Source organism: Argopecten irradians, unplaced genomic scaffold (genome assembly GCF_041381155.1).
Source record: "Argopecten irradians isolate NY unplaced genomic scaffold, Ai_NY scaffold_0130, whole genome shotgun sequence".
Lineage (NCBI taxonomy): Eukaryota > Metazoa > Mollusca > Bivalvia > Pectinida > Pectinidae > Argopecten > Argopecten irradians.
The window spans coordinates 319-72,407 of NW_027187597.1; the positions used below are offsets into that span (position 1 = coordinate 319).

At 36.2% G+C, this 72,089-nt stretch overlaps 3 protein-coding genes and 1 long non-coding RNA gene across 6 annotated transcripts in view; all 4 read right to left on the reverse strand.

Moving 5' to 3' along the window:
* Window positions 1-8,636: 8,636 nt before the first annotated feature.
* LOC138311825 (uncharacterized) lies at window positions 8,637-11,826 on the reverse strand. Its single transcript, XM_069253008.1, is given in 3 exon segments — window positions 8,637-9,297; window positions 9,299-10,762; window positions 10,927-11,826. Coding segments are annotated over 3 exon segments (2,661 nt in total). The 3' UTR covers window positions 8,637-9,000.
* A 17,255-nt stretch (window positions 11,827-29,081) lies between these two features.
* On the reverse strand, window positions 29,082-33,061 carry LOC138311823 (uncharacterized). The gene is made up of 3 exons (XR_011206750.1): window positions 32,396-33,061; window positions 30,454-32,300; window positions 29,082-30,307 (listed from the first exon to the last, which is right to left on the reverse strand). It is a non-coding gene; the product is annotated as an uncharacterized lncRNA (long non-coding RNA).
* A 7,724-nt stretch (window positions 33,062-40,785) lies between these two features.
* On the reverse strand, window positions 40,786-52,475 carry LOC138311824 (uncharacterized). Of its 3 annotated transcripts, none has more exons than XM_069253006.1 (3): window positions 52,388-52,475; window positions 46,108-46,203; window positions 40,786-43,628 (listed from the first exon to the last, which is right to left on the reverse strand). In XM_069253006.1, exons 1-3 carry the CDS (start codon window positions 52,438-52,440, stop codon window positions 43,460-43,462), a joined length of 318 nt encoding a protein of 105 aa, XP_069109107.1. In that variant the 5' UTR covers window positions 52,441-52,475; the 3' UTR covers window positions 40,786-43,459. The 3 variants fall into 3 exon arrangements, with proteins under 3 accessions (XP_069109107.1, XP_069109106.1, XP_069109108.1); XM_069253005.1 differs by lacking the exon at window positions 52,388-52,475 and adding an exon at window positions 50,192-50,607; XM_069253007.1 differs by lacking the exon at window positions 52,388-52,475 and adding an exon at window positions 46,416-47,490.
* A 12,492-nt stretch (window positions 52,476-64,967) lies between these two features.
* LOC138311821 (uncharacterized) overlaps window positions 64,968-72,089 on the reverse strand; it is a 7,250-nt gene continuing 128 nt past the window's right edge. Inside the window, 7 exon segments of the mRNA XM_069253004.1 lie at window positions 64,968-66,266; window positions 66,269-67,518; window positions 67,521-68,216; window positions 68,219-68,551; window positions 68,916-69,515; window positions 70,371-71,546; window positions 71,953-72,089. The exon segment at window positions 71,953-72,089 is cut by the window's right edge and continues 128 nt beyond it. Coding sequence (XP_069109105.1) covers window positions 66,084-66,266; window positions 66,269-67,518; window positions 67,521-68,216; window positions 68,219-68,551; window positions 68,916-69,515; window positions 70,371-71,546; window positions 71,953-72,089 — 4,375 coding nt within the window. The 3' untranslated portion in view covers window positions 64,968-66,083.

Consider the following 72,089-nt stretch of genomic DNA (forward strand, 5'->3'; position numbering starts at 1 on the left):
AAGATACAGTTAGATAAAACATAATTCGTCCATTTATCTCAGATTTATCTCAGATATCAGGCAAGGTTTTCCGTTCTGTTTATCTACTGTGTTATAACTGAGAAGACCGACCACAATGATACTATCTTTGGTAGTTTCTTGTCAACATGATCACTACATAATGTACTGAAAACATCATCCTTAACTAATGATGGGTTGTACATACATGTATCTACTAAAGCCCACTTCGAGCTTTGAAAACTATATCAACAACTAGGTACTATAATTTCAAGAGGGTTAAAAATTCAAGATCTTGGCGGCGCCTGGCTAGGAGGGTGGATTTTACATAAATAAATCCCATCCCCCATTTCCATTAGAATCATTTCGAATTGTCCTGTAGCCAAGTACAACACTTTAAAAGTTATGCTTTGATTTAACATCTAATATGGACTAAGCTGTGTTGTTGTAAGACAATTCAATTTCATCCCAGTTTTACAAATACAAGAAACTTTATTTGTGATCGAATTCGTGAAACAAATTACAAAAGCTTGTATTTCGACAGAACGTGTGAAATAAAACAGATAAATAAATATATAAACAAAACAATCAACAAATAAAACATGCCGTATTGCAAAGATTAATAAGAATATCAAGATAACTGATAATGAGACCTACAGTACCTATATATGTTAAACATAGCTTTATGGGGAACCACCATGAGGAAGACAATCGATGGCCTCAGAGAAATCCATAATAATGGACAAGCATAGCCCATGCGACACCGACAACGGGCAAACCAGTCGTCCCTCTCCCTTTGTGCTGATCGCTAGTTAGGGGCAGAAACTACCACCTCTCGGCCAAGGACTGAACACAGTCTACCTCACAAGGGCGAGCGTTAATCTAAAAGCAAAATGGGAGACGGCGTCAAGGGAGACGTTAGGAAGAAGAAAATCAGATAGGAAAAAAGAACATTAATAATATCCTTAATTCAGTTGCCATTAACAAAACCACGAAATGGAACAGCAGGTACAATTCCAACTCCCTAACTGTATAACAGAGTTGGTCGACTGGTTTGACCGATGTCGGTATAATGTGAATGTGTTGGGTGTTACTCGGTGACTTTGGCTGCACGATTCAGTGATATATTACTATGAAAAGGGCAAGGGTACCACTTTTGCATAGTCACAAAATCAAAGAGACGTAACACAAATATACCGCAGCTTCAGATCATACAAACAATAACACACGCAACTCACTGTATACAGGAAAGGTCGTTCTTAAAGGCCCGCTACCTTTTCGGAGCAAAATATAAAGTTTCTTATAAAAACATTTATAACATCAGAAAACACATGCCGATGCCCTAAGATTAGATTACAACACCAAACATATGCAAGATGTCCTGCGTAATATATGGAAAAGTGGAGAGTCATTTCGGTGTTTTGTCGTCTGGCGAAGTGAAGTCAACTACTGCGCAGTATTTAGGACGACGGCGGGAAACATAAGACGACTCGCGTTATGAAAATTAACATCTTATTTATTCTTATTAGATTGTTCAGAAAGTGGTGATAAACGAATTATTAACGGTAAGTTAAAAGGACAATTCACTCAGGCTAATTCTTTTACATAAGCAAGAAGCAAAATATGGCATAAATTTATTGTTCTACATTTCTTATGAAACATATAACATAAAATATTGACAAATTCCACGTCATTGTTTAGTATTTTAATTGATATCGTTGAAATATCAAATCGTTGATCAATACGATTAAGCAGGCACAATATGGACGCTGTACCCATACCCGAGCCAAAGTCACGCAAATTAAACAAATAAACTACATAACTACTGAGAAGGTGATAAAATGATTTTTAGGCAAGACAATTCACTTAATAAGGTAAACACACTACTCTCAGAGCGATTTGAGCAGTTCTAGACAAAAGTTGCATTACTCTACGAGCAGGGGACAGGGTTCGGCATACAAGAAGTTCGACCACAATGTGTAATGGCGGACAGCGAGCGAGTTTGAACATCTACACACATGTCACAACCATGGGCTTTTCAGGCATATTACAGTAAAACCGACTGATCTAAGTTCCATTAGAACTGGATTTTTCCCGATATATGTACAAATTTTAATGTTCTCTTAGACTGAATTGTCCCTTTAATTACTTTTGCGACACTACAAAATTACCGATTTCGTTTTACATTCCCATTTTCAAAATCAAAACCGTTTCGGAAAAGAAGTGGGCCTTTAAATGACCTTATACAATTTATGCCCTCTGTGGAAAGATAAATTTAGAATTATTTCCATGGAAAGGGTTTATTTCTCTCCCATCGTTCGATTCTGGTGAAATATCTAACTTCATCAATATCTTGTGATCATTTTTAATCCAATCAAAACATTATAAATTAAAGTGTCATTATAATGTGATGTTGGATGTTCCGAGTCTCTGTCGGCATGCCTCGGTCAGCTATCAGGCTACAAAAAGTGCAAAAATGTAACTAAGTTTTAAAAAGGGACACAGTATGACCATACTGCTGTGTCCCAAAACACAGCATGACCATACTGCTGTGTCCCAAAACACAGCATGACCATACTGCTGTGTCCCAAAATACAGCATGACCATACTGCTGTGTCTCAAAACACAGCATGACCATACTGCTGTGTCCCAAAACACAGCATGACCATACTGCTGTGTCCCAAAACACACGCAGACGTTGAAGGTGCTACACCGCTGACGAATTGGATTTGTTTCCCTATGGAAAACAGGATTAGACAAATTATTGTTTTTCTTCAGTTACAAAAGTTACTTACTTTACGCAATTACCACCATTGAAGGTTCGACCTTCTTATTTCACTTCCACATAAAGAATATTAAAAATGATTAATTGCGTCGTAATATAATCCATAGTACTATGCCCTTTATAGAATTAAATACTTATTGACTGAAAGACTGATGAGGAATTGTCCATTTCATCCCAAATTCAACAAATTTGGAATACGGCGGACAGTACCCTTCCAGATGTGATCCGGGACTCTGTGTCCATATATGGTAAAAACTACTCCATTCAGTTGAATCAGCTATACATTTTTATTGCGGTTTAAATTTTCAAATGAGTATGGCTTAGAACAATATCATTGACATATCCTTACAAACCGTCTAATAAGCATTGAACTGCTTTCAGTTGGCATTCATGAGCAATATGAATGCAAACATGCAAAGGTAAATTTAATGAAGCGCGCTGTCCGTGAAGAGGGCAAAAGCAAGAAGCTGTAGTCTCATTAGCCGGCGTTCTCATACCGAGGAAGGATGAGGAAGGATCTTTTCATGAGTGAGCCTTAAGTCAAATCTGAGATACTGAACGACTGTGGGGATCTGATATCAGTCTCGGAACTTGAGCACTATCATCTGTCAACCAATAGTGACCAAGCTTTTATATTGGTCGTCATCGGGAGTACATGTTAGCGACAGGTTCATATTAGATGAATTATCATGGTTCACCTCAATCATACTAACTCGATTGTTTCATACCTCGACACAATCCGGGATGGCGATCAAAAGAAATCTCATATTACTCCATCTTTAAAGCCCCGTTATGTTTTGGGGTGAAAAAAATATTTACGAGGTATTCTTAACTATGCAAATCAACCCGTTCTATTTTAAGAATTCTTTACTAATTGATAATTGCGTAATTATCTTCATTGGAAAGAAACCAAATGAAGAACCTTTCATAAGGGATGTTAATATATATTTTCGCAAAGTTTGGTGAAAGCATAATGGGACTTTAAGAAAGGAGACAAGACTAAGACAAGAATTATCAACCAGTTTCACTAATATCCATCCAAGCTGGTGGTCACATCATTCACTACAATCTCATGGACCATCTACAACATCTTGACTTCCTGTTAGACTACCAGCGTGGATTCAGCATGGAAGATCGTGCGATAACCGACTATTCCTGACCGTTGTGAATTGCCGAGTATCGTCAAAGGTAACCAAGTTGACGCAATCCTCTTTGGCTTCACGAAGGCTTTCGGCAAAGTCGCACACCAGAGTCTTCTGCGTAAATACTACTACATGTACGATAAAACCCTAGAAAAAAACCTCTCGAGTGGATTAGACATTTATTGACAGGCAAGAACAATGCAGTCCTTGGGAGCAGAAGTCAACAACAGTCGCAGCAACACTAGGAGTTCTTTAAGGACCGCTGTCACTGTTCTACCCTTGGTCTTTATCAAAGACAGACCTTCATGCGTAACCTTGATCTACTCTGCGTCTGTTCGTGGACGGCTGATTTGCTATATAAAACAATTTATACTATCAACGATGCAGCACAGCACAGCTTTGATAATCTTGAGTCTACGACGGTATGCTTCAATCATGAGACATCACTTTATAATCAACCTGATTCAAATACAGATCCTTATAATCACTGCGTTTAAGAGGATCTGATGACATCCCATTATGAGTCACGTCCAGATGACCTTTGGAAATGGCCAATCAAATTGGCACTGCCAGAATCTTGACTGTAGACGAAATAGTTTGAAAAAGCTGTCTGGGTTATTTTCGTGTACGTAGTCATCTCGCCCAAAGAGCACAACAAAGCTAATTGCATATATATACTGGGGCGAAATGGTGTTATCAATTGAGGTAGAAATTACACGTGGTACAATGATAATCCGAACATGACCCTTTATGAGATGTTCTCAGATCCTCTATTAAACGGAGTGGTTATAAGGATCTGTGTTTTAATCAGATTGCTTTAAAGGGGGGCAAAAATTCCGCTATTACAAGGAGACAACACATTTAACACGAATCTACTGCCTCACAATATAAAGAAAACACACGTCATAGGACCATGTTTCATACAAAATAGATATACAGACACACATACCGCAACATATTGCACTCGTGTATACGTATGGGAGCCCATCATTGAAAACCTAACTAATCGAACTAAACATGGGGTGTTTGGAGTGCAGGAATGAGCAGGTATACATAATTGTAGTTTGGTCTTTTGGTGTATATCAAAAGTTGTACAGTACACTGTACATATGGTTGACTGTACATGTGGCTCACGAAATCTTCAAATAAAAATCTCTGCTCGTCTGTGATAATTAACGCTTGGAGTATCGATCGAGGATGTACATGTATCTCCCTTGGACTGTGTCATAGTAAAGTTATAACTTAAAGGATTTGTGCAGTCAAAAATGATAATTTCAGTTTATGCTGGAAATAGCTTTATTAGTACGTGTAGAAATTTAAACCTCTCCGTGCCGCGCCCGACCGGAATAACCTAGGCCTGTAAGCCGGACCACCCGATTATGCATATATTCTAGCTCTAAACCGTCATGATAGTCCGTGGCTTATATAGCTTACTATAACTGATGTGCTATAACTTATATCGAAGGTCACAAGAAAAGCCGAACGATTTTTATGGTTACTTTTGAGTGAAGTTAATCGTACAATAACTTTGGCTCGAATGTAAATAACTAAAAGAGTGAAATTCGAAGTTTCAAATACACTAATTTGTGCTCTAATAGCAGGTATCTTCGTGTAATTATGAAAGAAAATCTGCACAGAAATACAAGTTTCGGTTTTTTGTTTTTGGTTTTGTTTTTTTTTTGTCGAGGTGTTCAGCAAAAGTTCAGATGAAAAAGCCTGACCAATCACCAGCCTTTGTAGATTTACAGAGTACGGCGCTCATAGCTTATTATTAGTACAATATCGCCAGTATTCGATTCTTTTCTGTAATGCATGTCGAATGAAACTATCTGCTCATGATCACCTGTTGTCTCATACAGAGACTTCGATTTTGTCCTGACATAGTCAGGGGTGGATTATGGCACTGCCTATATTTTGATTTTTAATACATAATAGCTTAAGTTAAAAAAGTTATTTAGCTTAAGTTATTAAAAGCCGTTTGATATTTTAGCTTAAGCTAAAAAGATTTCAACTTAAAAGGCTTTAAAATTTTAAAATTTTTTTTTGCATTATCACTTTTTTTCACTTAAGTCAAAAAAATCTTTTTGACTTAAGTTGAAATCTTTTTGACTTAAGCTGAAAAAAGTGATAATGCAAATAAACCTTATTCAACTTCAGCTAAAAAAAAATCCGGTTGTAGATAAGTATATGTATTTCCAATATTCCACTGCCATCCCCTTCATTTATAATGGGTTAGGCTAGTCCCGACAAGCTTGAACAGCCATATTGCATAAAACAAAATGGCCGACGACGTACCATCTGCAATTCAGATTAATATTTGAACGGTATCAAATCAACTACTTCAAGGTAACCACAACAAGAAATGTTTTCTGCCTAGAAGACATTGTAAATATGGCGCCTTCCATTATTTTTCAAGATATCCATCTTGCTAGTAAGAAAATAAAGGTGCTGGATTTGAATAATGTCTTATAAATAATTTTTCGTTAAAAAAACCTGGTGTATATTAAATAATCTTTTCAGCTTAAGTAAAAAAAACTTTTCAGCTTAAGTTAAATAAACTTTTCAGCTTAAGTTAAAAAACTTTTCTACTTAAGTTAAAAAAAAAACTTTTCAGCTTAAGTTAAAAAAACTTTTCTGCTTAAGTTGAAAAACTTTTCTACTTAAGTTAAAAAAACTTTTCAGCTTAAGTTAAAAAAACTTTTCAGCTTAAGTTAAAAAACTTTTCTACTTAAGTTAAAAAAACTTTTCAGCTTAAGTTAAAATCTTTTCAGCTTAAGTTAAAAAACGTTTCTACTTAAGTTAAAAAAACTTTTCAGCTTAAGTTAAAAAACTTTTCTACTTAAGTTAAAAAAAAACTTTTCAGCTTAAGTTCAAAAACTTTTCTACCTAAGTTAAAAAAAACTTTTCAGCTTAAGTTAAAAAAACTTTTCTGCTTAAGTTGAAAAAAAACTTTTCAGCTGAAGTTAAAAAACTTTTCTACTTAAGTTAAAAAAAAAAATTTCAGCTTAAGTTAAAAAACTTTTCTACTTAAGTTAAAAAAACTTTTCAGCTTAAGTTAAAATCTTTTCAGCTTAAGTTCAAAAACGTTTCTACTTAAGTTAAAAAAACTTTTCAGCTTAAGTTAAAAAACTTTTCTGCTTAAGTTAAAAAAAAACTTTTCAGCTTAAGTTAAAAAACTTTTCTACTTCAGTTAAAAAAAACCTTTTCAGCTTAAGTTAAAAAACTTTTCTACTTAAGTTAAAAAAACTTTTCAGCTTAAGTTAAAATCTTTTCAGCTTAAGTTAAAAAACTTTTCTACTTAAGTTAAAAAAACTTTTCAGCTTAAGTTAAAAAAAACCTTTTCTACTTAAGTTAAAAAAAAAACTTTTCAGTGATTAATTGTAGCTGGTCTAATATGACTTTTTAACAAATGCAATTTTTTAGATGAGCAACAGGAGAATGTGCTAAATGAACATTTAACTTATCAATTAACAGAAAAATGCAACGTGCAATTGGTATTCGGCATATAAATATTGGGAGCCGCCATCTTGTTAGGCAGTTGTCATCGCATGCAAAGCAGTTTCGAAACGGCGACTGTGATTGGCTGTTATGTATGGAGTGTTTTCATTGAATGAGTATATTGGACTAGTCCAAAGGCGATTTCACGGTTGACTTCACATTTTTTGCATGATCACAATTTCGATGGAAGTGCGATCGATATGTTTTTACACTTAAGTTAAAATAAGTGTTATGCAAAAATGAGAAATCTAACTTAAGACAAATTCTTTTTGCATTATCATAGTGCAACTATCTTTTCAACTTAAGTTAGAAAAGAGTATTTTGCATTATCACGTTATTTAACTTAAGTTCAAAAGTTTTTAGCTTAAGCTAAAAAGATTTCAGCTTAAGCTGAAAAGATTTCCACTTAAGTTAGAAAGATTTCAACTTAAGTAAAAAAAACTTTGATTATGTAAGTTTTTTTAACTTAAGCTGAAATCTTTTTAGCTTAAGCTAAAATCTTTTTAACTTAAGCTAAATAACTTTTTAACTTAAGCTATTATGTATTAAATATCAAAACGGCTTGCCATAGCTAGGGAAAAATATGTAATTGCAATCAGTACCAATTTAACAATAATATTAAGCTTACTAAATACAAGATTGTATAACACTGGTATTATAATAACCTATCATGCACATGAAGCAGCAGAACAAACAAATTGCTGTACTGTTTTGAGTTTTGCACTAAAATCAGGTTCTATATACCGATGCACTGCGTCGCTCGACCACATACCAATGTTTTTAATCATGTCAAGGGGGATCCCCATTTTAGCAAGCCAGGAAGCCCCACCCCTACGAAAGGAATGACCCTTGATATTGGACGGGTCTATTCCTGCTAAGGTGAGGCAGGTATGCAACTTATCACGAAAGTTTTTATAAGTCAAAGCAGATCCATCCAATTGCTGAAACAATGGGCCCAAAGGGTCTGCAGATATGGACTTGGCCAGAAGCATTTGAAGAGCTTTGGCTGGACACAAATCACTGTCTGCTGAAAGTTTTGGTAAGAAAACCTCTGCTACTCTTTCCCTGTATTGTATCGTTTTGGACCATCTAAGTTGCAAAATATAACCCCAAACATGCTAGTAAATCTAGTCTACGTAGATCACGGTGCGGATTAAAACGAGAATGTACCACAATATTTCCTGGTCTCAGAAACCCAAAAAAAAAGCTGTCAAACATGCGCACCAAAATGAAATGTCTCCAAGATCCTTCCAGTTGAGTGAGGATCTTATTCTAAACAAAAGTTGAGGTGTAATAGCATCCACTGGGGTCTGACTTAATCCCAAAACCCTTTTTGCACCCATTAACACCTGGTGCAAATGGTAATCTCCTGGAATCGGATTCGAAAATCCTGAAACACGATGAATGTGCGATATGATGTTCATATATTGGCGAATGGTATGATATTTCAACTGTTTCACTGTTATTAGGTAAGCCACCTGAAGCACATCTGATGATGCTGGCACTGGATTATACTTGTACCTGTCACAAAAAGCTGTGTAGCATCTCCAGTGTGTGGAATAAGTTCTACTGGTGGAATCAGCCCACGCCTTGCTTTTTAGTAGCTCTGCTGTTTCCATAAGCACAGTCTCTGACATACCACCTATTGATGAAAAAGTTTTGTGACATGTGAGTTGTCAGTTCATGAACATTAAATTGATCAAGTTGTAAAGATGGTAACAACTGGTATAGTAAGCTAAGTTTTCCATTTTCGTGAAGTCTAGAACACGTGTCTGCAATGACATTTTGGACTCCAGGAAAATACACACATTTCAATGTAAAGTTATAACATGCGCAAAACCAAAATAAAATTCGCAATATAAACATACAGAGTTTCATTTCGAGAGGATCCTTTGTTAATCCATGACGCCGCCGTTTTATTGTCAGTATATATAACAACATGTTGATTTTTAAGCAAATGACACCAGCGACAGATAGCAAGATATATGGCAACTAGTCCTTTGATATTTATGTGTTCTCTGTAGATAGGGGGCATGTCTAGCTCCCAGTTAACATAGTAATAGTCTCCATTGTAGTATGCGCCTGCACCTTTATCACATGCGTCTGATTGAAGGGAGGTAACTGGCTTTGAATTCAGGATTTGCTGTGTCCCATTGAAAAAGTGTAGAAAAGACAACCACCACTCCAAATCCTTAAAAAATCCTGGAGACAGAAGGGCTTTATGATGAGTATCAGCCATTGCGTTTTTCATACTAATAATACGACGGAGAAAAGTTCGGCCACCACATATTACCTGAGCTGCCCAGCTTAATTTTCCACATAGAGTTTCTAATTGTTTTTTACTAGCACGCTTTTTCGATACATACGATTGTAACAGACAAGCAAAATGATTTAGCTTATCCTGCGGTAATGAAAATGTCATGGTTTCACTGTCGATGACTATTCCCAGAAAAAGAATCCGCGTGGTTGGTCCTTCTACTTTTGACCAGTTTATAGAAAAACCGAGTTTACGTAATACTCTGATGAGGGTGTTTAAGGCCTGAAGGCATCTGTCAAATGAATGTTCCATGATCAGAAAGTCATCAAGGTAAGATATTACCCTGAAGCCATATTTACTTTTTAATATACGGCATACTGCGCTACTAAGGCGCTGGAATATCTGTGGACTTTTCGAAACGCCAAAGGGAAGTCTACAGTCATACATATAAGTGGGTTGGGTTTCACCAGAGAAAGTCCATTTTAACCCTGTAGCTGTGTAGTTGGATGGATGAATTGGAACAGATCTATACGCGTTACTAAGGTCTACTTTAGCCATATAACACCCCGGGGTGATATGCTTCGTGGCCTCCCGTAAATCCATATACTCGCATGAACAATCCGATAAAATGTGGTCATTTAGTGATAATTTAGATGGTCTACTGGCATCATGAATTAGGCGTACTTTAGAAGATGACTTTGGGATGGCCCCTAAAGCACTAATAATAGTCGGTTTTGACGCAGTCACTTTATAGTTGCCATGTAAGAGTTCATGTTTAATCTGCTTTTCAACTAAATCGAAGTATTTTGTGCAGGATGAATAATTGTCTGCCTCTACTGTGGAAATTGACTCTAGATTTGATTCTAGTAATTTAAATCCATGTTTCACACCTTCCAAAATGTAGTCACGGTCGAAATCATCCTCATCTAAAAGCCTAGACCACTCTTCAATACGTAGGGGCCCTCTAATATCCCCAGGGGTATTGTCCGTAACTGGGCCCGGGCCCAAATCTACTTTTTTGAATCCATGGAATGAGTACCTGTAGGGTGTATTGTTGCAGGATGGTCCCTCAAAAAACACAAACTACAATTATGCGCCATTCTACAATTTGTTAGCGATCTGTCGCACGATTCCACGTTGAAACGACGACAAATCTCCTTTCAATTCGGAAGGAACGGGCCTTTTCTGCGTTTACTATTAGTGGGCGTAGAAAAAACATCTGAACTGCCTTTGGTTGTTTTCAATACCAATTGGAAATCTTGTATGTCCCTTCGAGACGATGACCACTTAAAACCTTCTTTCTTCTGAGCCTCGCGATATTCTTTGTCGTATGCTAATACACTTACTCGTTGGTATCTATGAAAGTAACGCAGGGTGTTTTGAGTGTACTTTAGGTAATCAAGCATGCCTGCATTATCTATCTCCTTGGAGTCAAGCATGTGCAATAATATTGCAATACAACCATATCCCCATTGCTCAACCGAGATATTTTGTATGTCTGGTTTTACTTTTTTGCTGACCTTCACATTGCCTTCGGTGCTAATTGTTATGGTATCACTATTCTCAGATTTCATAGTGGGGTCTTCCCAAATGAAGTCGGTGATTTTATACGGCGATGACTTTTTACTAGGTTGTGTGTCTCTGAATAATAATTGTCGCATAATGTTCACGAAATCATTCTCACCTTGGTTTTTGTGTATTGTGTCTCCCTCTACCTGGTGGCTAGCTTTCACTGAATGAGCTCGAGGTTGTACCACGTGGAATCCATCGGGCCTATGTCCATGATCATCACCAGTCTCATTTAGGGAAAGTTGGTGTGATTGATAACCCGCAATTCTTTCTGCTATTTCTTTCCGCATTTTGAGTTTTTCTTCCTCCATTTTTAGCGCCCGGAGTTCAGAGGCCATCGTGGCCATTTCAAGGTCATGTTGAGGGGGGTCCACGTGGGATGTTATTGATCTTGAATTAATTGCTTTTTTACCCACAGGTCGTGGTAAAAGTCTATTTTGATTCGGAGTAGACCTCGTTGATTCTTCAATTTCAAGTTCATCGCGCTGCCCTTGTGGTGGGGCCACGTGCGCTTCGGGTTCACCTGAGAAGTCCGCCTCGGACTCTTCATCCGAAAGAATATTCTGGTTATCTGCCATTTAATATGTCTGGCTCAAGAACAGATTTGGGAGGACCAAGTGTTCTAGCTAGTTTTTGTAACCTTTTAGGCCGATCTTCCATCGTTGTGGTCTTTGCAAAGAATCACCCATGCCGGCATTGCAACTTGCCTATCACTGCAATTAATTAACTCCTAACAGAGAAGAGCTATGCAAGGGGAGATAACCCCTGTCCTACAATAGCATGTAGGATATATATGCGTTATACATGCATTTATTTTGTACCATCATACAAAACTTAAGTTTTAAAATTATCACATTAATTAACAAGTTAAAGAGCATCTAGTTTTCTACACTGGTTTGCATGTTCTTAATATGTATATATTTAGACTAAAACAAAGTATGGACAACGGAAATATATAATAAGAGTGTTAAATAAATACCATTCGCCGGTCATCGCTTCAGACTCTGCAGCCATCTTGTTGCTGAAAATAGCCTCTTTTAGGGCAAGGTCAAACGCGCCGTTTGATTGGTCGCGCACGCCGTCCCATATCATATATAGATGACAACGTTGTGAGGGCTATACAATGCTTAGTTTCAGAGAAGAAGCCGTTTAAAGGAAATAGCCAATTTGACCCCTAATGGCCCCACCCCACAGGCCCCTGGGGGGTCAGCCACATCATTTGTACAGTTTTGAATCCCTACCCTATAAGGATGCTACCATTGAATTTGCATTTTCAGAGAAGAAGTTGTTTTTATGAAATAGCCAATTTGACCCCTTTTGGGCCCGCCAAACAGGGCACGAGGGTCAGCCCCATCATTTTTACAATTTTGAATTCCTACTGCCCTATAAGAATGCTACCATTGAATTTGCATTATGAGTGCTGTCCAATGCTTAGTTTCAGAGAAGTCGTTTATTAGAAAATTGCCAATTTGACCCCCTTTGACCCAACCCTCAGGCCCCCGGGGGGTTCAGCACCATCATTTGTACAATTTTGAATTCCCATCCTATAATGATGCTACCATTGCATTATGGGTGCTATGCAATGCATAGTTTTAGAGAAGAAGTCGTTTATATGAAAATAGACAATTTGACCCCTTTTGGCCCACACTCACAGGCCCCTGGGGGGTTAGCACCATCATTTGTACAACTTTGAATCCCCATCCTATAATGATGCTACCATTGCTTTATGAGTGCTAGTTATCACCTGCTTAGTTTTGGAGAAGATTTTAAGTTGTTTATATATCAAAATTGCCAATTTGACCCCTTTTGGCCCACTCCAACAGGCCCCTGGGGGTCAGCCTCATCATTTGTATAATTTTGAATCCCTACCCTATAAGGATGCTACCATTGAATTTGCATTATGAGTGCTGTCCGGCAATGCTTAGTTTCAGAGAAGAAGTCGTTTTTATGAAATAGCCAATTTGACCCCTTTTGGGCCCGCCAAACAGGGCAATCAGCCCCATCATTTGTACAATTTTGAATTCCTACTGCCCTATAAGAATGCTACCATTGAATTTGCATTATGAGTGCTGTCCAATGCTTAGTTTCAGAGAAGAAGTCGTTTTTATGAAATAGCCAATTTGACCCCTTTTGGGCCCGCCAAACAGGGCACGAGGGTCAGCCCCATCATTTGTACAATTTTGAATTCCTACTGCCCTATAAGAATGCTACCATTGAATTTGCATTATGAGTGCTGTCCAATGCTTAGTTTCAGAGAAGTCGTTTATTAGAAAATTGCCAATTTGACCCCCTTTGACCCAACCCTCAGGCCCCCGGGGGTTCAGCACCATCATTTGTACAATTTTGAATTCCCATCCTATAATGATGCTACCATTGCATTGTGGGTGCTATGCAATGCATAGTTTTAGAGAAGAAGTCGTTTATATGAAAATAGACAATTTAACCCCTTTTGGTCCTGCCCCTTTGGCCACCAGGGGTTGGCCCCTCATTTGTACAGTTTTGAATCCCTACCCTATAAGGATGCTACCATTGCATTGTGAGTGCTATCAAATGCCTAGTTTCAGAGAAGTCGTTTATATGAAAATTGCCAATTTGACCCCTTTTGGCCCACACTCACAGGCCCCTGGGGAGTTAGCACCATCATTTGTACAACTTTGAATCCCCATCCTATAATGATGCTACCATTGCTTTATGAGTGCTAGTTATCACCTGCTTAGTTTTGGAGAAGATTTTAAGTTGTTTATATATCAAAATTGCCAATTTGACCCCTTTTGGCCCACTCCAACAGGCCCCTGGGGGTCAGCCTCATCATTTGTATAATTTTGAATCCCTACCCTATCAGGATGCTACCATTGCATTATGAGTGCTATCCAATACTAAGTTTCAGAGAAGAAGTCGTTTATATGAAATAGCCAATTTGACCCCTTTTGGCACGGGCCCTTAGGACCCCATGGTTTCAGCACCATCATTTGTACAACTTTGAATCCCCACCCTATAATGATGCTACCATTGCATTATGAGTGCTATCACCTGCTTAGTTTCGGAGAAGAAGTTGTTTATATGAAAATTGCCAATTTGACCCCTTTTGGCCCACACTCACAGGCCCCTGGGGAGTTAGCACCATCATTTGTACAACTTTGAATCCCCATCCTATAATGATGCTACCATTGCTTTATGAGTGCTAGTTATCACCTGCTTAGTTTTGGAGAAGATTTTAAGTTGTTTATATATCAAAATTGCCAATTTGACCCCTTTTGGCCCACTCCAACAGGCCCCTGGGGGTCAGCCTCATCATTTGTATAATTTTGAATCCCTACCCTATCAGGATGCTACCATTGCATTATGAGTGCTATCCAATACTAAGTTTCAGAGAAGAAGTTGTTTATATGAAATAGCCAATTTGACCCCTTTTGGCACGGGCCCTTAGGACCCCATGGTTTCAGCACCATCATTTGTACAACTTTGAATCCCCACCCTATAAGGATGCTACCATTGCATTGTGAGTGCTATCAAATGCCTAGTTTCAGAGAAGTCGTTTATATGAAAATTGCCAATTTGACCCCTTTTGGCCCACACTCACAGGCCCCTGGGGAGTTAGCACCATCATTTGTACAACTTTGAATCCCCATCCTATAATGATGCTACCATTGCTTTTTATGAGTGCTAGTTATCACCTGCTTAGTTTTGGAGAAGATTTTAAGTTGTTTATATATCAAAATTGCCAATTTGACCCCTTTTGGCCCACTCCAACAGGCCCCTGGGGGTCAGCCTCATCATTTGTATAATTTTGAATCCCTACCCTATCAGGATGCTACCATTGCATTATGAGTGCTATCCAATACTAAGTTTCAGAGAAGAAGTCGTTTATATGAAATAGCCAATTTGACCCCTTTTGGCACGGGCCCTTAGGACCCCATTGGTTTCAGCACCATCATTTGTACAACTTTGAATCCCCACCCTATAATGATGCTACCATTGCATTATGAGTGCTATCACCTGCTTAGTTTCGGAGAAGAAGTTGTTTATATGAAATCGCCAATTTGACCCCTTTTGGCCCCACCCCACAGGCCCCTGGGGGGTCAGCCTCATCATTTGTAAAATTTTGAATCCCCATCCTATAATGATGCTTCCATTGCATTATGAGTGCTATCACCTGCTTAGTTTCGGAGAAGAAGTTGTTTATATGAAATCGCCAATTTGACCCCTTTTGGCCCCACCCCACAGGCCCCTGGGGGGTCAGCCTCATCATTTGTAAAATTTTGAATCCCCACCCTATAATGATGCTTCCATTGCATTATGAGTGCTATCACCTGCTTAGTTTCAAAGAAGTCAAAGTTGTTTATATGAAAATTGCCAATTTGACCCCATTTGGCCCTGCCCCTCAGGCCCCTGGTGGGGTCAGCCCGACCATTTGTACAATTTTCATTCAGTAGCCCATAAGGATGCTATAAGTTAAATTTTGTTAAAATCTGGCCAGCTGGATGCTGTTGTATCGCATTAGCTCACCATGATCCTTTGAACCAGGTGAGCTAAAAAAACTTTATTCGAGGCGGGGGTAAAAATTCTGATATGGCAACTATCGTCCCTTTCTCTGTTTATCCAAATTTTTTAATAATTTTTTCAAATCTCGTATTTTCTGAAAAAAATCACTTGACTGTTATATATTTTCATCAGTTCATCCACCAAATACAAAAAAAAAAAATATGATGAGTATCTTGTACTATACTTGGCATCTACCCCACATAGGAAACCACATGACCACCACAGCCCTAAAAAAACTCCATCTTTTTTACCTTCTAAATATTTTAATTCAGTGTATCCTTATACGAACAATACTGACGAAAGTACAAAAACAAAATTGAAACTTGTAATAAAAGTGATTATTTATGAAGTCATATACATAAGTCATTAGTACAATTTGCAGGGACAAATATGAAATCATTGTGTGTTTGGATTTATTGCATTGAGAACATTGATCTATCTTAAAATTATTGTTAGGTAATCAAAATTCCTAGGAAAGCTCTACTCATATTGCAATAGTAGCATGCAGGGATAATGAGTTACCAAGTTTGTTCAAATCAATTACCTTGACTATTTGAGGTCATAGGGGTCAAATAGGTAAAAACTGTTAAACAACTTCTTGTCAATAATGAAGTCAAGGGGCCTAGAAAACAGACCATGGGCTTGAGACATCCTGAGATGAAGGGTAACCAAGTTTGTTTAAATTTAACAAAATTTTACCTTCATTCAACGTCACAGGAGTCAAATGGTCTGAAATATTTAACACAGGTTCTTATCAATAACTATTAAGAGACATGGACACATATTATTAAATAAATAATCTGAACATCTTGTAAAATGAGAGTCCTAGATATATGATATTGACTCTGTAATGTAAAATGAGAGTCCTAGATATATGATATTGACTCTGTAATGTAAAATGAGAGTCCTAGATATATGATATTGACTCTGTAACATGTTGGTCATGTAAATGACATCAAGATCACAAAGATTAAAGGCCCACTACCTTTCCGGTGCAAAATTTAAAGGTTTCTTGAAAACATCATTAATAACATAAGAACATACATATCGATGGCATAAGATGAGGTAACAATACCAAACATATGCAAAATTTTCTGCGTAAGTTATGATAACTGTGGAGATTCATTTCGCTGTTTTGCCGTCTGCCGCAGTGACATTCAACTACCGGACGGTATTTAGGACGATGGCGGGAAACATAAGACGACCCGCGTTATGAAAATTAACATTTTATTTATTTTAATTATATTGTTCAGAAGCTAATGATAAGTGTAGTATTAACAGTAAGTTAATAACTTTTGCAACTCTTCAAAATCATCGATCTCGTTTTACATTCCCATTTTAAAAATGAAAAGCCGTTTCAGAAAAGTAGTGGGCCTTTAAATGGTTGAAAATTCTTAAAGATGCTCCACCGCCGACAGAACATAAATGATATTCATCATTTGAACAATAATTGGTGTTTAATCAGGTATATATATATGTCTAATGAACACAAAAAAATAATATTAATTAAATAATTTATTTTGCCTTTGGTGCATGGGCTATCAGTACTTCGTTCCATATAGGATGTAGTGCCACAGAATTTTTTCAGGACGCAATTAATTATTTTTTATATTTTTAATTTAAACAAAAAATTAGAAGCTCAAACATTTCAATGGTGGTAACAGTATTAAGTTAGTAACTTTTGTAACTGAAGAACAAGAGGCCCAGAGGGCCTGTATCGCTCACCTGGTTTGTAATGCCTAGGAATGTTCTGAATACAAGTTCATTGTTTCTTTTCTGAATTCCCCTATTGGGCCCCACTCTTTCTGCTACAGGGGGTCAAAGCCAAAATTTATACAAATTCTGTTAAACCCAAGGATGTTTCTAGGCCAAATTTGGTTACAATCAATGCAGAACTATATGACAATAAGCGATTTACAGAATTTACCTCTATTTCCCCTATTGGGCCCCGCCCCTCCTGCCCCCGGGAGGTCAGAGCCAAAATTTATACAAGTTCTGTTTCCCTTCCCCCAAGGATGTTTGTGGTCAAATTTGGTTACAATCCATGCAGAACTCTAGGACAAGTAGCAATTTATAAGATTACCTCTATTTCCCCTATTGGGCCCCGCCCCTCCTGCCCCCAGGGGGTCAGAGCCAAAATTTATACTGGTTCTGTTTCCCTTCCCCAAAGGATATTTGTGGCCAAATTTGGTTACAATCCATGCAGAACTCTAGGACAAGTAGCGTTTTATAGGATTTACCTTTATTTTCCCTATTGGGCCCCGCCCCTCCTGCCCCCGGGGGGTCAGAGCCAAAATTTATACAAGTTCTGTTTCCCTTCCCCCAAGGATGTTTGTGGCCAAATTTGGTTACAATCCATGCAGAACTCTAGGACAAGTAGCAATTTATAAGATTACCTCTATTTCCCCTATTGGGCCCCGCCCCTCCTGCCCCCAGGGGGTCAGAGCCAAAATTTATACAAGTTCTGTTTCCCTTCCCCCAAGGATGTTTGTGGCCAAATTTGGTTACAATCCATGCAGAACTCTAGGACAAGTAGCAATTTATAAGATTACCTTTATTTCCCCTATTGGGCCCCGCCCCTCCTGCCCCCAGGGGGTCAGAGCCAAAATTTATACAAGTTCTGTTTCCCTTCCCCCAAGGATGTTTGTGGTCAAATTTGGTTACAATCCATGCAGAACTCTAGGACAAGTAGCAATTTATAAGATTACCTCTATTTCCCCTATTGGGCCCCGCCCCTCCTGCCCCCAGGGGGTCAGAGCCAAAATTTATACAAGTTCTGTTCCCCTTCCCCCAAGGATGTTTGTGGCCAAATTTGGTTACAATCCATGCAGAACTCTAGGACAAGTAGCGATTTATAGGATTTACCTCTATTTCCCCTATTGGGCCCCGCCCCTCCTGCCCCCAGGGGGTCAGAGCCAAAATTTATACAAGTTCTGTTCCCCTTCCCCCAAGGATGTTTGTGGCCAAATTTGGTTACAATCCATGCAGAACTCTAGGACAAGTAGCAATTTATAAGATTACCTCTATTTCCCCTATTGGGCCCCGCCCCTCCTGCCCCCGGGGGGTCAGAGCCAAAATTTATACAAGTTCTGTTCCCCTTCCCCCAAGGATGTTTGTGGCCAAATTTGGTTACAATCCATGCAGAACTCTAGGACAAGTAGCAATTTATAAGATTACCTCTATTTCCCCTATTGGGCCCCGCCCCTCCTGCCCCCGGGAGGTCAGAGCCAAAATTTATACAAGTTCTGTTCCCCTTCCCCCAAGGATGTTTGTGGCCAAATTTGGTTACAATCCATGCAGAACTCTAGGACAAGTAGCGATTTATAGGATTTACCTCTATTTCCCCTATTGGGCCCCGCCCCTCCTGCCCCCGGGGGGGTCAGAGCCAAAATTTATACAAGTTCTGTTCCCCTTCCCCCAAGGATGTTTGTGGCCAAATTTGGTTACAATCCATGCAGAACTCTAGGACAAGTAGCGATTTATAGGATTTACCTCTATTTCCCCTATTGGGCCCCGCCCCTCCTGCCCCCGGGGGGTCAGAGCCAAAATTTATACAAGTTCTGTTCCCCTTCCCCAAGGATATTTGTGGCCAAATTTGGTTACAATCCATGCAGAACTCTAGGACAAGTAGCGTTTTATAGGATTTACCTTTATTTTCCCTATTGGGCCCCGCCCCTCCTGCCCCCGGGGGGTCAGAGCCAAAATTTATACAAGTTCTGTTCCCCTTCCCCCAAGGATGTTTGTGGCCAAATTTGGTTACAATCCATGCAGAACTCTAGGACAAGTAGCAATTTATAGGATTTACCTCTATTTCCCCTATTGGGCCCCGCCCCTCCTGCCCCCGGGGGGTCAGAGCCAAAATTTATACAAGTTCTGTTTCCCTTCCCCCAAGGATGTTTGTGGTCAAATTTGGTTACAATCCATGCAGAACTCTAGGACAAGTAGCAATTTATAAGATTACCTCTATTTCCCCTATTGGGCCCCGCCCCTCCTGCCCCCGGGGGGTCAGAGCCAAAATTTATACAAGTTCTGTTTCCCTTCCCCCAAGGATGTTTGTGGTCAAATTTGGTTACAATCCATGCAGAACTCTAGGACAAGTAGCAATTTATAAGATTTACCTCTATTTCCCCTATTGGGCCCCGCCCCTCCTGCCCCCAGGGGGTCAGAGCCAAAATTTATACAAGTTCTGTTTCCCTTCCCCCAAGGATGTTTGTGGTCAAATTTGGTTACAATCCATGCAGAACTCTAGGACAAGTAGCAATTTATAAGATTTACCTTTATTTCCCCTATTGGGCCCCGCCCCTCCTGCCCCCGGGGGGTCAGAGCCAAAATTTATACAAGTTCTGTTTCCCTTCCCCCAAGGATGTTTGTGGTCAAATTTGGTTACAATCCATGCAGAACTCTAGGACAAGTAGCGATTTATAGGATTTACCTCTATTTCCCCTATTGGGCCCCGCCCCTCCTGCCCCCGGGGGGTCAGAGCCAAAATTTATACAAGTTCTGTTTCCCTTCCCCCAAGGATGTTTGTGGTCAAATTTGGTTACAATCCATGCAGAACTCTAGGACAAGTAGCGATTTATAGGATTTACCTCTATTTCCCCTATTGGGCCCCGCCCCTCCTGCCCCCAGGGGGTCAGAGCCAAAATTTATACAAGTTCTGTTCCCCTTCCCCCAAGGATGTTTGTGGCCAAATTTGGTTACAATCCATGCAGAACTCTAGGACAAGTAGCAATTTATAAGATTTACCTCTATTTCCCCTATTGGGCCCCGCCCCTCCTGCCCCCGGGGGGTCAGAGCCAAAATTTATACAAGTTCTGTTTCCCTTCCCCCAAGGATGTTTGTGGTCAAATTTGGTTACAATCCATGCAGAACTCTAGGACAAGTAGCGATTTATAGGATTTACCTCTATTTCCCCTATTGGGCCCCGCCCCTCCTGCCCCCGGGGGGTCAGAGCCAAAATTTATACAAGTTCTGTTTCCCTTCCCCCAAGGATGTTTGTGGCCAAATTTGGTTACAATCCATGCAGAACTCTAGGACAAGTAGCAATTTATAAGATTACCTTTATTTCCCCTATTGGGCCCCGCCCCTCCTGCCCCCGGGAGGTCAGAGCCAAAATTTATACAAGTTCTGTTTCCCTTCCCCCAAGGATGTTTGTGGTCAAATTTGGTTACAATCCATGCAGAACTCTAGGACAAGTAGCAATTTATAAGATTACCTCTATTTCCCCTATTGGGCCCCGCCCCTCCTGCCCCCAGGGGATCAGAGCCAAAATTTATACAAGTTCTGTTTCCCTTCCCCCAAGGATGTTTGTGGTCAAATTTGGTTACAATCCATGCAGAACTCTAGGACAAGTAGCAATTTATAGGATTTACCTCTATTTCCCCTATTGGGCCCCGCCCCTCCTGCCCCCGGGGGATCAGAGCCAAAATTTATACAAGTTCTGTTTCCCTTCCCCCAAGGATGTTTGTGGCCAAATTTGGTTACAATCCATGCAGAACTCTAGGACAAGTAGCAATTTATAAGATTACCTTTATTTCCCCTATTGGGCCCCGCCCCTCCTGCCCCCGGGAGGTCAGAGCCAAAATTTATACAAGTTCTGTTTCCCTTCCCCCAAGGATGTTTGTGGTCAAATTTGGTTACAATCCATGCAGAACTCTAGGACAAGTAGCGATTTATAGGATTTACCTCTATTTCCCCTATTGGGCCCCGCCCCTCCTGCCCCCAGGGGATCAGAGCCAAAATTTATACAAGTTCTGTTTCCCTTCCCCCAAGGATGTTTGTGGCCAAATTTGGTTACAATCCATGCAGAACTCTAGGACAAGTAGCAATTTATAAGATTACCTTTATTTCCCCTATTGGGCCCCGCCCCTCCTGCCCCCGGGAGGTCAGAGCCAAAATTTATACAAGTTCTGTTTCCCTTCCCCCAAGGATGTTTGTGGTCAAATTTGGTTACAATCCATGCAGAACTCTAGGACAAGTAGCGTTTTATAGGATTTACCTTTATTTTCCCTATTGGGCCCCGCCCCTCCTGCCCCCGGGGGGTCAGAGCCAAAATTTATACAAGTTCTGTTTCCCTTCCCCCAAGGATGTTTGTGGTCAAATTTGGTTACAATCCATGCAGAACTCTAGGACAAGTAGCAATTTATAAGATTACCTCTATTTCCCCTATTGGGCCCCGCCCCTCCTGCCCCCAGGGGGTCAGAGCCAAAATTTGTACTGGTTCTGTTTCCCTTCCCCAAAGGATATTTGTGGCCAAATTTGGTTACAATCCATGCAGAACTCTAGGACAAGTAGCGTTTTATAGGATTTACCTTTATTTTCCCTATTGGGCCCCGCCCCTCCTGCCCCCGGGGGGTCAGAGCCAAAATTTATACAAGTTCTGTTCCCCTTCCCCCAAGGATGTTTGTGGCCAAATTTGGTTACAATCCATGCAGAACTCTAGGACAAGTAGCGATTTATAAGATTTACCTCTATTTCCCCTATTGGGCCCCGCCCCTCCTGCCCCCGGGAGGTCAGAGCCAAAATTTATACAAGTTCTGTTCCCCTTCCCCCAAGGATGTTTGTGGCCAAATTTGGTTACAATCCATGCAGAACTCTAGGACAAGTAGCGATTTATAGGATTTACCTCTATTTCCCCTATTGGGCCCCGCCCCTCCTGCCCCCAGGGGGTCAGAGCCAAAACTTATACAAGTTCTGTTCCCCTTCCCCCAAGGATGTTTGTGGCCAAATTTGGTTACAATCCATGCAGAACTCTAGGACAAGTAGCGTTTTATAGGATTTACCTCTATTTTCCCTATTGGGCCCCGCCCCTCCTGCCCACGGGGGGTCAGAGCCAAACTTTATACAAGTTCTGTTCCCCTTCTCCCAAGGATGTTTGTGGCCAAATTTGGTTACAATCCATGCAGAACTCTAGGACAAGTAGCGTTTTATAGGATTTACCTTTATTTTCCCTATTTGGCCCCGCCCCTCCTGCCCCCGGGGGGTCAGAGCCAAAGTTTATACAAGTCCTGTTCCCCTTCCCCCAAGGATGTTTGTGGCCAAATTTGGTTACAATTCATGCAGAACTCTATGACAAGTAGCGATTTATAGGAAATGTTGACGGACGGACGGACGACAGACTGACGGACGACGGACGGACGGACAAACGACGGACGCTGCGCCATGACATAAGCTCACTGGCCCTTCGGGCCAGGTGAGCCATAAGCTCACTGGCCCTTCGGGCCAGGTGAGCTAAAAATACTAAATCATCTGCTCCTGTTTTTAATAGTGAAAAAATACCATTTGTCAGCGGTGGAGCTTCTTTGAATTTTACAGACTATAAATATGTAGAAGTCAAAGAGACCTAATATTATACCTGTATGCAGGGATTGAAGACTTTAAAAGTTTATTCATCTGAATGACCTTGACCTTCATTTATTGTCGCAGGGATCAAATAGGCTGAAATGTTTTAATGTGTCAATATTACACCTCGTTTAAATGAATTCATGACCTTGACCTTATTGAAATAGGCTCAATCATGAACGCCTTCTTGTTAACTAAAGAGCTTATGTCATGGCGCTGTGTCTGTCGTCAGTCTGTCTGTCTTCCGTCCGTCAACATTTCCTTTAAAACACTACTAATCACAGAGTTCTGCATGGATTCTAACAAAATCTGGTCAGAAACATCCTTGGGGGAAGGGGAACAGAGTTTACATAGATTTTGGCTCTGACCCCCAGGGGGCAGGAGGGGCAGGGCCCAATAGGGGGAATAGAGGTAAATCCTTGAAATTACTACTAGTCATAGAGTTCTGCATGGATTCTAACCAAATTTGACTAGATCCTAGGGAAAAATATCCTATTGGAATTGGACCAGGGGCAGGAGGGGTGGGGCCCAATATGGGAAATAGAGGTAAATTCTTTAAATCGCAACTAGTCATAGAGTTCGGCATGGATTGTACCCTAATTTGGCCAGTAGCATCATTGGGTGAAAGGGAACAGATTTTGTATAAATTTTGGCTCTGACACCCCCCCCCCTGGGGGGGGGGGGGGTTGGAGGGGTGGGGTCCCATAGGGGAAATAGAGGTAAATCCTTTAAATTGCTACTTGTCATAGATTTTTGAATGAATTCTAATCAAATTTGGCCAGAAACATCCTTGGGGAAAGGGGAACAGAGTTTAATTGTTATAATTTTGGCTCTGACCCCCTGGGGACAGGAGGGGCAGGTCCAATAGGGGAAATAGAGGCAAATCATTTAAATCATTTCTTTTCATAGGGATCCACATGGATTGTAACCAAATTTGGTCAGAAACATCCTTGGGGGAAGGGGACCAGAGTTTGTATATATTTTGGCTCTGAACCCCCCGGGGGCAGGAGGGGCCGGGCCTGATAGGGGAAATAGAGGTAAATATTTAAATTCCTATAGAAAAGAAACAATGAACCTGTATTCAGAACATAACTTGGCATTACAAACCAGGTGAGTGATACAGGCCCTCTGGGCCTCTTGTTTTAGGGCTAGTACATATTGGTTTCCTGGTTGGAATTTGGCTGGTACCTAATACCCTATCTGCATTAGTTGTAGACCAGACATTAAGACTTACCATTGACATCTAGGTAGAAGTATTCCCCTCGGAAGTTGACAAGATAGATCCAAGATCTGTAACATGGTCCTTTGTGCAGTAATACATTGTCATAACTTAAGTATGCATATTTTCCACAATTTTCCATTCATTTGTATACCCGGGTATATAAATATTGACAAAATTAAACCCCAATCCAAAACTTGCTGGACGTTTAAAGGATATCAGATTATGTGGTTAGATTTGATTTTGATGCATTAAGTAGCTAGGCCTAAGGTCACTAAAGATGGCTTCAATTAAAAACACACATGGTTACAATTATTATGGTAGTACTTAGCAAATGGAAAGTTTTATCTTTTTTATCATGTACTTTCAGTCAGCATACATACTTAAGACTTAAAACTATAACTGCAATGGATACTTTATATTATAATACTATACTTACTCAAGATAAATTAAGTTCCGAATTTCTAAAGTTTTTTAGATCGCCTGGCCCAAAGGGCTGGTTAGCTTATCATGTCTACTGCGGCGGGAATAGACTTTGTATATATTTTGGGTCTAAACCCCAAGGGCAGCCCTTTGGACCAGGTGAGCTTATGTATGGTGCAGCATCCGTCCATCAACATTTCCTTTAAATAGCTGCTTGTCATAGAGTTCTGCATGGATTCTAACCAAATTTGGCCAGACCTTGGGGGAAGGGGGATAGAGTTTGTACAAATTTGGGCTCTGACACCCAGGGGGGCAGGAGGGGCGGGCCTAATAGGGGAAATAGAGGTGAATCTTTTAAATTGCTACTAGTCAGAGTTCTGAATGGAATGCAGATTGTTACCTAATTTTAACCTTAAGAAAGATCCTTGGGAGAAAGGGAACAGAATATGTATAAATTTTGGCTCTAGACCCAAGGAGGGTACTAGCTAGAGTTCTGCATGGATTGTCACCAAATTTGGCCAGAAACATCCTTGGGGGAAGGGGAACAACTAGAAAAGAAAAAATGAACTTGTATTCATAACATAACTTATTACAAACCAAGTGTATCATAATAATTTGAGTCTAAGCTGTATATTTCAGGAGAATATTCTGATTTCTTGCATGGATTTGGCGTTTATTTGTTATTTGCTTATGTCAATTAGCTACATTTCTGCTTGTATTAGACTCACTCCTCATGAATTCTAGTATCATTTTCAACCATTTTGATGTTTAGAGCTTAAAACATAACATTAAAACTGATGTGCCTAAAAAGGAACACGAACTTCAAAAACCAGTGACGATACAAACCCACATGTATATGCTGAGACAATATTTCAAAATAACTTTATTCCAGGTAAAGGTCAACTAAGCAGTATTAGAATTACCTAAATAAATGGTCTTTATGACAAAAACCTAATTTCATTGAGATTTACACCGCAGTTTCTTGTGATTAAATTGAATTGTTATTGTTTATTTATACATGTTTTTCCATGTGTCATGCTTGCACTATGTATACATTTGTATAGATCTGTGAAGTGATATCCATTTTCTGTCCTATTTTCCCCTTTTCTATCTCTTATGTTAATTGTTAATTTATTAGTTTATATACCATCCCTCTTCATACCCTTATCCCCCTTAACCTCCTTCCCCCCTCCCCATCTGTTTTTTTTCTTACCCCCCTGTCCCCTTTTCATAAATAAAACAAGAGGCCCATGGGCCTTAACGGTCACCTGAGTTAGAATATATAATAAAACAAATTAAAGACCCATATAAACACTATATGCTTGGCCTTGAAGTTGGTCAGTGATTTATAAATTTGACTTTTTAGACTATGAAGAGTATTTGCTTCCATCAAACCTGTGAACTTAGAGGTATTTTTTGAAATTTTAATCATTTTGACCCTGTTTGGTCCTGCCCCTCTGGTTCCCCAGGGGGTCATCGAGGACGGATATGGATGTTAAAATGCTATATCTTAGGCTAATAATTCAAAGCAAGTTTGACTAATTTCCTATGAAAATTGGGAAAATAATGTTCACAAATATGTTTTTCCTATATAAACTAAAGCAAACTTGACCCCTCCCCAGGGGGTAACGTGAGACCCCAAGGTCATATAATTCACAATTTTTATAAAACACCTTAAGATCTTTCAATCTGTAATTATTTGATTATACTATTTCCAGAATTTTAGAAGATTTTTGAAGTTTTAGCCTATTTGACACTTTTTTAGCCTCGCCCCTCTGCCTCCAGGGGGTCGGCCAGGACCAATGTTGATATGATATTAAAATGCTATCTCAGGCTAATAATTCTAACCAAGTTTGACTCATTTCCTATGAAAATCGAGCAAAAAATGCTCATTAATGTGTTTTTCCTATATAAACTATAGTAAACTTGACCCCCTCCCCAAGGGGAAACATGAGACCCAGGGTCATATAATTTACAATTTTAATAAAACAAACTTTAAGACCTTTTCATCTATAAAGTGTATTTAATTCTACCATTTCCAGAATTTTAGAAGAAATATTTTTGAAGTTTTAGCCTATTTGACCCCTTTTGGCCCCGCCCCTTTGCCCCCAGGGGGTCGGCCAGGACCAATATGGAAATGATGTTAAAATGCTATCTCAGGCTAATAATTCTAACCAAGTTTGACTCGTTTCCTATGAAAATTGAGCAAAAAATGCTCATAAATGTGTTTTCCCTATATAAACTATAGTAAACTTGACCCCCTCCACAGGGGGAAACATGAGACCCAGGGTATATAATTCACAATTTTTGTAAAGGACCTTAAGACCTTTCTATTTATGAAAAGTATTTGATTCTACCATTTCCAGAATTTCAGAAGAAGATTTTTGAAATTTTAGCCTATTTGACCCCTTTTGACCCCGCCCCTAAGGCCCCTGGGGGTCAGTCATAGAAAATTTGTTAATAGGATTAAATGGCCATCTCATAATGATAATTCTGACAACATTTGACTCATTTCCTATTACAAATGACCAAATAATGCTCAAAAATGTGTTTTCCCAATATAAAACTATAGTAAACTTAACCTCCTCCCCAGGGGGAAACTAGAGACCCCAGGGTCATATAATTCACAATTTTTGTAAAGGACCTTAAGACCTTTCTATCTATGAAGAGTATTTGATTCTACCACATCTTGAGTGGAGAAGAAGATTTTTGAAATTTTACTCAATTTTACCCCTTTTGGCCCCTCCCACAGCCCCCTGGGGGGGGGTGGGGACCATATAATTCACAATTTTGATTGGCCTTATGCCTTAGAAGGTTTGTGCAAAATTTCATTGAAATTGCTTCAGCAGTTTTGGAGAAGAAGTCGAAAATGTAATTGTTTACGACATGTAACACGACAAAAGGCGATTAGAATAGGTCACTTGAGACTTCGTCTCAGGTGACCTAAAAAACAATATAATTTCTAGTGTATGAGAGGAAAATGCCAGAATGGAAGGAAATTGGAGTAATGTGCATGTATATAGTCTTTGTTAAAACATTGTTTGGAAAATCAAAAATAAAAAAAAAAAAAAAAAAAAGAATTGTTATTGTTAACCACTTTTAGTTGCTTTATTATAAAATTGTCAGCAAAATATCCACAATTTCAGGAAACAGCGTATAATATTGCATACATCTGTTATTTTATATTTTGGAATAATCACTGTTTCACATACTTGCTTACCATACCATTTTCTTCTTCTTGCTTCAATACTCTCATGTGGTTTAATACAGTTCAGGATTTGTCCATTTCTGTTCACAAACTGGTATAAATCAGCTTTCCAAAGTAACTAGTCGATACACACCAGACCGGTTATCTTTCAAACTTTACATTAAAGTATTTCAGGTACATATGGTCACAGCATCTATATTATTAATTTCATGATCCATCATGGGTTATGTCCCCTTGCATCAACATTAGTTAGGGGTCACGTTCTGGTGACCTTTCAAATTTGCCAATCAAATTGTTTCTTCCTGATCGTTTCATGAACATTCCTTAAATTCAAGGATTTCCTTTCCTTAACTTTTAAATTCTGCATAGGAAAGCATTACGGATTTTTTTTTAACTTAAGATTTCCTATGGAGAAGTCTAAGTTAAAGAAAGTTCGAGATACTGGTACCTGAGAATCTTGGAAGTGAATCTCAACGGACTAAATAGATATTGTCTAGTTGGGAAAAGATGTCGGAATTATTTTTTTCGTGTACGAAGTCATCTCGCCCAAAGAGCACAACAAAGTCAAAGCCAATTGCCTAATCTTTGAATAAGTGTATAATTAGCATTGAATTGTTGGTAAAGACTATGATGCGAATTTGGCGTAATTCTAAATTTAAAACGGACATGGTTAATTTTCTGATTATTTATGTTAGGCCATACAAAAAATATTTGTGTTTCCGGTAACCCGACCAACTCTATAAAATTAGAGCCTACTCAAAAACTTTTTATCAGTTTTGTCCTCAAGCAAACAAATAACAACCTCAATTTTGTTTGGTTTTGCACAAAATTAGGAATGTGGGTACAAATGCTGTAAATTTAAGACACCAATAATAACCGGGAAATCAAATCCATGGTTTATATAAGGTTGAATAAAGTCTATTTCAGTTTTTTTTACTGCAAGAAACTGGGATGAAGAGAAAAAAAAATGTATATAAAAAAATTCAAGGGTGTTACCAGAAACAAGAATATTTTTTTATTTGGCCTTAACCTGACCCTGATCAGAACCTGCAGCTCGTTTGCTGCTTTAACTCACTGCAATTAAAGACAACATAATCAAATTGATGTTGAAATGGTCATTTATTTGATGACGTAGTTATCATCAAAAATTGGTTGTCATACAAGTATTGTAATTGCATTACGTTATAAATGAGAAACAGCAAAGATGGGGTTCAAATCTTGCCATCTTGCTGATACAAGATATATCGTGTAAATGTATTCATGACCAGGGCTAAAAACCAGAGATAAAACTGTAACACAGAAAAAACTCTGGAAAACTTTCTGAAAATAGTGAAACATAAAAAGTTATCTTGCTGATACAAGATATATCGTGTACATGTTTTCATGACCAGGGCTAAAAACCAGAGATAAAACTGTAACACAGAAAAAACTCTGGAAAACTTTCTGAAAATAGTGAAACATAAAAAGTTGTCATACACAAAGAAAAATATGTAGTACATGCATATAGAAATATAAATGAGAAGCAGCAAAGATGGGGTATAACATACATCTTGCCATCTTGCTGATGCAAGGATATATTACTCTTGTATTCATATCCAGGGTTAAAAACCAGAGAAAAAACTGTAATACAGAGAGAAAAAAAACTCTGGAAAACTTTTCTGACAATAGTGTAACCACAAAAGTTGTCGCACACAAAGACAAAACTAATTCAGTAAACACATATAGTAAGCACTTCCTAAATATATATAAACTAGCATTAAATTAGGACGCGAGTCATAAGTGTGGGTTAATAAGTAATGAAATTAAAATACAAATTTCTTAATCACCGTACAATGGCTTTTTCTTGAAAAGTTATCTGCAGACTGGGAAGTGACAATGCCCCCCACATGCGGTATATGTAGACACATTGATACAATATAATCTTTTGTATTGATGTCCGAAATAAAAAACCAGAGATAAAACTGTGATACAGAAAAAAACCTCTGGAAAACCTTCTGACATTAGTGTAACGACAAAAGTTGTCATACACAAAGACAAAAATATGAAGTACATACATATAGATATATAAATGAAAAGCAGCAAAGATGGAGTACAAATCTTTCTGATACAATAATATATCACTTTTGTATTCATGTCCAGGGTTAAAAACCAGAGATAAAACTGTAATACAGAAAAAAAACTCTGGAAAACCCGACAATAGTTTACCATATAATAGAGAAGCAGCAAATATGGGGTACAAATCTTGCTGATTCAATGATACAATACTCTTGTATTCATGTCTGAGGTTTAAAAACCAGAGATAAAAAACTGCAATACAGAAAAAAAACTCTGGAAAATATGACAATAGTTTACCATATAAAAGAGAAGCAGCAAATATGGGGTACAAATCTTATTGATACAATTATACTCTTGTATTCATGTCTGAGGGTTAAAAACCAGAGATAAAAAACTGTAATTAATACAGAAAAAAACTCTAGAAAACCTTCTGACAATAGTGTTACCTAAAAACTTGCAATTATGCAGTACATACATGTACATATAGAAAACCCTTAGATATAAATGGGATGGGAGTCATTACATGTAGGGGGGGGGGGGGAGGGGGTATTAAATAATTAATAAGTTATGTTGGTAAATTTCATAATCACTTTACAATGGTTATCTCGTTTTCAGATTTCATTGGTCAAATAATCTGCCGCTGATAATATAATATTGTATCTAGTATTCATTCATGTCCAAGGTTAAAAACCAGAGATAAAAAACTGTAACACAGGAAAATAAACCACCTCTAGAAAAACTTTTGACAATAGTGTAACCTATAAACTTGTCATACATAAAGACAAAAAATGCATACATATATATATATGGGTGGGTTATTAAACAACAAGTGTTGGAATTAATATATATTTCCTAATTTAGCCGTACAATGGATATATCTTGAAAAATTATCTGCAGGCTGAGACAAGCGGGGCCCTTTGATGATGATGGATTGGGCTTAACGTTCTTGTTCGGCCCTTAAAAATGAGCAGTACCTGACATGTAGTCAGATTTCATTGGTCAAATAATCTGCCACTGAAACTTCAACTGACCAGTGATTAAGTGCAGGATTCAAGGTTTATTTATTCTCTCTGACTCATAAAAGTATGTAAGAAGTCAAATTTTTGTAATAAATATGTGATATATGGCATAAAGCAATCAAAATATTAGTGCTCTTAGCATATATACATGTACATATATAATTGAAAAGTAATCAAGAGCACTTAACAGGTAATGAATTAGGTCAGAAAGGCCACTTGATAAAGATTGATTTTGAATTAGTTTACATAAATTTTCTAAGAATCTGCCATTTGTATCTAGGTTTTACCATTAAATATATTGAACTTTCCTTGCATTAGTTCTTGACTTGAATAAGTATTAGTGCATTTATTTTAGAATAAGATTTATTTCTTAAAACATTACTGATTCCTGTGCTCATTTTAAAAAGATAAAATACATTGCCAATGTTGATTTACATAAATTACAATTTCTCTCATTTTGCAGAATAGGAAACTGTCTTCGATTCATGATTCTTCATGTAGATTAATATAAGCGGTTCTAAATGTATACATAATTTTGCTATCATTTCATTAAGTTCTAATAAAAATACTTTACTATGTCAAACTGTGTCAATATCGTCATACAGTTTCTGAATAAATTGATGAATTGGTCTTAAATTCATCTTTTGTAAACTAGCTATTTGATTATATATATTCAAACATTACTTTAAGTCAGCTCTGGATAAAATATCTTTAACATGTGACATTAATTTAAAAGAATTTACAAAAGTTAATTGATCTAATATCTTTAACATGTGACATTACTTTAAAAGAATTTACAAAAGTTAATTGATCTAATATCTTTAACATGTGACATTAATTTAAAAGAATTTACAAAAGTTACTTGATCATTTACTTAATGTTATAAGGTTGTGCAAAACATAATTCTGTATTTTATTTCAATAGCAAGCTCGCCAAAGAGCATGAAATTGTTTGTACACTTTCTTAATTTAAGGATGCCTTTACAAAATTGCAAATGTCTTTTTCTATAACATTTGTATTTTCAAATCTTCACACTTTGTATGGATACATTTTCAAAAGAACTGGCATTACAAGTGAATTGAATATCAACAGGAATAGATAAGTTTCTTTTAGATAGCAAATAGATTTACTTGCTTTTTCGGCAGTTTCCTTGCTTTAAAAAAGCTAACATCAAAATAAAAAATGTATATATACCTCGATATGTATACCCTTCTAATAAATCTAATTCTGTATTAAATAATATACCTAGATATGTATTACCCTTCTATAAATACCTCAAATTCTAATATACCTGTATAATGTATACCCTTCTAATAAATCTAATTCTGTATAATATATACCTAGATATGTATACCCTTCTAATAAATCTAATTCTGTATTAAATAATATACCTAGATATGTATACCCTTCTAATAAATCTAATTCTGTATTAAATAATATACCTAGATATGTATACCCTTCTAATAAATCTAATTCTGTATTAAATAATTGAAGTTGTTGGACTGATTTACAATTTGAGAATATTATGATTGTTCCCCTCGATTAAAGATGCTTCACCGCCGACAGAGCATAAATGATGTTCATCATTTGAACAATAATTTGTAATTAATCCTGTCTATTCATGCCTAATTAACACAAAAAAAAATAATATAAAATAATTTATTTCGCCTTAAGTGCTTGCGCAATCAGTACTTCATTCCATATAGGATATAGTGCCACAGAATTTTTTCGGGATACAATTAATTATTTTTCATATTTTTAACTTGAAGTAAAATTAAAAGCTCAAACTTTTCAAAGGTGGTAATGGTGTGAAGTAAGTAACTTTTGTAACTGAAGAAAAATACTAAATCGTCTGCTTCTGTTTTTGATAGTGAAAAAATACCATTTGTCAGCGGTGGAGCATCTTTAAATAGGATTTGACGTTTGAATCTATTTGATGTTGATAAAATGATAATTCATTAATGATCTTATTAAAATGATAATTTATTAATTAGGTTAAATGATAATTTATTGATGACATAAATTATAAAAAAATTGGTTGTCATACAAGTATTGTAATTGCTTTACATTTCTATTCAGCATTATAAATGAGAAGCAGCAAAGATGGGGTTCAAATCTTGCTGATACAAATGTACAATGATAAAATACTCATGTATTCATATCCAAGGTTAAAAACCAGAGATAAGACCAACATAGTAAAAACTCTGGAAAACCTTCTGACAATATTGTAACATAAAACATTGTCACACCAGAAACATATGTTTTTGTTGACGTAAGATGGACCTCTGGTTTATACATTAAAGGCATTTTCCCTCGGCTAACTTTAATTCATAGTTTTGCATCAATACAAAGATTAAACATATCATAGTCATGATTTTTGAAAGCATGAAAATAAGAAAATTATACTTTAATTTTAGACAGTCAGACATTCAAAACTGGAAGTGCATTTTGTATTACATTATTGTATGTAAGTTAAAATGTTATTTTTTTATTTCCAAAGTCTACTAAAACTATCTGAAAATTATTGAACTTTTATAACATATCAAAGTTATTCTCCTATATTTAACTATTTAAGAGCATATTTAAAGAGCATATATATCGTTAGCCTATACAGAAGTACATCTGCCAATCTAAAAATGGCCCATATATATGTTTCTGGTCACACAAAGACAAAAAATGCAATACATACATAGAAAACTCGTGATTTTTGTAGACGCTTGATGATTCTTAACAGATGCATAAGTGCTTTAATTCTTTTGAAACCATACATAAAAATGATATTGGTCAAGGAAGTAATATCAACAGTTATTTTCCATATAACACTGGATCCTTATAGACAAAGGGACAGATCGCCTTGAAAATTCAACAATCTTTTGTCCACACTGTTAGAATTACTTATTTGCCCCATATAAAAATGATATACAATGTACACGTATTTGTTTCAAAATAAAATTCATAAATCCCATAATTTTGATTTTTTGTTCACTTACGTACTGATGACATCTACAGTACCTGTAGGTCACTTATGTACTGGTGACATCTACAGTACCTGTAGGTGATATTTAGAAATAAAGTGAGATAACTCCTTAATTGAATTTGTTATCAACGACAAATTAAGACAGTATAGTTTCAAATTGATCTATCTTACTAAATCTTATTCCATATCATATTGATTTTTCAATGATTATTTTATTACCACACTTTTTTCAATGCTATTTTCTGGTCTACAAGGCAGATGGTCATAACAGCTCAAGCCAGTATGTGTAGAAGGACAATATTTTCAAAAATAAAAAAATATAATTTTTGAAGTTTATCTTAAAATTATTGACTAAAGAATATAGAAATTAAGTCCTTTGGAGTGAGAATGTGAATTAGTAGTTTTAGTGATAGGGTCAGTTCGTACGCGCCTCCCACGTCAGTCCCGTCTAGTCGTTTGTGTCCTGTCATTTGGGAGGTTTTTCGTCAATGTCTTGCAGAGTGAGTAAAAGGATTAAAGAACTTTACTTTTCTATATTCATTAATTGAATAATATAAAATGAAATTTGGACCTTTCTTCTTTTTTTCTTACCCAAAAACAGGCCACACAATGACAATTTTTCCAAAGATTATGATCAAGAATTATTTTTCAAAACATACTTGTTATTGCAAGAGCAAAAAATGACCCTTCTGGCCTTCATAGACTAAAACATAACATTACTAAATGTGTCATTTTTAGAATATGAAATTCTGAATTATTTGGAAAATATAAGTCAATGTAATTTGAAATCAGAGACAAGAATTTGAATTTGTTATCTTCAGTTGTGCAATGTTAGATTTTTTAGAATAAATAAATATAATTATAATGTATATTCTTAACCTTAAGACTTTATTTTCAAATGATGGGAGGTTTCTGTTATGATGAAAAAAAGGCATTCGTCTTTTATAAGAATAAACGTGCTAAAAATCTTTTGTCTCCCTTGACACTAGTTCACTAGATAAGTCTCTTTATCAAAAATAGTTTTCTCCTTCTACCATCATACTGATATGATCTAGTTGCTAAAAACATAAAGATGATCCACCGCTGACATACAGTATTTTTTCTCTATCAAAAACAGGAGCAGATGAATTAGTATTTTTCTTCAGTTACAAAAGTTACTTACACAATTACCACCATTGAAAAGTTTGAGCTTCTTTTTTTATTTCAATAGAAAAATATTAAAAATAATCAATTTTGTCCCGAAAGAAATCCATGGCACTATGCCTTATATCGAATGAAGTATTGATTTTGCATGTACCAAAAGCAAAATAAATGATTTAATATGTATTTTTGTATTAGAGACATACATACATCATTAACTATCAACTACCGTTCAAATAATAATGGGTATCGTTTATGCTCTGTCGGCGGTGGAACATCCCAGAGTAACAAAATTCAATGAAATATTTCGTAAATGATTTTGGCACTAGTGTGAAAACTTTTTTTATTAAATCGATCCTGGTATTAAGGATCTGCTCTGGTTAAAAGTAAAATTTGTCTGACTATACAAACGATAATCTAAAGCAATATTTTGCAAATTAGTTGTCTGATAAGTTTAATATTCATGAAATTGACAAAACCAAAGTTTGTTTTAAAGCAAAAATAATAACACACTGTCAACCCATATTTTTGCTCAGAACAGCTGTGTATGTCCCCCCTACCCCCTAAATTTTGAAGATGAAAATTCCTCGTTTTTGCCAGATTGAACGCTTCCCAGAAAAAGTTCTGATGACTGACTTTTTCTAAGATTTTGCAGCTCAAAGTTGTTTCTAAAACCATCATAAAAACAGGGGGTCAGTGTGTTTGATGTTTTGTCCAATTACAAAATGTGTTATTTTTCAGCTTTTCTTGTAAAAAATTCAAAGAAGTTGATCTTTCACTAAAATGTAAAAAATAAAGACCAATATGTTATAATCTCCCCCTTAAATGCTTATCATTGACATCTCAGTGATCATAACAAAACGATTTACAGCAAAAATTAACTCAATATATCTAAAACTGTTGTTGCACTGACAAGTTAAGTAAAACTATTGAAGCTAAAAAGGTGAAATTTCACCTCTCTACAAATTTAAAATGTAAAAAATGCACGTTTTCAAAATGGCCGCCAAATCAAACTCATATATGAAAAATTTACAACAAAAAGAAGTCCACTTCGTAACATATTTTTATATAGCAACTTGCTACAAATTAAATGGTGAAAATTAGTTTTTAAAAATCTTTAATTAAAGATGAATCGAGACTTCAACGAGACGGAAACCTCACCAGAGCAGATCCATTAGTGGTATTCAGTTCGTATTGATAGTGTGTATAACTCAAGTATTGACCTTAAAGTTTAATAATTCATTAACATCTTTATCTCTCTTTAATGAGTGAAAAAAAAGAAACTGACTTTGATTTACAAAATGTAATTTACTAAATTTCATAACAGTACCTGAATGGAAAGGTACCGGTATCTGCCAATCACTATTTATCAGGGATCGTCTGCCATCGGGTCTCACTATCCTGATAATTGACACTATCTTGATGGTATCACTATCGAACATTTTGGATTGTCAACAGGAGTCACCAGACTTCCTTCTTTTGAGATGAGATAAGAGCCAGGCACCAAATGAGGTGCGCAGATACTGGAGTTGCCATTCGGGTTGTCACTATCCTGGTGGTTGTTACGATCCAATGGTGTCACTATCTTCATGGTTGTCAAATTCCTGATGGTTATGGCTATGGGTTCGAATCCCATGTGGGGCAGTTGCCAGGTACTGACCACTGGCCGGTGATTTTTCCCCGGGTACTCCGGCTTTCCTCCACCAACAAACCTGGCACGTCCTTACATGACCCTGGCTGTTACTATTCTGATGGTTAATTGCCACTAACCTCATGGTGGTCACTATCCTGACGGATGTCACTAACTTGATGGTATCACTTTTCTCCGATGCCTACTGTTTTGGGTTTGCCAACAAGAGTCGCCAAACTAAAACTTCCTTGTCTTGGATTGAACAGCCAATGAGTCCAGTGCCTTGCAGAACCCCAAAAGTGGTCAAGATACTGCAGCTGTCATTGGAGAGAAATAGTGAAATCATTCAGTAAAGTGGAAATCATGATATGACATGTTTATAGTTTCTTTTAAAGATTGCGGTTACAAAATTCCACTAATAAAAGATAGCTGCATGTTAGCTACTTGGCAGACATATTTTTCCCAAATTACTACTCAACAAGGGTACTAGGGAAACATATATACAGATAGTATGTTGATTCGAAATAACATGAGCAATAAAACTGCAATTTAACTTTACAATTAGATGTAAGCTTTACACATGAGGTTTTATAGTAAATGTACCTGTTTGGAGCTCTGCTAATCACTAATGGTCACCATCACGGAACGTCTGCCATCGGGCATCACTATCCTGATGGTTGTCATTTTTTTGATGGTGTCACATAATCCTGATGGTTGTCATTTTTTGATGTGTCGCTATAATCCTGATAGTTGTCACTTTTTTGATGGTGTCACTATAATCCTGATGGTTGTCATTTTTTTGTGTGTCACTATAATCCTGATGGTTGTCGATATACTGGTTGTCACTATCATGGTGATCATCACAATCCTAAGATGCCAATTATTTTGAATTGCCAACAACAGTTACAATAATAAAACTTCCTTTTCTTGGGGGTGAACAGCCACTTAGAAGAGTTATGAACCTTGTAGATCACCAAAAGATACTGCAGCTGCCATTTGGGGAGAAAAAGTGAAATCAGTTAGTTTGGTGAAAAACATATGATCTGATTGAACCCAGTGGTTACAAACTTAACTATTCAAATTCTAATTAGCTGTCTGTTAGCTATTTTAGACATATGAGCCCCAATATGCAATGTGCTCAACAAGGGTACTAGGGAAACCTTTATTCTTGCATGAAAATTGAGAGAGATCCCTTTGTAGTTTTGATAAATTATCAATGGACACAAGAATTCCACGGAAGTGGATGTGTCGCCTGCACAGCATCACAAAAATAGTTATTTACAGTTGAAAATATTGTTAATTATTAGGTGAAGTTATCAAGTCCCGTAACTCTTGCAAATATGGATGGATTTGGACCAGTATCAAACCACTCCCAGATCTTATTAACCAATATACCAAAGGAGAAGGTACGTTAAGACTCGAATATGGCCTCAAAATTAATTCTCCTGTAAAGAACAACATATTTTGCCATATAACAGCTGAATACATTTGCTAACACATTACATCTCGAAAATATCCCGCATGTGCCAATTATGTTCACTATGACGTCATCAACATGCAGTTTCCCGCCATTTTTCACAAAAATCCTTGAAAAATCATACTTTTTGAGTGGTTTTCTCTAAAAATGAATGTGGCCGCCGCCTTCGTGGAGCAGAAAGAGATTTTCACACGTTGTGTATCGTGTATTTACGCATATCCATGCAAAATGTAAAGTTGCTCCAAGGTGGCGGCCAAATTCATTTCAAGCCTTTTCTAACCTAAAGATGATGAATTTCTAGCAAAATTTGGCGAGAAGAGGAAAATCATCAATTTGATGACGTCATAGGTGGGACACATCGTGTACATGGTTATAAAAAAATATGTTTTAATGAATGGCAAGTATGAGAGTATTTATTGATATGAAATAGATGGGGATCAGAGTTATTTTTTTCGGCCTGAAAAATTAAGGCCAAATACTGGTCCTATCATATCTACTCCTTTGGTTGAAATTGGACAATACCAAAGTTATCAAGTGAAAACCATGGATTTATCTGTTTTGACAATTTTAAAGTCCCATTACTCTTGACAATATTGATGGATTTTGACAATTATTGAACTCATCCGAGATCACATTGATAAAAAGCAATATACCAAATGGTTGAAATTAGACAATAAATACTAAAGCTATTGAGTGGAAACCATGGATTTATCTATTTTGACAATTTTAAGGTCCCGTAACTCTTGTAAATATTGACAGATTTTGACAATTATCGAACTCGTCTGAGATCTTATCGATATAAAGCAATGAACCTTTGATTGAAATCGGACATTAAATATTTAAGTTATCGCACAGAAACCATTTCCCCGACGACGACAGTGCAGACATAGTGATACCTAAGTATTTCCGAACGGACACTGGTCCAAGGATAAAAGATAATTTGAATGACCCACCACTTGATGGTGATGGGCACAAAATACACACATGCAGTTGCAATAACACTGTAGTTTAATTTTACAATTCAATTATAGCTTTTTTTAATATAAGTTTTTAATAGTAAATGTACCTGAATGGAGCTCTGCTAATCACTACTAGTCGCCATTACGTCTGCCATCGGGTGTCATTATTCTGATGGTTCTCAATATTGATGGTTGTCACTATCCTGGTGGTTGTCTCTATCCTGATGGTTGTCACTGTCCTGATTGAATCACTATCCTGGTCCAGATGCTCTGCTAAGCATTATGGGTCGCTATCAAAGAACGTTTTCTATCTAGTGTCACTGTCCTGATGGTTGTCGCATATCTTCATGGTATCACTATCCTGGTGGTTGTCTCTATCCTGATTGAATCACTGTCCTGGTCCAGATGCTCTGCTAAGCATTATGGGTCGCTATCAAAGAACGTTTGCTATCTGGTGTCACTGTCCTGATGGTTGTCGCATATCTTCATGGTATCACTATCCTGGTGGTTGTCTCTATCCTGATGTTGTCACTGTCCTGATTGAATCACTATCCTGGTCCAGATGCTCTGCTAAGCATTATGGGTCGCTATCAAAGGAGGTTTGTCCTGATGGTTGTCGCATATCTTCATGGTATCACTATCCTGAAAAATATGAAAATATTTGAAATTATTATGACATCAGGATCATGTCATGTATTGCCATTGTGAATTTTTTTATTTACAATATTTACATTTTTATTTACAATATTAACTTTTTTTTTTTTTTTTTTTTTTATTTTTTTTTTTTTTTTTTTTTTTTTTTTTTTTTTTTTTTTTTTTTTTTTTTTTTTTTTTTTTTTTTTTTTTTTTTTTTTTTTTTTTTTTTTTGTTTTTTTTTTTTTTTTTTTCATTTTTCATAAAAACACAATTTTAATACCCCAGAACATTTATACATTTGAAAGCTGCCAAGGTTGGGGCCTTGGGGTCAGCCTTTTAAATATAAACAGATGTCCCCTCACAGGGGGGCTTTCATTCGTCACACGTTAACACTAACGATCTTTCTAACTAACTTTCTTTCTAACTTTCTTACAAACTTTCTTAGAAACATTTTTTCAAACTTTCATAAGCTTTCTTACAAACTTTCATCAACTTTCTTACAAACTTCCTTACAAACTTTCTTTCTAACTTTCTTACAAACTTTCTTACAAACTTTCTTTCTAACTTTCTTACAAACTTTCTTACAAACTTTCTTACAAACTTTCTTTCTAACTTTCTTACAAACTTTCTTACAAACTTTCTTTCTAACTTTCTTACTAACTTTCTTACAAACTTTCTAACTTTCTTACAAACTTTCTTACAAACTTTCTTACAAACTTCCTTACAAACTTTCTTTCAAACTTTCTTTCTAACTTTCTTACAAACTTTCTTACAACTTTCAACTTTCAACTTTCTTACAAACTTTTTTCTAACTTTCTTACAACTTCTTCAACTTTCTTACAACTTTCTTAACTTTCTTACAAACTTTCTTACTTCTTACAACTTTCTTTCATTTCTAACTTTTTCTTTCTTTCTAGCTTTCATTCCTTTTATTACATACAATTTAATTCTACAACTTCTCTACCTGTTGTCCTGGATTTAGATGGCATTGTGCAGGAACGGGGAGGGAGGGGGATGCAAGGGCAAATGGTTACTTTAGATACCTTAGATACTTTAACGTGATACTTTATAAGGTCGACCTGAAAGGTCAGGATAACCTAACAATTTCGCAGAAACTTGCCTAAATTTCCAATATGGTCCCAACCAAGTGTTTTTTTCCGGGCCTATGCAAAATCCAAGATGGCCACTACAGTGTCCATTATTTAAAACTACTTCTACTAGTATGATTTATAGTAATACTTGTCTGAAATTATCCGGACATGATTTCAAACATATGCTATTTTTTGGATTGATCCGAAATCAAAGATGCCTACCCTGACCACCATCTTCTATCTATCAACGCAACATGTCTAAAACGATCCTGACATTGTCCTTACCAAGTGTACTTTAAAATACATTTTCAATGATGGGCACAAAAATCGCCATCTTGAAAAAAAATTCATTTCCTTTTTCAATGGAGCCAAGGTTGTTAAATGACTTTATGGTCTCCTGTATTTTAATTAGGGACCTTTCACCTTTTGATGACCAGTTCAAATCCCACGTGGGGCAGTTACCTGGCACTCATTGCTGGTCAACGGCATTTCTTCACCGATGACGCTGGCTGTTAATTTGGTCAACTGCAAGTGTACATATAGAAAGTAGCGGTTAGAATGTTATTTACTAAATGCGTGCTTAATTGTGCTAGGGTATATGGGTAGGGTAATGTGAGTATTGTTAGGGACAGGGACGAAATATTCCTATTAACTACTTTCTGTACACTTCAGTTGAGTCAAAATTAAAGCATTGCAGTCGTATCACTGCAAGTGTTCAGTGTCCTCAAAATCTTAAGTTATACCTCAAATAACAATAATTGGGTCACTGCAAATGGTCAGTATCCTCAAAATCCTGTGATTTACCAAGTCTTGCAGTCGTATCACTGCAAGTGGTCAGTATCCTCAAAATCCTGTGATTTACCAAGTATTGCAGTCGTATCACTGCAAGTGGTCAGTGTCCTTAAAATCTTAAGTAAGTTATACCTCAAATAACAATAATTGGGTCACTGCAAGTGGTCAGTATCCTCAAAATCCTGTGATTTACCAAGTATTGCAGTCGTATCACTGCAAGTGGTCAGTGTCCTCAAAATCTTAAGTTATACCTCAAATAACAATAATTGGGTCACTGCTAAGTGGTCAGTGTTCTCAGGATCGCAAGTTCTATCTCATAACAATAATTGGGTCACTGCAAGTGGTCAGTATAATCCTCAAAATCCTGTGATTTACCAAGTATTGCAGTCGTATCACTGCAAGTGGTCAGTGTCCTCAAGATCTTAAGTTATACCTCAAATAACAATAATTGGGTCACTGCAAGTGGTCAGTATCCTCAAAATCCTGTGATTTACCAAGTATTGCAGTCGTATCACTGCAAGTGGTCAGTGTCCTCAAGATCTCAAGTAAGTTATACCTCAAATAACAATAATTGGGTCACTGCAAGTGGTCAGTATCCTCAAAATCCTGTGATTTACCAAGTATTGCAGTCGTATCACTGCAAGTGGTCAGTGTCCTCAAAATCTTAAGTTATACCTCAAATAACAATAATTGGGTCACTGCAAGTGGTCAGTATCCTCAAAATCCTGTGATTTACCAAGTATTGCAGTCGTATCACTGCTAAGTGGTCAGTGTCCTCAAGATCTTAAGTTATACCTCAAATAACAATAATTGGGTCACTGCTAAGTGGTCAGTGTCCTCAAGATCTCAAGTTATACCTCAAATAACAATAATTGGGTCACTGCTAAGTGGTCAGTGTCCTCAAAATCTTAAGTTATACCTCAAATAACAATAATTGGGTCACTGCTAAGTGGTCAGTGTCCTCAAAATCTTAAGTTATACCTCAAATAACAATAATTGGGTCACTGCTAAGTGGTCAGCGTCCTCAATATTTTGTGATGTATTTCAATTAACACCTTATTGGGATCACTGCATGAGTTCAGTGTCCTACAAAAACTTTAAACCTTAAAACTATATATATTGTATACCAATTTACAATACCAATAGACCAAAATTTCAGAAATTTTTCAAGAATTTAAAAAGTGGACACTGGCAGCCATCTTTGAATGCAATCCTGGAAAAAACCCTTTATGCACACTCCAAAGAGTATGTCTGTCAAAACCTTATAGCATTACATGATATACCTCAAATAACCGGAAGTTGTATCACTACACGTGTTCATGTGTTCCTCACAACCTACCACATAACCATATCACTGAATGCATTCCGTATCCCAAAAAATCTTACAAAAAATGTACCTCAAACAACCTTAAGTTGTAATAATAGTAATTCGAAACGGAGCAAAAACAATGTCCCTTCTTCGTTTAGGGTACAAAAGTATGGAACGGAATTTGGGAGGAAATTACCAAATCACCTAAATGGGGACTGATCTTAGATGTTGGAATGAACAACCAATTAATGGTGTATACTATTGTATACATTTTTGGGTGAGGGACAGGAATTGGGACGATTTTTGAGGGGTTACCACATCCTCAAGCAACATCATTCCATGGACAAACAGATAAAGGATATTACATTACAATACATTATATATGACATCACATTACATAATCCTTATGCCAAGCTGGTCTGCGGGTGGCACGACCAGATCTGCGGATAGGAACAGGTGATGCTGGGACTGGTACTGCGGGGACAACAGAGCTGGAGCTAGGCTGGTCAGCAGCAGGGACAGGGAAAACCTCTCCTCGGCAGCAGCAGGTAGCGTACACAACCTGCAAGATCACAAGTACACAGTTCAGTAAACAAGTATAGGCGCATATTACAAAATATTCAGCAGATATACAAGAGAGAATATTGCTGAAATATTGGCCAGATATGTTCATGGTTTATGAAAAAAATGATATCATTTATGAATATGAAAGACTCGTGAGTATGTGAATATGAAGGATATGGATATACTAGTAATCAACTTGAGGGCAAAGAACAATATTTATTTGTACGTCACAATTTATTTTTAAAAACTGTACGTACATTTTTTCATCCCGAGTGCAGATTATCCTTATTCTTCCTACACATACATTAATATGTATATGAAAGGAACCATGGCACAAATAACTTCTCCAAATATTGTATTAGATTTGTGTTCTCAGCCATGTTCCTTTTTGCTCAATTTTGACCTATTGTATTCCATGGCGGCCATCGTGGTTACTGGTCTATAAAAGTTGCACAAAAAAAGACCTCAAAATAATTTTAGCCGCTAGTAACAATACGATCTATAACTTAAAAACAATAAAAATGAACTTGCTAACGGATCCCTGCTGAGCAGTGAATAAAGAGAGATAACTCTTACTGGTTTTAGAAAATTTGAAACCGTGACAAAATTTGTTATTTTACTCACAATTATGGTATTTTTCACTTTAAAAATTTAGAATTTGATTTAAACATCTTTGATGCTGGTCAAAAAAAATTAAAACGGTCGACACATCTGCAGGTCACCAGAAATGACCTTACGAAATTTCATGGCAATCCGACTTAAAGTTTGAGAAAATGGTCAAAGTCCCGGCAGAAAAAGAAGACCCAGAAGAAGAATACCTTATTAAGTTAGAAATGTATAAAGAAAATATGTAAGAATCTGAATATAACCTTAACTTGTTAAATAAACTAGATAGACCATTCATACCTAGTCATAATCATATTTTATTTAAAAGTATTAAGGGATGTAAACTTAACGTATTTTTGTCTAATTGAAAAAAATAAATGCTTGGTAATTAACAGAGAGGAAATGGAAGCAACAAGCACGTCTTTAGAAACATGCATACACAGGAAAAGAACAAATATAAAAATACCTTTTCAAAGTTACCAAAGATACATCAATACAATGGTTCCAGTATACCTTTTCAAAGTTACCAAAGATACATCAATTAAAAATTAAAAATATTTCTGAAATAAATTATGTAATATCTGTAATACAGAAGTTGAAACCAAAGAACACATATTTTGGTATTGTCAAAAATCTTTCCAAATATAGCAAGATATGAAAAGAAAAATATATGTAAAAACTAATAATGTTAAAAAACTAATTATGTTATGGAATTTAAATTAGAAACAGTACATGTTTTGGTATTGTCAAAAATCTTTCCAAATATGGCAAGATATGAAAAGAAAAATATACGTAAAAACTAATAATGTTGTGGAATTTAAATTAGATACAGTACTCTTTGGTGAGACTGAAAATTTGTCAATACCACTCAATTTTGATATTCTATAATAAATTATGAAGTTTTGTATTTTTTCCTGTATCATGAAAAAAACAAAACATAAATATGGAAGGTTTGATGGAGTTTTTGTTTACAAAATATGATGTTGGAAAAAAAAGCTGTCAATACCAAATAGGTGTATTGAGAAATTTGATCAAATATGGATCAATTGGAAATACATTTTTGAATAGTTCTTGAAATATGCCAATCAATCTTTGTATGATGTTTTATGTTGTAGTACTTAAATATGTATGATTTGAATTCTTTTTGGTTTGTTTGTGTATTGTCTATAATTCTTTCTATGTGTGTGTGTCTTTTTTCTATTTTTTGTTTGTTGATACAAACATTACATTCTCTCTAGTTCTACTACAAACATTAATCAAAAACAATAAATTCCAAATCATTGTTATCAGAATACTCAATACACATGTAATTTTCTTGATTTGTTTTCTGCAAAAAGTTACATATGCATGTCCCTTCAACTAAAATGGCTTTCAAAATTTATCTGTAAAAATTATATTTGTATTGGTGCATGCTTTGGAGGACAATATTGTTCGAGGAGTTGACCTCAGGGCACCCAGCTCTGGCAGCTCTTACCAAAACACTAATGTGTATGTATATACACATCACATACAGCTGGGGGAATAAAATATTTGTACTGTAAAAAAAAAAAAAAAAAAAAAACACACACACACACACAATAAGTTCCCTAGGGACTCCATTGAGGGTGCGGGGGGGGGGGGGGGGGGGGGGACTTACAAATTGTGAACTATATGACCCTGAGATCAGTAATCCATAATTTTGGTTGACCTTTGGCCATGAGAGGCTTCTGCAAATTTCTAATGAATTTGGTTAAGTGGTTTAGGAGAAGTCGTCGAAGATATAAATTGTTTATCGCTATACAAACAGAAGGCGATTAGGTTAAGTCTTTCTCACGTGACCTGAACACTTTTTCACGGTAGGGAATAATGAATTTTTACATCTAAAATCTTACCACAGCCTCCGCAAGAGAAAGCCCACGGCTAACCACCACTGCGAGCGACGTCGCAACCCGGTCAACCAAACTGCGGAAGGAAGTGTAAAACACAACCTGGCAAAGAACAAGAACGACAGAAGTTCAGATAAGATAAAAAAAAAACACGACAAACATCAACAATTGCTTTAGATTTATACCGGTCGTGTGTAATATTATGAAAAAACACATGGATATTATCAAGATTTTCTTTGGATTTCTTTGAAATGGGGGAGAATCCATTGCTGTTAATTTATCGAAACCCTATACATATATGCTTGCATACATACCAAGCTGGATACACATTCCCTAGGTGAAGGACACATGGCAAATGATGAGTGACCTTATAAACCTATTTCATTTGTCTAGGAAGCTGTTCCTGTTATTTACATCACAGGGATCTGAGAATTAGTTACAGATTATATATAATCATGGACCCACCAGAGTACCCCAAGACCATTACGTTTGATTGGATCCCGTGTCATCTGGAAAATCCTGTTGATATTACTTCTTTGGCCCCTATATATGTATTATAATATCAAGGGTATGAACTCTACGGTAGAGAAAAACAGACATATTTTTGTGTATCCGAGTTGTTTTTATAAACGGGCTCTACATATCAGTGACGCATATCGAACATTAAAGTTATATGTGCCGTAACTGGACAAAAAAAATTGATGTTATTTTTTCTTTATTAATCTATTGAAAACCACAAGGTTTGACGAATTAAGCTGTGAAAGTCATTCAAATGACTTCAGATGCCTTATAAATATTAGCCTCAACACATATACTGTAAAGTTGTTGTATTTTATGCGTTATGTATGTTTAGATGGAAACATACCTGCAATTATAATTTTACAATTACTAATAACACTGTAAAAATGTGAAATGAAATTGTAGACCACAATTTGGCTTCATGGTCTGACCGTATGTACTCATTTCAATTCACTATAAATATAAATATAATGCCAAAAATCATTTTCAGCTCTTATATGTGCTTGTAAAATAAAAACCTATGGATAGAAAGTAGTGTAATTCTCAAAAATTGGTTACTTTTGGTAATGAATAACATATTAAAAACTCATCTTGATTCACGAGTATGAAAAATACGGCATCTATAACTTTAAAAAGAAATAATTGATACCATAAAACATGTATATACTATTGACTACAAATTTGTGTTAGGTCCCTGTGTTTAGACTTGCACATCTAAAATGTTTGTTTTTCCCGTGCGAAGTTGATCGGGTCACGACAATTACGGAAGCGTTTCGTACATGTATGTTCACTGGAGTTTGACGTTCTGTCAATAACAGATAGTTGAAATATATATAAAAAATACCTCTATATATACTATTTTATATAATGACTTATGTATAGTATAAATATAAGAAATACCTCTATATACTATTTTATATAATGACTTATGTATAGTATAAATATAAAAAAACACCTTTATCCTATTTTATATAGTATATAGGGGTATTTTTTTGATATTTTTTTTTATATTATTGACAGAACGTCAGACTCCTGTGGTATGTGCCTTTAGCCTATACATTGTAGCTACTAGTACATCGATCGGGCCAAGAAAATGTTTTTCCGGAGTTTCCGTGAATTTATTGTGGGCCACATTAATTATTTCATATTTTTTTATGACTTCACATTTGGTGTCAGTAACGTATTACCCAGTTTTAGTCAACATTTTATGCAGGGATCTAGAGAACGTGGCAATTTTCTTGTAAATGTTTGCGATTACAAAAAAAAAAAAAAAAAAAAAAAAAAAAAGGCCAAAGAGGCCTTCACCTGAGTGCTGCTACAGAAAGAGCAGCATGCAAAGTTGGTTCAAATCTGTTAAAAGTATTTATGAATCAGAATAAACTTTAAAGTTGAACCTTCGTATTAGAATTTTTATTTTGATAGTGTATTATGTTACCAAACCTTATGCTTAAAATTCCAATTTGCTTTGCCAACGTTAAACAACAAAAACCAAACTAGAAGTCAGTCAGTGTCAGTGATTTTATAAATTTCACTATTTAATCTATGAAGAGTATTTGGTTCCATCAAACCTGTGAATTCAGAAGCAGATTTTTGAAATTTAAGCCATTTTGACCCATTTTGGCCCGCCCCTCTGGTCCCTGGGGTCAGCCAGGACCAATATGGATATGGTGTTAAAATGCTATTTCATGGCTAATAATTCTAACCCAGTTTGACTCATTTCCTATTAAAACTAAGCAAATAATGTTCATAAATGTATTTTTTCCCCTATAAACTATAGTGAATTTGACCCTTCCCCAGGGGAAAGTCTGAGATCCGAGGGCCATGCAATTCACAATTTTTGTAAAGGGCCTTATGACCTTCCAATCTATGAAGAGTATCTGGTTCCATCAAATCTGTGAATTCAGAAGAAGATTTTTGAAGTTTTAGCCTATTTGACCCGTTTTGGCCCCGCCCCTAAGGCCCCTTGGGGTCGGTCAAGACCGATATGGATATGACGATAAAATGCTGTCACAGGCAAAAAATCTAACCCAGTTTGGCTAATTTCCTATGAAAAATAAGCAAATAACATTCATAAATGTGTTTTTCCTATATAAACTATAGTAAATTTGACCCCCCTCCCCAGGGGGAAACATGAAACCCCAGGGTCATATAATTCACAATTTTCGTAAAGGACCTTAAGACCTCTCCATCTATGAAGAGTATTTGATTCTACCAGTTCCAGAAGAAGATTTTTGAAGTTTATGCCTATTTGACCCCTTTTGGCCCCACCGCTAAAGGCCCCTAGGAGTCGGTCATGGAAAATTTGTTAATAGGATTCAATGGCCATTTCATAGGGATAATTCTGACAACATTTAACTAATTTTCTATTATAAATGACCAAATAATGCTCCAAAATGTGTTTTCACTACATAAACTATAGTAAATTTGACCCCCCTCCCCAGGGGGAAACCTGAGACCCCAGGGTCATGTAATTCACAATTTTTGTAGAGGGCCTTGAGACCTTTGAGTATTTGATTCTGCCATTTCTGGAATTTCAGAAGAAGATTTTTGAAGTTTTAGCCTATTTGACCCCTTTTGGCCCCACCCCTCAGGCCCCTAGGGAGCTGGGACCATATAATTCACAATTTTGGTGGACCTTTGGCTATGAAAAGTTTCTGCAAAATTTCAACAAATTTGGTTCAGTAGTTTTGGAGAAGAAGTCGAAAAAGTAAATTGTTTATCGCCATACGACGCACGACGGACGACGACGGACAAAAGGCGATTAGAATAGGTCACTTGAGACTTCGTCACAGGTGACCTAAAAACTGAAAAGTTACCTATATTGTACCTTTAACAGAGCTCTATCTAAAGTTTACATGTATACTATGATATATTGTCAATCTCCTTATTTATTACATATAACTAACAATATTCAGCATCAAAATTACATCAGCCACCTATTTCAATCATTCGCTAAGTGGAATTAAAGTTTAGTAGTAATAGCACAGGCGTTTGGCTCTATAGACATTTTCTCCATATATATATGTATGATACTGTACAGTATTACATAAAGAGAGCAAAATGTCTATAGAGCCAAATGCCTGTGGTAATAGTAAGTATACCTAACAGGCTTTACAACCTTTAGAAGCTGGAAAGTATTGATACATGTACAGTATCTTTACTATACGAGTTTGAATGTATAATTAAGAAAAAAGCACAGACCATTTCCGCGCAGCCTCGCTTTCAATGCTTTCAACTTTTCTTTACTTTAATGGTCAGAACTGGGAAACTAAGCAGAACTTTACCGCCGTATTAATATGTGAGAACTTTTGGAAGGCCAATGAACGCATTTAGACTGGTTTTCTTTGCCCGACTATTCACTTTAAGTGTAATTATTACTTTAATAATATTAAAATATTTTTAAAATCAGAATCATCTATTATATATATATTGCCGTGAATATGAGAAGGCTTCATAAGTTGAAATAACTTGTTCCCGATCCCATTGTTCTTACACAGATAAAAAATGTTTTAAATAAGAAAATAACTTAAAACTTTAGTCTGGACTAGGAATAAAAACGAACGTTACATACCTTACCACAGTACACAAACTTGCCTAGACACTGAAGGATCACCTCCAATGCCAGGAAGAGCGCAACGAAGAGTTCCATGATGAATCTTGGATAGGTAGCAAAGAGCGTGCAGTATCGTCAGAGAAAATCTGAGAAGTGGGCAGAGATCTGGCGCCAAATTCAGAACCAACAATAGTCCTCGTGCCACGTGACCAGCATATTAATCCAGCCAATAGGATACTACGACCGGTTAGTGAAAAGTGGTCAACTCACCACATCACGGGGATCACACAGGGATACGAGAATTACCGATTTCTGATTTAGACCTTTAAAACGTCTAAATATGTCTTAGGGCACTCTGGTCTAAACTGTGACTAATTCTCAGATCCCTGTGGAGGATCTGGAAATTAGTTTAGAACGTTTCTAATTTTTTTATTTTTTTTTAAATTTAGACCCTTAAAATGCCCCATATTCCCAATGAACGTCTTAGAATAGTCTAAGACCTGGCATGAATTTCAAACTAACATCATAAATATATCCAGACGTCTTGTGTCTCTCACCTGTTTTTTTTAGAGTATTTATCTTACAATTAGAAAATAAGATTATTAGCAAATTGACCCACGATTTGTTTGTTTTTAAATCCATACCAAATAATGATGATATATATACCATAGGAATATCCTATCCAATACATATTGTCAGAGAGGAAGTAATTTATATGAAAAAGTAGCCTAATTCACCCTTTTGGCCCCGCCCCTCAAGCCCCCGGGGGTCAGCCCTATCATTTATCAATTTTGAATCCCACCGTATATGGATGCTACTATTGAATAAAGAGTGCTATCCCGTGCATAGTTTCTGGAGTCGTTTATAGGAAATAGCCAAATTGACCCCTTTTGACCCTGCCACTCACGATCATTCCCCATGGGGTCAGCCTCGTCATTTGTACAATTTTGAATCCCCACTCTACAAGGATGCTACCATTGCATGATGAGTGCTCTTCCATGCTTAGTTTCAGAGCAGAAGTCGTTTATATGACGGGGAGTCAACCCCATCTTTTTACTATTTTAATCCCCATCCTATAAGGATGCTACCATTGCATTATGAGTGCTATCCCATGATAAGTTACAGAGAAGAAGTAGTTTATACGGTAAAAGCCAAATTGATCCCTTTTGACCCCGCCCCTCTGGCTCCCGGGGGTCAGCCCATCATTTGTATAATTTTGAATCCTCACACTATAAGGATGCTACCATTGCATTTTTGTGCTCTCCCATGCTTACCTACAGAAGAAGTCGTTTACATGGAAATAGACAAATTGACCCCTTTTGACACCGTCCCTCAGGCCCCATGGGGTTCAGCCCCATCATTTGAATAATTTTGAATCCCCACCCTATAAGGATGCTACCATTGGCATTAAGAGTGATATCCCATGCTTATATGGTAACAGCCAAATTGATCCCTTTTGACACCGCCCCTCAAGTCTCGGGGGGGGGGGGGGGGTCAGCCCCATCACTTGAACAATTTACAGTCAGTAATCCATAAGGATTCAATTCTTTAATTCCTTGAACCTTACGGTTCATCAGAAAAAAGTGCATGAATATATACAGTGCAACAAAACTTACAATATACAATCACATAGATATTTAACACACAGACACACATACATAGTGTAGATACACCCAACACGTGCACGACCGCTACGCTAGTGTAGAGAGTGTTTCTACATTTGTTTCAAACAGTATTTATTCTTTTTTTCATGGCAAAAACTATAAATTTTCCTAAATTAGATAATTCTTTATTATTTCTTGTTTCCAGAAGTTGAATAAATTTGGCCATGCTAGGATTATTATGATGATATTTTTTGATAAAACGGTTTCTAATATCTAAGTAATTATTGCATTTAATTATGAAATGGTACTCGTCTTCAATGTCATCATTATCACAACATATACATTTTTGAATGTGTCTGTCTATATTTCTATATCTACCGGTTTCTACATTTAGTTTATGAGAAGGATGCTATCATTCAAATTTTGTGAATTCCGACGAGTGATTATGGGAAGAAGTCGATTGTTGATGGACGGACGCCGGACGCCACAGTATCGCTTAAGAACAAAAATATAAAAAAAAAAGAATAGCTTCTCCCAAGCGCTTTCGCGGCTCTTGTCGTTCTTCAGAAGATTTCATGGTATTAATAATAAATCACACAGAATAACTTACGTTTGAAGAGAACGTGTCCACCACTTTAATCTGTCTAAGTGTGGTAAATACATGTAGATAGCAATGAAAAACGATGTCCAGCCGTCTCTGTCCAGTGCGTGAATGCGAACATAAAGAACGTACAGGTGCACGAACAGGTACACAAATCACGTGACACATTTGCATGACACTACTAAAGCATGAGGACTGCTGGCACAACATATCAAACAAACCGATCGGTTATACCACAGGGATCTGAGAATCTGAGAATATTTGCGTGTTATTTTTTTAAGGTGAGAGCACTTTGTATAGGTGTGTGAGGATGATTTTGAGAGGGAAACTATCGCTTTTTCCAACGGTAGTAGCCGTTTTTGTGAAGACGTGCTAGAAATGTGATTTTTAGCCGCTAAAGCTAGGTTGGGTAGAAGTTTTGTGTCCTTTACGTGTATAGTAAATGTAAAGTATGATTTTTACCGATTTTTTTTATCTATACCCCTAAAACGGTCTATGGGCACTCTGGTGGGTCCATGAATGATATAAACTGTAACTAATTCTCAGATGGTTCCAGGGTTGAAAATATTCGAATACGTAACAGATTACATAGTGAAAATGCAAGAAAAAGTATAAGTAACATCACCTCAGGACCACAGGGATCTGATCGAGAATTAGTAACAGATTATATAATCTTGGACCCACCAGAGTGCCCTATAACCATTTTAGACGTTTTAGAGGTCTAGATAAAAAACGGTAAAAAATACTCTATATAGTACCATGTAGTGTAACTTACAGTCGGCCGGAAAAACATAGAAGGCCGGGTATATACATATGACCCTACGGGACATTATTTGTCAATGGCAACAAGCATAAAATGAAAAAAAAACATGTTCCATAAAAATGCCAGAGGGGTACATGGGAACCTATTTCTCCTCCCTCATTGTTAAGGATGATGGTGAAGAGAGTCAAATAGTGTAAACTAAAGAGAAAGGTCGAGTATTAGATAGACGATTTAATAAGGGCGCAGCCCTTCGTGCCCGAAGCACTTCTAAGGTAACACATACACGAAAATACAAGGAAAAAACTACGGTGGCTGATTTATGCCATTTCGTCTTTCTTTTCGGGGCGAAAAGACGAAAATTAAATATCTTAATTCTCGTCTTTTCGTCTTTTCGCCCCGAAAAGACGAAAATTAACAAATTTAAATTTCGTCTTTTTCGCGGCGAAAAAGACGAAAAGACGAAAAAGTCAAACACGAAAAGACGAAAGTGAAGCACGCTAATTAGCGCCTTTAATTTTCGTCTTTTCGCCTTCAAAAATCTCGTCTTTTCGTCTTTTCGTCTTTTCGCCCCGAAAAGACGAAAATTAACAAACCTTAAATTTCGTCTTTTCGGGGCGAAAAGACGAAAAATTAACAAACCTTAATTTTCGTCTTTTCGTCTTTTCGCCTTTTCGCCCCGAAAAATACAAATTACAGATATACTTTGTCATCTATCATATACGACGGAGATTATAATGTAATTTCTAATGTACAATTATGATGAAGACCATGTCATGTATGTAGTCAAAATGTCTTTTCAAATAATACACAGTACATTGTACCTACTGATTGACTGTTATAATTAACTGTATTTGAGCAATTGCTTTGGTACAAGTCCTTCCTTTAAACTCAAAGTCTTCACGAGTTGTCTTTCATAAATTATTTTGTTAACAAGTTATCCGTGGTTCAAACGCTTTCAAATAATACCCGCCGACAACTTTTTTTTTCAAGTTGTGTAGGGTAGAGGGAGGCAACTCCTGTAAGTGCTATGTTTAGCATCTTAAGTTCATTATGGTCCTTACATATACACGGCAATGTTTTGATAAGCGTGATTGCTAAAGAGGGCGATTAGAACACAAAAAAAATAAGATATTAATGAATTTAAAAAAAAAATGTATCAATCACGCTAAAGGATTTGCGGAATGATAAATCTGTTAGTGGCACGTGGCATATGCCACGTGTGAGAAATCTACGTAACTGCTGTAAACAAACACGTTGACTTCTGTTTTAAAACTTCTAATCTTAGTTATTGATGAAGATACTTTGTAATACTATCAATTTAATAAATCGATTGTTATCATAAACTACTTTGATGAACTTCTATATTGAACAATTAAGTCATATTACAGGGGCGGATTTTAGGTTTTTGAGGTTAGAGGGGGGGCGTGGGACAGAAGCAAATCAGGCGAGGGGTCTGGGGGGCGCCTAGGCCCCAGAAGCTCTCGAATAAATGGTGCAAATCCTGCATTCTGAGTGGATTTCATGAACACAATTTTCCAGAAAATAATTGAAGCCATTTAAGGATGTTTATTTATGGTTTTCGTGTCATATTTTTTATTTGAAGTTTTGATTGAATTTTTTTACTTACAGAATTGCAATATCAAAAATCTTAATATTCATATGGAGAATAAAAGCGAAGAAGGGCGGGGGTCTGGGGGCCGCCTAAGCCCCCCAGAAGCCCTCGAATAAATGTACACTTTTTCCAAAAAATAATTGAAGCCATGTAAAAATGTTCGTTTATTATTTTTGACGTCTAATGTCATATTTTGAAATATAAAGTTATAGAATTGCACTGCCTAAAATCTTGAATATCTATTCATAGAGGCACGAAGCAAAGAAAAGGATGGGGGTCTGGGGGGCCGCCTAGAACGAATATACTTACCCGGCCTACTATGCCTTTAGGCCGGGTACGAATTTGGTCCCTATGTATCGTAGTGGAGCACTGCCTCCGAAAATCACTCGGGCCACAGTTTTTCATACTTTTTTGAAGGTTTTGAAGTAATAGGGAACAATTGTAAGCTCTAAAGGAAGACACCATTTTCAGTCTAAAAGTCTTTTGAGCTACAATATTGCAGCTAGGGTCCGCCTATTGAAGTTTTTATAGGACTAATGAAAGTGTATGTGAACTTTTTTTAACGATATAAGCTTTTACTTTTATAAATTATCTGTCAGATTAGATAATTTATTTTCCCTAACTTACAAATCTTCATAATTCGTGTATTGGACAATGAAAGAAAAGAAGGTTAGTGGTCTTGTCTATGGCCATAAGGTGCCAGGAGCCATTGCTATCATCCTGTTTTCTAATAGGGAGCCTTTTGTCATGTGCATTAATTTTTAACATCGTTTGCCTATCTTATAACATTATCGTTAAGATATGTTTTTTATTGAAACAAAAAAGGAAGGCATCTGGCCATGGGGTGCACCCAGACCCTAGAAGCTCTCATTTTTCTGTCGCATTCCACTTTTTTTCTTTACACACATTTTCTTAGGACAAATAAAGGCTTCTAGAAGCATTCGGCGTCAGTAGTGATCTTGTAACTGGCGTTTTGAAAGTACGAACACATTTGTGAATTGATAGTCGGATTTAATACAGAACTTTAATGCTGATTCAAAAATGTGTGATATAACTCATTTACAACCTGGAAAACGAAGGGAATGATTATAGTCAACTAGCGAACACTCATAGGCCAGCTACAATTCTTTCCACCCAACCCCTGCCCCTATTCTTTTATTGCTAAGGATATCGAGATATAACCTGTCAATGTTGAATATTAATGACAATAAATTATCTAATATATTGGGATTTTATCGGGGTTTTTTTTTTTTTTTTGGAAAAAGTAAATACTTGAAGAGGATTTACATTGTACCTTTTAAGCGATGGAGATAAAACCCTTAACTTACACGAAAAAAATTTATAATTATTCCATTGCGCCTGGATACAAGTATGTTCATGCATGAATGTACCACAAAGTCGAATACCTTTAGATTTTAAAATGATAACATCAAACGGTAAAGGTAGGAAATGGAGCTTTCTGTCTAATTCTCACTCTTTATCTAATTCCTTAATTTTTTTCCCTTTTTTTTCCCTCTTTTTTTTCTTTCTTCCTTCTTTTCCTTCCTTTCCCTCTTTCTTTTTCCCTTCTTTTTCCTTTTTCTTTTTTTTCTCTCTCCTATTTTAGGGGGGGCGTACGCCGGGTCCGCCCCCCCTTGGATCCGCGCCTGTATTAAGATAAAAAGATTTCAAATTGACTTCCACACCAGACCGGAAGGCGAAAAGACGAAAAGACGAAAATTAAGGTTTGTTAATTTTCGTCTTTTCGGGGCGAAAAGACGAAAAGACGAAAATTTTAATTTTCGTCTTTTCGGGGCGAAAAGACGAAAAGACGTTAAGGTTTGTTAATTTTCGTCTTTTCGGGGCGAAAAGACGAAAAGACGAAAATTAAGGTTTGTTAAATTTCGTCTTTTCGGGGCGAAAAAGACGAAAAGACGAGAATTTTGAAGGCGAAAAAGACGAGAATCAAAGTCACTAATTAGCGTGTATCACTTTCGTCTTTTCGTGTTTGACATTTCGTCTTTTCGCGGCGAAAAGACGAAATTTAAAGTTGTTAAATTTCGTCTTATCGGGGAAAAGACGACTTTTCGGGGCGAAAAGACGAAAAGACGAAATTTAAAGTTGTTAAACAATTTCGTCTTTTCGGGCGAAAAAACTTTTCGGGGCGAAAAGACGAAAAGACGAAATGGCACAAATCAGCCACCGTAAAAAATGCAATCCTACACACTGACAGCCGTGATTTTTTCATTCATATGTGGAGGTAGACTTTAATGCCTTGCCTTCAGTCATATTACCCCTGAACTCACTAGCACCCCCAGTAGACGGGTTGGAATTCTGGTGCAAGCTCCGCATATGGACGCGCGTCATTTAAAATATCTGTACAAAAAATGCAGTTTTACACACCAGTAAACAACAAAAAATAAAAAATCATTCCTTAAATAACGTCATAGTCCGTTTAGCCAATCAGCGAGGCTTTATATTTATAGCTTTGTGACGTTAGATTTCCCGCGATCCCGTAGAACATCCGCGTGATGCTGACGGATGAGGCGGCATGCTGAAAACAAAACAAATGGTTGTGGAAGGTAAGCTTTAACAGAGAATTAAACTATTTTATCTGTAATATTTGCTAAAATTATAAATAGCGACTGAAATAAGGACGAGGGATACGGATAATGTAAAGAGCCTCCGGCACAAACAGGTCCTCCTTCAGGTCCCGTTCAGGTCCATTCAGGTCTTTAGAAGGACTCCAGTCAAAGGTGCCTGGCTCCCCATGGCCAGTACTCGCTACGTACAGTTGATAATAGACAAAGGTTACACATTGTGCACACGGTGTGAACTACGGTTCAGATTTTATTTCACTCTCAGACATACAAGTATGTAAAGGAGGTACTATACATAATATAAACATACAGTTGGTAGTAGACTAAAGGTTACACATTGTGCACACGGTGTGAACTACGAGTGGACACGGAGTGCACGAGGTTTAGACTACAGGTAGACACGGAGTGCACGAGGTTTAGACTACAGGTAGACACGGAGTGCACGAGGTTTAGACTACAGGTAGACATGGAGTGCACAAGATTTAGACTACAGGTAGACACGGAGTGCACTACGTGTGAACACGGTGTCCACTACAGGTGGACATCGTGTCCAGGTAAAATGTCCACTACATCAAGACCACAGACAGACTAGATGATAATCCACAGAGATATGAGAACACATGTATTTATTCTGCAGTCTATATGGACTTTGACAGATAGAAATATTTATTGCGATCAGAAACATAATATTTATTGCAACATAAAAATTGCCGTTAATTACTGGAAATCATTCGTACTGTAATGTTTATTTGAATAGATACATATAAAGTAAAATGTATCAATATATATTATCATACAATTTAATTTATAAATAAGGACGTTTATTAGAAGTTATAAAAGCAAATTAACTGCGTACGGTAAACCACGTTCTGGTTATGTCTCATCAATGGATAGTTCAAGTCCGCATTTTCCCAGGAAAAAAATATTTTTCTTAGCTAGTTATATGTAGTTTAAAGATGAAATTCTTTTTCGAATGCATAAAGTGATGAACCTTGCGTGAAGTAAGATTTTCAGTGTAAGCAAATCGTCGCCAAAGAGATATTTTGATCGGCAAAATATTTTGATTAAAAAGAATATATTGATGGGCATAATAAAAGCAAGGACATATAAATATAAACAAATTAAATTCTTCATAAAATGTTTAACTATGTATGTATGGAATATAGTTTTCTATCTGGCAAGGTGCGCGAAATAGTTTTAATCCTGTCATATGTATAATACGTATACATTTGCTACATGGAACCTGGTTCGTTGCAAAGCATTGGAAAAATGAGAAATCGTCCATTGACGTTAAAAATCGGCATTAGAAACTACATTTTATTGTGTCAACCGATTGAGGAACCTGTAAGCACTGGCTTAAGAAAGCAAAAATTTAGTATCGGGCATGTGGCTGCCCGTGAGCATCAACACTGTTCAAAGGACCGATCGCTAAAATGTAGGTCACATGCCTGTTAACAAATCAAACAGATAGAATCAAAATAAATCCAACTTCTACCCATTTAAAATGTAGATTCAAAGTTGTTTATTAAATACTGAGTTTGTCACAATTATTTTAATTCTAGAAACCTTGATAATTTGACAATATCCTATTCTGACCTTCTTTTACAAACCCGCGTGAGTTACGTGATAACAATGTATGATCCATACATGTATTATATTGTACACTTAAAATTTGCCTGCTCGAAAGGTAGACCCCTAGGCTAGGACTGCAGTTGCCATGGTCACTTGGACTTCATACTGTTCCATCAACCACACAGGTATGATAATCTAAATTACCTAACATTGGTCATAATGGGGTCAGGGGCCTGGGGCCTTCTTTGGGCACCCTTCAATATGTTCAGTCAAGTGTATCACATATTAACAACACCTGTATATACATGTATGTAGTACTTAATCCCAACCCCAGGGGGTCCATTTATAGCATGCTGTACCTAGGTGGCAGCCTCTTTACATACATACATTGTACTCATCACACAAATACGTACAGTTATACAACAATGCTAGTCAATAGGGATATGTGTTTTAACTGGTAGTGCATTTTAATTTATTTGATAATGAAGCTTTATATATTAAAATAAAAAAATAATCTAAATACCAAGTGTATAATTAACTAAAACATTTATTTCAAGATTATTGGAATATCATATTTCATCCGATATCTTTTCATTAATTTAATTTTTTACACTGGCTTTTTACATATATCAGAAACCTGATTATCATGACTATGTATATAAAATACCATATTACAATGTTGAATAAGTACCTAATCTAAATTAATTTTGATTATAATATATACATGTATACATTATTGGTAAATTCAAGGTTGTGACAGACATGCTTGATTTACGCATATTGTACAGCTCCCGTCAGCTCCACTTCACGGCTGCCTGTCATGACAATAATTGAGGTGAATTCAGCATCACTTACTATATGTTTTGGCAGCTAGTTTTTGCCTCATTCCAAATCCCTAATTGATTATAATATATACATGTGTTATTGGTAAATTCAAGGTTGTGACAGACATGCTTGATTTACGCATTGTACAGCTACCGTCAGCTCCACTTCACGGCTGCCTGTCATGACAATAATTGTGACAATAATAATTGAGGTGTATTCAGCACAACTTACTATATGTTTTGGCAGCCAGTTTTTTACCTCATCCCAATCCCCATCTACCTAATTCAAGGTTGTGACAGACATGCTTGATTTACGCATTGTACAGCTACCGTCAGCTCCACTTCACGGCTGCCTGTCATGACAATAATTGTGACAATAATAATTGAGGTGTATTCAGCACAACTTACTATATGTTTTGGCAGCCAGTTTTTACCTCATCCCAATCCCCCCCCCCCCCCCCCCCCCCCCCCACCACCACACTCGGGAAACGTGTACATGTTTCATGTTTACCCAGGCTCTACAACAAGCATGTACATGTATCTAATAAGAATGGTACTTATGTGTTTCAAACTCATGAACCTATATGATTTTTAAACGGTAAAGTATATTTGTTTGTCTTAACAAACTTCCATAGAAACAATTCTAAAATCACATATTATATAAAGATACTGCCCCCATTCTCATAAAGCCGTGCAAACACAGAAGGCAACGATTCTGCCCTCTGGCCATCTATCGATGGTCACCTTGAGGCACCTGTATAGCTGGATACTGTGGCTTACCTGTATGCTTGACAAGTTATAATTATTGGACCATGACGCAATATACGGTCAAGATAACTTGCGGGGTTGGGATCATAAACATATTGTGTGTACCGGTAATTAAGAATCATAACAAGCTGAATTGGGTACTTGTAGGTAGACTAGTCACCAATTAGTGGAGGACGTCATATAGTTTGAAGTGGATTTAATTCTGCATGATCTTTTAAAGATGTTCAATTTTTAATAAAGAATATGTAATTAAGCTATTTTTACGTACAATACTTTTAGAACTTAAAATAGCAAGAAAAATATTATAAAAGTGTATATATTTTAATGAAAGACAATCTACAAGGGTATCGCTAGACAACTGATTGATAGGCACCAAATCTTTTCATTTAAAAGCTATGTATGTATTACCCGGTATATGATTGTATTACTGATAGCTTATCATAAAAAAAGTGTCTCAAAAGCACATAAGGGCTAGTTTTTGCTGCAATTTAAAGTTGTTTTTGACTTGTGAAAATGCTTGTATTTACTATTTCATGTAAATGATATATATATATATATTTAATGCAATTTACCCATAAAACATTTACTTTTGAGAACGTAATATAGACAATTTAAGATATGAAATGGAAACTACTGATATAAAATTAAATAGACATATACTTAATGAATATAAATTAATCTTTATTACTTTTGCAGCGAAAAGGTTTTATTCGTGTATACTAAAAAAATATTGTATTATATAGTTATGTATACTGTACATTAAATTGTAGATGTTGTAATTAAAAAAAATAACACTTAAAAATTATAATTATGTATTATTTCAAATTGAAGAACTTATTCTTCCCCGATCCCTAACTGTAACACATCACCTTGTCTGCCTAGGTCTCAATGTACCTGGACACGATGTCCACCTGTAGTGGACACCGTGTTCACACGTAGTGCACTCCGTGTCTACCTGTAGTCTAAATCTTGTGCACTCCGTGTCTACCTGTAGTCTAAACCTCGTGCACTCCGTGTCTACCTGTAGTCTAAACCTCGTGCACTCCGTGTCTACCTGTAGTCTAAACCTCGTGCACTCCGTGTGCACAAGGGTGTAACCTTTAGTCTACTACCAACTGTACAAGTATATTGGGCCCATAGCGCGACAGTGCATTACAATATGTATTAGTGATGTACATGCTCAATCAAAAGTTTTACAAATTTTTTCAAAAACTTACATATATTTGTCAGAACAGTAATGTTACATATAGTAAACAGGCCTTTCATTTTGATAACACTATGGTTTCTATAATAGTAACTTGGTATATACATTTCTCGTAAACGTTTCACCATTTCATTACTGCATTGAAACAACTAATGATATTCGTTTCCGTAAAACATAGATTACAAGTTCTATTTACTTCAGGGGTCCCAGTCCATTGTTCGAGGTTCTGAATTTTATGATGATTTGTCTATCTATTGGCTTTAGTTTCACAAGATACTTTTCAAATTCAAAATTACTTTTAAAAATAGAATAAGTACGACCTCTTGATGAATTCTCTATATCATTAAACCATTTTTGTACAAATTGATCTTGTAATCTTTGTTTTACGATAGATTTTAAATATTCTCTATTATATGTACATACATTCTGGAAGTCCCATATATAATTCAAACCAGTTTCTTCAAAAATATTTTTAACATTATGCATCCATTTGAATTCCATGATATTATTTGTTTGCAAGTTTAACATCAACTTATATATATTACTTGAAAGATAATCAATTTGTGCCAGAACATAATAATTCTGTTTTTAACCTCTATATAGTGAGGGAATCTCCCTAATTCACCATATACCATGTAATTACACGTACTTTTCCTAACGCCGAGTATATGTTTACAAAACTGTAAATGAAGATTTTCTATAGCTGTAATATTTTCGTGACCCCATACTTCTACTGAGTACATCAATATTGGTAAAACAAGGGAATCTTATACTTTTAACTGGAGATCAATAGGAAGAGGGATGTTTCTTATTTTCTTGTAAACAGCAAACATAGCTTTTCTTGACTGTTCCAACAGTTTCAATTTCGTTTTATGAAAACTCCCATTGTAATTCATCAATATTCCTAGATAAGAAAACGAATCTACAATCTCAATCTCTTTGTTAAATAATGTGAAATGAGGACGAGTTCGAGACTTCCTCTTTGAAAAAATAACAATTTTTGTCTTATTTTGTGTTTACTTCAAGTTTCCAATTTTCACAATAAATTTCAAATTTATTTAAGGCTGACTGTAGATCGTTAGCTGATTCAGCCATTATAACTGTATCATCTGCATAAAGAATTACAAATAGTTTAATATACATTCCAATAGTATTACCTAAATCTTTTACATTCTTCAAACAGTTGACACCATGCTCTTCAAAAAAAGTTTCAATGTCATTAAGAAAAATAGCAAATAAGAAGGGTGACAAATTTTCTCCTTGCTTTACACCGACGTTGCAAGTAAACATATCAGATACATCATTTCGATTTTTGACACAGGATTTTGTATTTTCATATAGATTAATAATTGCTTTAAACATTTTCCCTGTTATATTGCTTCTTTGAGCTTTTTGCCATAAACCGAGTCTCCAAACTGAATCAAAAACTTTTCTAAAATCAACAAACGAACAGAACAGTTTTTTTACCAAGTGAGAAATAGATAGAAGTTAGAACATGTAGAATAAAAATATTATCAGTTGTAGAATGGTTTTTCCTGAATCCTGCCTTGGCAGAAGTTATCAAGTTTATTTCATCAGCCATTTTTTTAGTCTACAATTTAATATGGATGTAAAAACTTTACCGAGACAAGAAACGAGACTTATTGCTCTATAATTATCTAAATTGTTAGGATCCCCTTTACGCTTATATATAGGTTTTTTAACCCCTATTTTCCATGAGCTTGGAATGAAGCCCGTATCAAATATGATATTAAATATCTTACAATATTTTTATAAAGTTTTTGTTGGTTTTTCTGTAAAATATAATGGAGACAGCTTTTCAAATAGATGTTTCTCTTTATTCGTCCAGTCCGAAAGTTAATAAACAAAATCACAAAAGTTATAAAGATAATAATGACAATCTGTAGTTATACAGTAAAAGTTACGAACAACAATCTATAACGTAAACCTATATTGTTATATGAGACCAGAGACTAAGATACAACCAGAGAATAATAATGTACATGGGGAAAATTAATTAGTATATAGCTTGGCATGAGAAGTTTAGGATGAAGGCTGCTGAAGATTATGATTACAAGTTTGATAAGAAATTATTGAACACTTTTATAACTTCATAACTGATAATTAAAATGTAAATAAGGTATAAGTCAGATTAACCCAAACAAGTCATAATTACTTTATAATTTAGAAGTTTGAAATATAATTATATTACTAGATGTACAATACTGTTTAGAAACATTGTTTGTAAATATTCCTAATAGTCTACATTCAAAACATAAACAATAACTGGTCATCCTACACAATGAAAATACAAAGATTGTATTTAAAAATAGAACAGAACAAATGTTCAGACACAATATAAATATACTGCTGTGTCACAACACATTATTATAAAATAAATCTACATGTATTTGAAATCTGTGAAACATAGTCTACTCAAAATCGCATTCGATGATTATTCTATCAACAATTACCTTCTTAACTTTACATCGTAACCAATCGATTACATTATTGATAATCATAAAAATAAACTTTTCAATCAGTTCTTTCTAATCTCAGCATTCACATAAAGGGAAGTTGACAAGTTAACAAGGGGGATAACTCTACATGACAAATTGTATAATTTGATCAAAACAAGGGAGGTAACTCCGTAAGAAGATTTTAAGTAACACTCAATAAATACAAGGGAGGTAATTCACTAAAATATAAAGTAACAAGGCAATTAACAGATTGATAGATCTGGTTAGATTCACTTATAGGTGTTTTCAGTAAATGTTTAGAATGATTAATAAAGTGAAATGGTTACCAAAAAAAGGAATATAAGTGATTCAAATGCTATCATATTTTGGTTTTAACAAAATAACAAAAATGATAATTTGCAATGAAAAAGCAATGAAATACATTCAAAGTGCTAGGAAAAACAATACTTGATCAATAATTTAAGGATAACAAATTAGAACTGTTGAAGAGTTATTAAAATGTTACCATTCATTTCTCTTTAATAAAAATAATAATTAAATAATGTGTAATGCAAATACATGTAATGCTAGAAAAATTCTATATGAGAACAATCATTTTAGAATAACAATATAGAATAGTTCATAAGAAAACATAGAACAATTACAATACAAAATCATATATACAATTAAGATTGTAAAATAAAACATTTTCTCACCTGTAAAATATAATGGAGACAGCTTTTCAAATAGATGTTTCTCTTTATTCGTCCAGTCCGAAAGTGAGGACCTGGGCGATTTTTTCGGAAAGTTAAATATCGCTGCTCCAAGGTGAGAGTTAATTACATGATTTGATTGGTCATTTTGGAGATTTCCTTTAGATATGTAAATAAGGTAGCCCTAAGGAGTGTAGAGGCATGCGCAGAACTACGCGTGGGTTCGGACCCTGAAGTGATCTATATGCAGGTAATCCCTAGGTAACCTTACGTGAAGGGTATTATATACTTAATGACATTAGGACATAAAAATTAACTTGAATACAAAGGCTGGTGTCACTGGGTAGCCGGAGGTAAACCTTTAAAGAGTATAGGTAAATAATAAATCTCTCAGAACGGAAATACGAAATTTATGTACAAAGCAATGTTTGTTCATTAATCTTGTTTGATAGAAAAATTCACAGCGTCTGTCTAATCAGCTGATATCTTTTACTCAAATATTACAACAGGAAGGTAGAATTCAAAGGACCGTCTTTCTAAGGAATGTAATTCATAAAAAAGTTTTCTCAATAACCTATTTACAAAATACTGCAATATAAAGACGAAAACTAGAATAGTTAAATTTGACCAAATTGTTTCCTAATATAAATAGGGAAATGAAGATTCAAATTCAAATTTTAAAAATAAAATAAAACTCAAATTTCTCTTATGAAATATCCCTCCTGGTTCAAGAAATCTTCGTCCCGAAGATTATACATATTGTATTATGTGATACATTTTATACACAATAATTCAGAAAAAAAGTATGTACAATGAAAATATTCATAGGTTTACAATGTCACAAAAATACATGTATAGATTATATGCATATCAATTTGGAAAATACAAAAAAATATAATTCAAATTACTAACACATGAACAAAATGTTACAGTTCTTTCAATAGACTGGTATGCTATTGGTAACATGACACATTTGTATATGGTTTTTGAAACCATTTATCAGTCAAAATACAAGAAAAAAAATTGAAATCTATATGCATTTGTACAATTGAGCTCAATATAAAAAAAATGTATATACAACAAACATGGATGTACCTTCACATGAATGTTTACAATACAACATTTTAAGTACTGGAAAGTTCTGTCAACTGAACTGTTGTCCCATTTAAGTATATAAATGCACTTATGAAGTCATAAGTTGTCATATAAATCTAATGTATAAGGCAATAATATCCATGATGAGCCACTAACAAGTATGCTGTGTAAGGTTGGTTAAGGATGTGTCTAAGGCGTCTAGCTTTGAAAGGTGACAGGGAAATGTTAGAAGATGGAACTACATGCTTAATAGTATAGTTGTTCATGATTGTAAAGCCGTCCCAGCTTTTAGAAAGCATATAGGTAAACAAACTCCAGTAATTGTAACATTAGAAATGTCTTGTGGTGGTGAAAATGTCCAGTTTTCAGGACAAAGTGAAAGATTTGCTATAGTGACCAATTCACATTCACTACTAGTAGTTAGTTCAATTAGAACAGTGGTTTTGTGTGATTTGGTTAGTTTCTTCCAGATATAGTATACACTGAATAAGATAAAGAGTGTGGTTAAGATAGAAAGTGTGACATAAGGCCAAGGTGACATAAGTGTATTGTAGACATGCTCACTGATTGGGGTTTGAGTGGTTAACTGAGGTACAGCAGGAAAATGAAAACTTGGAATTTTAGGAGGTACAGTGAGTGCACTTGTCTTTTGTACCATTAATAACATAGTAGATAATTTCCGAACCTTTGAGTAAAGACAAAAGATAAGAACAATAGCAAGAATTGATGTGACAGTTCCAATAAGGGCGATAACTCCACTAGTGTCAGGCCAAGTACTTATTGAAAAGGGAATTTGTCCATCTAGCATTGATTCTGACAAGGAACTAAACACAGTTTCACCTTTTTTAGTTTTATCAGCTATTTTCTTCAGACTTAAATGGTACTTTTGGTCATTTGCCAAATATTTTGTAAAAGAATGGTTATAGATTTTCAAAGTAGGAATTTTGATTGAAACAGATTCTGAATATGTGGTGTCACCGAGAATAGCTGAATGCCTGGAAGATGGGAAGAACTCTTGTAAAATAGCAAGATTAACAGGATGAATAACAGACATATCTTTGCTAATGTTATGACATGAACTTAACCGAGATGGAATAAACAAATTATCAGATGTCACAGTACACCTACATGGAATCTGGGCAACACAGAAAGAACAACCTTTAACTATTTTCTGACCTGAGGGGCAATCTAAAGCAATCATTGATGTTTGGTATATTAGCAATGATGATGGAGAAACTTCCTGTATCTTAGGAGTAAGAACATGAGGTAGAAACCTAAAATCACATGTTTGTTGTACATGTACCAGGTGTTTTTGATTGTAGAATATTGCTGATAAACAAGAAGCTTTAGCAACAGATGACAATGCCATATGAAAGGGGCAAAACCGAACGTCATTACCTTTACATTCCATAAGTTGAGAATGAGATAGAGAAGCAAAATGTTGATTATCATGAGTATGTAAAAAGTAATCAGGAAGATCAAGTAACTGGGTAGCATGATTTGAAGTAGAGTTGATAGGAACTGGAACAGAGTACACTTTTGTAGAGTACGTGATAAGGGTTTGACAAAAGGTGAAATAGGAAATTTAAGGAGAACATAGAGTGAAGAGTGATGACGGGCAAAGAGAAAGTCAGCAGAAGAATAGTAATAGAGAGGATCCTTATGAATTATGTTAAATCCTGGATATTTTCTTGACAATATATTCTGAACTTGCCTGAGAGTGTGTGAGATATCTTTTGGTGACAGAAGAAAGGGAGATAATCTACCTTTCACTAGATCATGAATAGCTAGTTTTGTATGTTCCAAATGTTTGTTAAGGACCGTTGTAGCGTTGATTTGAGTAAGCATCATGTTTTCCAAAAGGACAAATGAATGTTCAATTCCATCAAGTGAAGAAGCGAATTGGTTAGCTAAGGTAATTGATTGATCATGATTGGTTTTGACTGCGTCAATAACATTATCAAACCTTTCATTGACAGTTGTCATGAATGATGTGAGCTGATGAGCTTCTTTAGCCATAGCTTTAGCGAGCTTTACATTATTATTATTCAAAGCTTGTATATGACGTTGAAGATTTTGTAAATCATTTGTTGTAGCTGTTCCAAATAATGACTTCGATATCTGACCAATAAAATCAAACAGACCTCGTTTTCGCCTTGAGTTGAATGAGAGTGAGTTAGGAAAATAAGAGTGTGGAATCAATCTATGAATCTCTGCAATGGTTACATTGACATTGGACATACATTTGCTCTTAGATTGTTAATTGTTTTCACAACAGAGTACAAAGACTCACATCTTCTTCGTCTGCATGGGTTCAGTTCAGGTAAATACATGGACGATGGCAACGGTATTTCGAAGGTGTGTGACCAGAACTCCTGACCAAAATGTAACTTGGAATTGGGTTCGAATAAAATTCCGTAGTTCAAACGTTGAACGGGTGGCTGTGTAGCAACAACAATGGGAAGCCAAACGAGAACCATCAAAAGTAAACTCCAAACGAGGGACGGACCATAGAAACCTACAGAATATAAAAGAGGGGAAACATAGATTAGTATCGTATATGTCGGTATAAGGCATGCGCATTACCTTTAAGCACTATATTAGCAGTTATGCTAAAATCTTAACATATACTCAACAAAGTTCGTAGGGAGATAAAAAAGAAAGTGGCCATAGATTCTATAGATTTTTATGAATGTTCTCTATATGGTACGTTTATTTTGAAAAACAAGTCAAGTGTGACTGTTTGCCTCTTTTTCTGGCTTTTCCCGTTTGTGTGCGTTTAATATGAAACAAACGTACTAATTCTGGTGGTATGTTTTCAACTGGTTCCCAAGTTCTAACTGAATAACCAGTCTATTTTACTTTGTAGTACTTTTCACCATTTCAAGTTTTGCATGCAAGTAACTTATCGACGTCATATTTGTCCTGTGACAATTCTTGACTATTACCATTGTTTGGTAGGGTACCCTGGGAAGGAGCAATGTCGGTATCATTCTCCTGTGACGTATCAGGAAGATCTGTGGCTTCCTTGTTTGTAAGCTCTGGAGCTCTGTCTCCAGCCTCTTTACTAGCTTGACTTCTAGAACGACCACGTGGTCCTTGACTTAGTAACTGTGTACTAGATTGTGTACTAGTGCTCTGCACAGGATCATTTGTTTGATCCACATTTGCTGTTCCAGTGTTCGGAAGAATGTGCTGTGCAGGACGATCAAAAACTTGTTGATCAAACTTTGGTTTGAAGTTATCACTTGTATATAACTTCAACCTAGAGGCATTAATGAGTGATTTTAGTTCTTTGTGAGTTGTGCAATGCCTCAATTTGTAAGTATGATTTGGTCCTAAATCTGTGATGTAATAAGGACCATCCAACGGATTGTGGAGTTTCGGTGATAATCCTTGAGGAACTCTGGTAGTATGAAGTAATACCAGATCACGAAGCTGAAAGTTTGGCACTGAGGCAGTTTTGTCATGCCTTTCTTTTTGCTTTGCTTGTGCTGCTTTAATGTTGTCTGTTGCTAACTGTTTGACATACTTAGATGTGACATCAACTGTGTAACATGTGTTTTTGCATCTTTGCTGAGACCATCTTTTGGTACCAGAGAAGTGTCAAATGGTAGATTCATCTCTTTTCCAAATATTAAATGATATGGGGAGAATTCAGATGACTGAGTAGAGGGGCTCATACGAAGAGATATAAGTACACCAGGTAGAAGATCTGGCCAGTTTTGTTGTAAAGTAAAGCTTGGTCTGTAACATCAATGTTAAGTTACCAGTTACCTTGTGCTGTTGTCTACACGTGGTTCAACTTAATGGAAGTCTATCACCATACCACCGGCAAATGGGCAGTGATATAGTGAGAGTCTTGCTAATACAGGATCCAAATACGTATCTGGCACAGTACCCTTCCAAAATGTCAGGGATACTGAGAAACTGTCACTACTTTACTAAGTAGAGGAAACTGTCTCCGACTGAAAGCCTGGAGATAACGTCTACACATGCATGCTAGCCTACATGGAGCGCGCGTTCCGACAGAATGCGAGGTTGAGATCTACCCGACACGGGCTCACGCGACAGGCGAGGTGTCTCTGGTGAAAACACCCCTGTCAAATTAGGCCCGAATCACTACAGTTGATTGTCACTTACATAGGCTCTTAAACATTGTGCAAGGGTACTGTTTATCCTCTCACATGTAGCATTTGTTTGAGGATGGTATGAACTTGTAAAGTGACGTGTTACCTGGAATATTTCACATACTGCTGTGACAAGTTTACTTAAAAAGTTCTGACCTCTATCACTAACTATTACCTTTGGGGCACCATATCTGCTAAAGATTTCAGAATATAGAATCTTTGCAATTTCCTTTGAGTCTTGTGTTTTGAGAGGAAACGCTTCAGGCCACTTACTGAACGAGTCAACAACAAGAAGTATATACTTATAACCTTCTTTTGTAGTAGTAATTGGTCCCAAAATATCCATGTCAAGTCTCTGAAAGGTATCACTGACAGGCAAAGGGTTAAGAGGGGCGTGTCTCAAATGAGTTGGTTTCTTGATTCTCTGACAAGTATCACATGATTTGATATAATCAGACACATTTTGAAACATTTTTGGCCAATAGTACTTGCACTGAATAGCATGATAAGTGCGATCAAGACCTAAGTGACAACCGCCTGCTAGAGAGTCGTGATAGGACTTAAGAACATCTTCTCTAAGACATCTTGGTACTGCGAGTTGACGCATGTATCTCTTTGGTCCCTGACCACGAGAGGTATACATGTGATAGAGTACATCATCAAGCAAAACACACTGAGATGAAAGATGTAATATTTTGGTAGCGGTAGCTTTGTCATCAGGAAGAGTTTCTGAAGACAGATAAGAATAGATAGCACTGAAATCAGAACAATCAGACTGAAGGGTAGAGATAGAATCTGTTGGAATGAGATCTTTTTCTACTGTAATTTCATTACAAGTGAATGGTGAGTCTGTATCTTTGTATACAAATGACACTTGATAGTATTGTTGGGTTTTATCAACACTACTTATATCTACACTAGGTAGAGAGTCCTCTAAATCACAAGATTCACGACATTCATACTCACGTCGTGATAGACAATCAGCAACTTGATTCTTAGAACCTGCTTTGTATAAAATCTCATAATCATAAGACTGTAGTAGTATTGCCCATCTTGCCAGTCTTCCCGTAGACTCTGGTTTAATTTCTTTTAGCCACTTAAGTGCACTATGATCAGTATAGATCTTAAATTTCTTTCCTGACAAGTAGACATGATAGGTTTTGATCCCTTCAATTATAGCTAAACCTTCACATTCTGAGACATGGTACTTACGTTCATGTTGGTTAAGAGATCTCCCACCATAAGTAATAGGGTGTTCTCTTTTATGTTCTTCCATTTGACTTAGAACATAGCTAATGGCTTCGCCGGAAGCGTCTGTCGTTAGTATGAAAGGTTTGCTGTGGTCAGCATATGCTAAGACAGGTGGTGAAGTAAGAGCCTCTTTCAGAGTCTGAAATGCCGTCTGACATTCAGATGACCATTCAAATTTGACATCCTTACCTGTAAGTGCTGTTAAAGGAGTTGTAATCTTACTGTAACCTTGAACAAACTTTCGATAATAGTTACATAGACCGAGAAATGATCTGAGCTGTTTTGATTAGTTGTACAGGAAAGTTGCGAACAGCATCTGTTTTTTGCTTGTGTCAACTTGAACACCGTCTTTGGACAACACATGGCCAAGATAATAGACAGAAGACTGTGCAAAAAAACCACTTGGCTGGTTATAAGGTAAGACCAGCTAATTTAAGCCGATCAAACACTTCCTGTAAATGATGAAGATGATCTTCAAAAGTGCGAGAGAACACAAGAATATCATCAACATATACTAAGCACATTTTCCAGTTAAGATCTCTCAAAACTTTTGTCATAAGTGACTGAAAGCTAGCTGGGGCATTGACAAGGCCAAATGGCATACGTTTCCACTGAAAAGCACCTGAAGGTGTTACAAATGCTGATTTATGTGCTGTATCTGGATCCATAGGTATCTGCCAAAAACCGGATGCTAGGTCAAGTGTAGAAAAGATTGAAGCTTTGGTGTCACCAATTGAATCA

Coding starts and splice junctions, on each gene's coding strand:
- LOC138311824 (XM_069253005.1), bottom strand. CDS start 50,269: ATGGAACTCTTCGTTGCGCTCTTCCTGGCATTGGAGGTGATCCTTCAG. Junction 46,204..50,191: donor AGTTTGTGTACTGTGGTAAG/GTATGTAACGTT, acceptor GTTCTTTGCCAG/GTTGTGTTTTACACTTCCTT. Junction 43,629..46,107: donor TTTCTCTTGCGGAGGCTGTG/GTAAGATTTTAG, acceptor GTGATCTTGCAG/GTTGTGTACGCTACCTGCTG.